Here is a 72,089-nt window from a genome sequence, read left to right on the forward strand (position 1 = left end):
TTCAACACTCTGTGAACTACCTGGTCTATTGAGTCAGTAAATGACAGTATCTTGGAATATATCCATTTACTTTCTAAGAGTTATTTGAGGGTAGAGGTTTTAATGAGCAAAGTAGGACTGGAAACAAGGAGATTAAAGGAGTCAAAACAGAAAAAAGAGAACTCATCTATGAGATGGAACATGCTATTTTCCTTATAGAGAAAGAGAAGTCAGACCCTAAGGAAAACCTGAATATGGATATATTCTTCCAGAGAGAATTGGTAAGTCCAACCTTGAAATCATTTCAGTGTCCCATAGTAAGTTTAGGATCAAATATAAATTCTTTTGTTGGAAAATTAAGGATCTTCATAATCTGGTCCTTTCCCATTTTCTTACACCTTGTCCTCTTCTACCTATGATTCTGGTCAGCTTATGGTTTCTAAAATATAAAACTCTATCTCCCTCTATCTCTGTCTTCGTAGTAAGTGTCCCCCAGACCTGTAACACTTCTTATAGTTTTTTATCTCTTTCAAGATTTAGCTCAAATCCCGTCTCCTCTAGGTCTTTCCTGTTTTCTTCCAGATCCTAAACCCTTCCCCCCTCCTATTTCCCCCTCTACCCTACTTTTATCTCCTTGGCTACCTTCCTGATGAGAATGTAAGCAACTTGAAGAACCATGGAAGGCTTGCTTCCCAGCTGTGACAGACCCACTGCTGAATGGACAGGCTCCTGACCTAGACCTGAAGAATATGCTGATGAAAGATATTAAGGGACAATTAGAGAATGGAGATTTACTCTTGTTCCAGCTGTTTCTCTTGCTGGAATAGGCATAATTCAGCCACCCCCCCTGGATTGTCTAAATAAGCAGAGTAATGGACCAAGGAAAGGGGAAAAAAGAAAACCTGCCACCACTTTAAGTCTTCAAGCCAATCTCTGGAAAGTGTCCTCATCTGTCACTGGTGTTCACTGACGCTGCTGCCCAGTTGCCACTTGCTCTCTTCCCTTCTTTCTTTCCATGACTCTCCAAAGAGATTTAGAAATGGTTGCAGTGATTGGAAAATCTACCTTCCAGGTGTCATGGCACAATAACTCCCAATCTTCCCAAGTTGGGAAGAAGTAACCTCCAGGGTCTTTAGAGAATCAGCCCTATTCCCAAGGCAGCCAATCCAATCATTGCCAGAGTGGTCATACTAGGAGAACTGCTATTATTTAGCATGAAAAATATAACTCTTTGTTGCGAAAGAGGCGGACAAAATAGTCATCTTCAAGTATTTCAAAGTCTGTCACTAGGGAAAGGCATTGGGCTGTTTGGCTGAAAAGAGCAGAACGAGAGACAATGGGAAGAAATTGCAAAAAGGCTCACTTAGAGTGGACATAAGGAAAAACCTTCCAAACCAGAAGAGCTATATAAATGTGGAATAGTCTGTGTAGGAAGGACTGTATTCCCTTCACCCGTGGCTTCAGGTAAAAGACTGGATGACAATTGGATAGAATCCCTGCACTTGAATGGCTTAGATCATGTGGTGTTGAAAGAGTTCAAATTCAGATTCTGTGAATGCACTTGATTTAAATAGTTGACAAGTATATGATGCTTTAAGATTTGCCAAGCAATTTCTATCCATATCTCAACTCTTACAATGAACCTGTAAGACAGGTATATTCTACACAATTTCCATTTTTTTTTAAAGAAAACTGAGGTTTAGAAGTTAAGTGACTTGTTCATTGTCACACAGTGAATGCATGAGACGGAATTCTAATCTAAGTATTCCAGGTTCCAAATCCATAACACTCTACCTCTCCTTGTATTTTCTTCGCTTGATATTTGTTTCCTTTACCTATATAAAAATGGAGGTTGGCTTAGAAGGGGAAATATAAGTTTGCCATGGGCAGTGTTTTCCAAAACTATAGGATCAAGAATAGTAAGACACAATTAGGTAAGAATTACTTATCCTCCATGAAAGTATAATTTATTGATTGAAACATCTTCTAAAAATCTTAGCGATTCGCTGCTTTGCTTTGTTTTCCTCCCCATGAAAGGGGTTATTACATCATGAACAGTAACTGAAATTCCAATTATTTAATTGTACTAGTCTATATCTATGACTGCATCTCAAGGAATTTTGTACACAAATATAACAAATACATTGGGCCCTTTTTGCTTTAGTCAAGTTCTACCCCTGATTTCCATGGGAGAAGCAATGGGGAAAGAGGGAAAGACCTAAGCCAAACATAATGAAATTATTTCAGTTGATTTTGAGTGGGTTGGACAAATGAAATACATCAGAGGTTACATTTAGAAAGATGGAATTTGAGAGACATTGGGAAAAACTGGCAAGAGAACAATTACAAGGTCAAGAGTTCAGTACAGATTCTACATCCAAGCTGAAAGAAGAATGGAACAAAGACAATTAAGGAAGATAAGGATTAAGAATTAAGGAAAGGGGGGGGGGGCAGCTGGGTAGCTCAGTGGATTGAAAGTCAGGCCTAGAGACGGGAGGTCCTAGGTTCAAATCCGGCCTCAGACACTTCCCAGCTATGTGACCCTGGGCAAGTCACTTGACCCCCATTGCCTAGCCCTTACCACTCTTCTGCCTTGGAGCCAATACACAGTATTGACTCCACGACGGAAGGTAAGGGTTTAAAAAAAAAAAGACATGTTTTTAAAGGGGTGGGGGGTAAAAGATGGTGCCAAGAGAAACTTGAAGGAAGAAGAAAAATACAAAAAATTATATCACATAACAAGGTTAATGGAAGGGAGAGGGGAAGAATACTATTATTAGAAGAGAGGAAGAGAGTGGTAATAGGTATTACTTAAACCATACTTTCAGTAGAATAAATTCTGAGGGGGAAGAGTGTAAAGATTAAAATTTAGGGGAAACTGAGGCAGGTAGAAATTAGTTTCTCTCTGCAAGGAGTATTATATTTTATGAGGTTTATTAAAGGTTGAGAATTTAAGAATATATAAGTAAGAAAAAACACGTGCCTAGGCCAGAGGCCTAGACAAGACCTCACCTACATTATGGAAAGAGCCACGTCTGCCCCCAAATGGAAGTCCAAAAAGAGCCTCAAAAGCCTTTGCAATCAGGTTAAATCCCTTCTTGATCTCGGCCCAGGTGAGATTACAAGGCATTCTGGGGAAGTGGAGTAAAGGCTTGTGGGGATTGTAGTCCTGTGTTTGAGTCTATTTTTTTACAAGAGCAACTAGATCCATTGGGGTAAAGAATTCTATCTTACCCTACAGGGAAGTTGAGAGAGGAAAACCAAGGGGGGAGAGGGGAGGGAGGAGAGGTTTAGGGTGTATCAAAAGAAAGGGAAATGGAGGGGGGAGGGAATTTAATAGACCTTAAAGAAAAATAAGAGGGGAATAAGAAGGGAGGGGTGGGAAGGGAATTAAAATAAGGGTGGGGAAAAGGGGACTGATTAAAAGCAAAACATTGGTATAGAAGGAAAAGGTGAAAGAAGAAAGGGAGGACTAAAAGAGGAAATCAAAATGATGGGTAATACATAGGTGGTAATCATAATTCTGAAAATGAATGGGATGAGCTCACCCATAAAACAGAAGCAAACAACAGCGTGGATTAGAAACCAAAATCCTACCATATATTGTCTACACAAAACACACAAGATAGGTATACACACAGGGTAAAGGTAAGAGGCTGGAACAAAATTTAATGGGCATCAACTGAGGAAAAAGATGGCAGGAATCACAATCATGGTATCTGACAAAGCCAAAGTAAAAATAGATCTTATTAAAATGAGGAAATAGCAGTACTCAACATGTGGAAACCAAATGGTATAGCATCCAGATTTTTAAAGGAGAAACTAATGGAGCTAAAGGAGGAAATATAGCAAAACTATATTAGTGGTAGACCTGAACCTTCCTCTATCAGATCTGGGATAAATTAAACCAAAAAATAAATAAGAAAGAAATAAGAGATGTGAATGAAATCATAGAAAAATTAGATAGAGAAAAAATAAATAGGGATAAAAGGAATGCACCTTTTCAGCAGTTCATGGAGATTGACTATGTACTAGGGCATAAAAACATTGCAAACAAATGCAAAAAAAAAGCAGAAATAATAAATGCAACCTATTCAGTTCATAATGCAATAAAAATTCTAATTAATAAGGGTACATGGAGAGACAAATAAAAAATTGGAAATGAAATAATATGATTCTCCAAAAATTGCTTGGTTAAAGAACAAATCATAGAAACAATTAATAATTTCATTGAAGAGAATGACAATGAATAGATATCATATCAAAATTTATAGGATGCTAACAAAGCAGTACTCGGGGGAAAATTCATGTACCTGAGTACATATATCAACAAATCAGAGAGGGAATGGGTCAATTAATTGGGCATGCAAATTTAAAAAAACAACAACTAGAAACAGAACAAATTTTAAATCCCCAGATAAAAATTAAATTGAAAATCCTAAATATTAAAGGAGAAATGAATAAAATTGAAAGTAAAAGAACTATTGAATTAATAAATAAGACTAGGTGCTGGTACTTTGAAAAAACAAATAAAATAGATAAAGTTCTGATTAATAAAATTAAAAAAAGAAAGAGGAAAATAAAATTAACAGTATCAAAGTTGAAAACAGTGGCCTCACCTCTAATGAAGAGGAAATTAAGGTAATTATTAGGAACTATTTTGTTCAGTTATAAGGCAACAAATATGACAATCTAATTGATGTGGATAAATATTTACAAAAATATAAATTGACTAGATTAACAGAAGAGGAAATAGAATACTTAAATAATCCCATATCAGAAAAAGAAATTGAACAAGCCATCAAAGAACTCCTTTAGAAAAAACCCCCATGGCCAGATGGATTCACAAGTGAATTCTATCAACCATTTAAAGAACAACTAATCCCCAATACTATACAAACTATTTGACAAAATAAGCAAAGAAGGAGTTTTAGCAACTCTATGACACAAATATGATACTTATTCCAAAGCCAGGCAAACCAAAAACAGAGAAAGAAAACTATAGACCAATCTCCTTAATGAACATAGATGCAAAAATCTTAAATAGAATACTAGCAAAAATACTCCAGCAAGTGATCACGAGGGTTATTCAATATGAGTAGGTAAGATTTATACCAGGAATCCAAGGATTGTTTAATATTAGAAAAACCATCCACATGATTGACAATATCAACAACCAAGCCAACAAAAATCATATAATTATCTCAATAGATACAGAAAAAGCCTTTGACAAAATACAATACTCATTTCTATTGAAAACACTGGAAAGTATAAGAATAGAAGGGCCTGTGACTGTGAAAATGTGGGTTTCAGGACTGTGAATTGCCAAAACTGTAAAGATAATTTTTAGTGTCTTGATTTAAATCAAAAATAAGTGGTCGCCATGGGAAAAATTCAAAATATGAAAATACCCAAGTCAGCTGGGTTTTATGGAGATTATAATTAATACAAATGAAGGAATTAATACAAATGAAGAGACTAGTCAGTCTTTTATCCACTCACCACAAGATTTTGTCCCAAGCAAAACTCCAACTAAGTTCAGAGAGCCAGTTCCTCCACACTAACTCCAAAACTCCAACTGCGAAATTTCCTGAACTGATTTCAGACAGCTCCTTTTAAAGAGAAATTTCTCTTATGTCACCTCCCCTAAATTTTCACATCTACCAATCACAGTAGACGTTTTCCACAGGACTGTCTATTCTTAATTCACATCTTCTTTTGTTATCACCTTCCCTGAGTAGACTAAAACTTCACACCTCTTGCTAAGCTTGCCCTTTGTAAGTTGCTTGACCTTTTAGTGATTAATTTAACCTTTATAGGTACTTAGTACCCATTTTTATTAGATCTAAAAATGGACCTAGCTTAAGGTTCTAGCTTTACTATAAGTATGAGTTGGGGACTTTTCATTGTTCAGTAAGGAGTTTACAACTTTATCTTACCCTAAGGCACTGTCTGAGCAGGATGGAGTAATTTTAAAGTTCCCAATACATTCCTGATCAAGTACCTCCATTTGTTACAATAAGGGAATAGCCTTAACCAAATGTTCTAAGGTAGAGTCTGAGCAGTTTTAAGATTCACAGGCCTTTCCTAAAAATAATAGAGTATATATTTAAAACCATCATCAAGCATCATCTACAATGGAGATAAATTAGATGCCTTCTCAATAAGATCAGGAGTGAAGCAAGGATGCCCATCATCACCTCTTTTATTGAATGTTGAACTAGAAACACTAACAGTAGCATCAGAAGAAAAAGAAATGGAAGGCATTAAAATTGGCCATGAGGAGAACAAACTATCGCCCTTTGCAGATGATATGATGTTCTACTGAAAGAATCCTAGAGGATCAACTGAAAAGCTAGTGGAAATAATCAACAACTTTAGCAAAGTTGCAGGATACAAAATAAACCCACATAAGTCATCAGCATGTCTATATATTTCCAACACAGCTCAGCAGCAAGAGTTAGAAAAAGTAATTCTATTTAAAATCACCCTAGACAATATAAAATATTTAGGAATCTATCTACTGTAGGGTTGGAAATTCTTGAACCCCTAAAAATTACATTACCCCCAATTCCTTTCTGTATTACCTAAATCCTTTTCCCTTTTCCCGCATCTTTGCATTTACATGATTGTATTTAAGTTGGCTGTGACTCCTCCTTTGCTCTCTCTTCTCGTGACCCCAGCTGAGTTAGGTGTAAGTTTTATTTAATTATTATTAATAAATCTTATAAATATAACACTTGCATTATTGTATGTGAATTTTAATATTTATTTATGGCTTGCCATGACAGGATAGAATTCTCAACTATTTTTAAGAGAGATTTTCAGTTAAGTTGGAATGTTTTTCGCTGGCTACCCAGCCCACCACTGCTGCTCCACTCTTCAGCCTGAGCTGTACCTGCCCAGGCTCCAGTCCTTCCACGGGCTGCAACCAGACCCACCTGCCATTCCAGTCCTTCCTCCCCTGGAAGGGCGGATTCCCCAACCCTTTCAACCGCCCTCCCCCCACCGAATGGGGATTTTTCCAGCCTGCCCTGGCCATTTTTCAGCACGGAGAAGCCAAACTGCAGGGGATGAAACCTTAGCCCTAGTTTTTAAGCAGATTGTTTGAAGCTGACCCTGGACTCCTCGTTTAGAAGGCTGTCCCTGAAGGATTGTCACAGGGAGGGCGCTTAGTCCAAATAAGTAGATTTAAAGTCACTTTGGGGAAATGTCTGCTTTTTCCTTCTTTCTCTTGTCCCAAAACACCAAGGAGTACTTTTTCTCTCCTGCAAATAGGCTGTGGCTTTCCCTTGAAGTTTTGCCTCCTAACTCGTTCGCTCTGTAAATAGACCCGTCCGTGTTTTCTAGAGGAATGATGCTATTAAAAGCATAGCTCCGCTTCTGCCCACTCACACAGCTTCCACTTCCGGAGCCTGATAGAGCTCGTGCAGCTTCCAGCTTCCGGGGTGTCTTGCTGATTGTTTTAAGGTTTAAGTTCCTATAGTCTTAATCTAATTAATACCATTTGGTGGCGTGGTTATTGTGTGCCTTTGCCGAAGAATAACCTATCAGGGTAAAAGCCCCGAACGCCTTCCCTGAAGATCACTCATTGCCTCAACCTTCTCTGCCTTTTTGCCCGTTAATGGTCACGCGTGCTGCTGGGTGGCCTTCAACAAACCTTTGGAGAATTTAATGCGCTACCAACGTCAAGTCTAATGTGGATAGCTAGGGGGTCTGCGTGGGTATTTTAGGTAGTGTGTAGTGCGTGGGTGGAAAGGAAGACCGACGCTCAGGGAGTGGGTCCTCCGGGGACGTGGCAAAACTGGCACGCGAAGACTCCGCTGTCGCGATCTACGCAACCCTGGAGGGAACTGGACGATGCCCAGAGAACTTCCGAAGGGCGATGCCTTGGATCCCGCACGCCGCGGCTGGCTTTGCACCCCAAAGAAGTGAAAAGGGGCTGGTACAGAAGTGTTCCGAGCGGCACTTTGTAGGGAAACCACTGGAAAACGAGAGGGCGTCCCTGATTGGGCAGTGGCTGAACACGTGGTAGGTGATGGCTACGGAGCGCTCGGGCGCCGTAGAGGCGGGAGAGCCTCCATGAACGGAAGCAGAGCCCAGAACGTGGCACCCAGAAGTGGAACACTGCGGCCACTCGCAGCAACGCACCGAGCAGGTAGGAGAAAGACCGCCGTCCCCACGGAGGGAGAGAACTGCGGGCGTAGAAGCGCAAAAGAAGCAGACGCCTCCTCCCTGTTTACGTGGGTTCGTGATTCTTAAAAATGGCTCTACTGCAAAAATGCGTGCCAGGGAAATAGGTATCAAGTGACAACATTCTTGTAAACAGCGGACCTGCTTATCTGCTCTGGGAGGGGGAGGGGAGGAGAGGGCAGTGGTCAGGCAAAGCGGAATCCCTGGAGGGTAAAGCAAACTGAGCTCATTGGGGGGTTTGGCAAATCAATGAAATAAAAAAGGAGTGGGTTCAAGAAAGACGGGAAGATGGGATTTGAACGCAGAACCGAGCCTGAGTGGGACTGCTGCTATTGAAAGTGAGTAGGTAATGCTCTGCCTTTTGGTCCAAACAAGTTCATGAGTATCTGAAGTCCTTTAGCTGGAAATTTAGGGTAAAAACCTTTGCTCCAATACAAGAGCATTTTAGGCAGCACAAAGCAGGCGAGACTTCCCGGGCGTCTGCTTTCGGTGGCTTAGTCGCAGAGGCTGGGGGGGCGCGGGGAGATGGCGCCATTTGCCTCGGTCACAGGAACCGAGACCAGCTACTCCTTGCGCTGTACACACACGCGCTTGCTCCGCTTTTATGTTTCTACACACGCGTCTACATACAATTATGTACAAATATAGGGCTGTCCAAAACACACGTGTGCGCCTACCTGGTATAAAACATGCATTGACACAGGCTTATGGGTGTATACAGAGAGAGCTTCATAATTGCAAAGGCAGCTCCGGCAGTGTGTTTTAGTCTCTCCAATTCTAATAACGGCAACTTAACCTTTTATTTGAAAATAATAAACACCAGGCAGCAATTCTGCCGTTAGCAAACATCCAGTATTTACTGTGAAATATAAAGAAGAAAGACATCTAGGAATGAAGCCTTTATTGGATTTAAAAAACAAAATAATTTATAAAAAGGAGTGGAAAGGAAGTAAACACAGTTCGCACTATTCTTTACACTCAAGAGCACCAAAGAGTGGACGTGTTTTCTTTTTCTTTCTTTCTTTTTTTGTTTGGGTATTCCATGAAGACTGAAATGCGCTTTTAATGTTCAGGAAAGCTATGTGAACTAAGGACTTCCCATCATCAAACCCTAAACCAAAGTGCAGCTCTCTGTATGTAGGTATAGGAGCCCAACCCCCCTTCCTGCCCACCAGTCCTTCAGGAGCATTTGTCCCGAACTACCCTCTTTTTTTCAGGGTTTATTTTATCATCCTACTAGTAAACAATTCCCAACTTTTCAGATGACTTAACCTTGGTCTCTTCTAGTTTATGGTGATAAATTCTGAGGGGAAAAGGGTTAAATACATTTTCTACCATAAAATTGTTTTAAAGAATGATACTAAATTAACACAAGGACTAGGAACTTATTTCTGTTCAATTTTCCCTATATATATATATACATTAGATACCGCAGCATTTCTAGCTTATAAAAATACAGCATAGTATATTAATACACTTTTTAGGCAGCAATTTTCTGACAAAAATTTATTTACAAAAATTTCAATGAGTTTTGCTTTAAAATTGCAATGTTTAATATTATCCTTTTAGTAGTAGTGCTTAATAGTAGACACAATGGCATCTGTAGATTAACTTCAGTCTAAGGATGAATACAGTTCATAAGATTGTGGACAATAAGAGTACATTTCATACAGAGAAAGGCACAATAGTTCTTTCAGGGATCAACCAATTGTTACATTATTAGTGTAAAATAAAATCAGTGCCTTTCAATGCTTTTTGTAAAAGTTTTAGAGCTCGAAGAGACCTTTTGCAAATTGTTTTGTAGAGACCCTCTCATTTTACAGCTGAAGAAACTGAGGTCCTGAAAGGGTCAGTGGCTTTTCCAAAGCCACACAAGGGTTAGAGCTGGGTATAGAACCCAGGTCTCCTTAATATTGGGTCCATTCACAAACTAATCAAGTAAAATCATCGATCCCAGATAGGACACCTGGAGAATTCTCAAACTGGATTTTAATTATAGTTTTAAATTGATAATTCAAGTTTCTCACTAATGATTTAAAGATCTGCACAATATTTTTGTACTGCAAGTATTTAAGGCAGGTGCCAAGAATGTTTTTAAAAGTTATTATCAAAAGAGGACTTCACTTTCACCCCATTTTCAATATCATTTTGATAGTTGGAATCCTTGTGGCTATGGTTCAAAATATAAGCAGCAAATGCAGGCCTCTTGTCAACTGAATTTTTTGAAATTCTTCATGTTGATGCTTAGTGCCTTTTCTCGACACGGGGCAAAAGGACTTAGAATGCAAATGTGATCTGGCACTAACCTTAACAGAATCTTAAACTAGAATACCATGCAATAAGAGTTTTAGAATAATCATTTCAAAGTATTTGGTAATTAAGATTCAAACTCTTTTCTTTTCATTCTTTGGCAAAAAGATTTAAAACAAGATGTGGATTGAAACTTCATTGACTGCCTTGTCTGAAAAATAAATACATTTTGTAAAAAAAATCTACACTGTGCCAGTTTTATGCTGATTGTAAGTCATTAATACACATCATAAATAAATTCCAACTAATCTACGCCCAACGCTTTAAGTTGCCGTTCAATCTCTTCATCAGAGATCGTCGATGCTTTTGATGTGGATGCAGATGGTAAGCCTCGGGCGGCTGATGGTGCTTTGGCCATCTATTTAAAAAAAAGAAAAAGGAGAAAAATGCTGATTATCAAGTTTGACTGACATCTAAAACAATATGAAGAGATAAGATGGTTCATGGCATTTCTGAAATGACTACATAATTACTTACAAATACAGAAAATTAAAAACGACACTATGTTTGATGAGAATATTCCCATACCTTTCCAGAGATTTCAATTCCAATTTCATCAAGCACCTGGTTCACAATATCCTGGCTTTCTTCTTCATCATCAGATCCATCAAAAATGTCATCCAGTGTATCATTGACTTAGAAAAGAGCGAAAAAGTGGTTATTCTCAACGGCTAGGTACCCACATCAATTATATTTAGAAGATAAATAATCCAGTCCTACACATTTTACTGTGTTACAGTAAAATAATCTAAGTGAACTGTTAAGCTCTGAACTAGTACCCAAAAGCCAATGGGGTTCCCAAGTAAGTGTATTTTCAAAGGACCAAACTTAGGATAGATGGTGTCCCTACCAGTCTTCCCTTTCTTTCCTCTGTTTTCAGTGCCCATCAATAGAGGGGAACTGTCTTGCTTAAGCTTATGGTTTAGAAATGACAATATTCTAAAAATAATTAGCTACTCAGAGGAAAATATAGTAAAAGTAAAAAAAAAAATTAAAATTTGGGGAACTTGAGAGATGATTCAATCCAACTTCCCCAAATATCCTTACTTTGTGATTTGTTCCGTTAATTATTAGAAATATTTTTCTAACTTCAGTAAAATTATCATGAAATTTAATGTTAAAATACACATTTAGTCCAAATCATGTAAAAATAATTTTCCATTTGAAATGCAGAACTACACTAACTGCTAGGCAGAGATGCAGGAAAAAGCTTTTAGGAATGCTTTCTTGTGAGCCAGGCCTTAAATTAGCTCTAAGAAACATCAACTCTTTCTAAGGATCTTGTTCTTCTAGGAGAGTTTGGGTGTTAAAACTAGCATTTGAAATGATAAATCGGAGCCAATACTAAAGATGGAAATACAAATATTGACTCACTATGTTGGGAAATTTTGATCAATGTCATATTTTTCAAAGAGATTTATAAATTAAAAAAAAGTCTTTTGGGGGAATAAGAAAGGAAAGATACTTCCACAAAAATGAAATAAACAAAAATGTTATGAATTTTAAATACATCAACAGTTTTATAGGATTCCTTTCATTATAGCTTAATGGAAAAGTTAATTCCTCTGATAAGGCCTGCGAACACCTGTGCCATCACTGAAAATTACCCCAACATATTAGATATCCTGATCATTAGATAAATCGACAATTCTGTAGCAATTAAAAATTCACTAACCAAATCAGATTACAATACTCAAAGGCATTAAAGAGAAGCTGACATAAAGAACTTTAGAGTTTTTGAAAATATTCATAACCTACTTTTAAAATCTTACAGAGAGAAATGACCCCCAGACACAGAACGTAAGAATGGGTGACTTAGTAGTATCGATAATAATTCAACACTTTTAGCAGTTTAGTTTAAGGGAATTAAAATAAGACTACACGTATACGTATAGGAACACAAAGTAACATTTTTCAATATTAAAAACATGTGGATTTGTGAGTTTCACACACTGCCAAGTATAACATTACAATAAAATGCAAATCTTGTTTAACCTTTTTTTTCCCATCAAAATTCAGTTATGAAAAGCAGTTTTGGTTATAGTTTTAAAAACTGAAATTGTTTAAAAGCTTGGAAAATTCACAGCTCAAATCTGTAAATAACGCCAACACTATAAATTATATTAAACTTACTCATTTCTTCAGTCATTTCCATTTTCATGTTTTCCTTCTGGAAATTTTGCATTGTCTGCAATGTCTTTTGTGGATCCATCTTCTTGTTAACTGCCTGCATTGTCTTTCAAAATGAGACGGGATAGGTGTTATTTGCATAGTCATGAAAATTCCACATGAAAATAAGGCCAAAGAGAGTAGAGTGGGCTGCCATTTTCTATGCGGATAAGCTCATGCAGCCTTCCAGAACCGCACACAGGGGTTTAAGAATGCTCGCAGAATGAAAGACTTCAATACGGGAAACATCTGTGTAGCGGCCGCTTTAAGCAGACCGAGCGCGGGCGCTCTCCCCGAATGATAGCCAAAGCACCCCGGCAAACAGGGAAATGGAACAATTCTGACCATCCTGGCCTATAAAAGCGGGTGAACACTGAATTTCTTCCTCAGAAACAGGCTCTAAGTTCTTAGGCCCACCGCTCAGAGAGAAAGTCTGCAAAAGGTTGTGCTGGGGAATGTCGGGGTGCTAAACATGACGATGAAAGCTACTCCGACGCCTCTCATTAAAGGACGACGACACATGTGAAGGGTCCGTCCGGTGGACACCCACATGGCCACCCTGCTTCAGTTTGGTGGCGTGGAAGCTTCTCCAAGAGGACCTAGAGATGAGCACCGCACGGTCCCTACGGCTCGGTCGGTGACCGGGCAGTCTGGATCTTCCATCTCTCTGAATATCCCAGTGTGGCGTCTCATTTCAGCTCTTCCCACTCCCCAAGCCCCCTCAAAGTCACACTTGAGTGCTTTCCCGCTCTTTTGCACTATCTTCTCTGCTCCAGGCTCAGACTGTCTATGACAGTTCCCTAGCCGCGGGGGCCAACAGGGCACCTCCCACTGACTGCCTGTAGCAATCCCTGGTACATCTGGGAGTCTAATTATTCACAGAAGCCTCCACACTGATCTCCAAGCTCTACTTCCTACAGAGCCTATCACAAGGGTTCTTAAAGGGCAGTAATTTGGCACGTGTCAGGTGACTAGAAGACAGGGCTTTAAGAAGAAGCACCGAACGGTTCAATGAGTAACACACGACCGAATACGGGCACCACCGGCTCCTGGAAACCGAGAGGCGTCTCACTACAGGAAGTGACGGATGGCCACAATTCAATGACATGACACTAGCCATTTTCTGTCGAATGCAACAAAAGAACTTGGATACGGTCAGCGTTCTCTGACCTCAGAACTGTGGACAGCGTTCTACCAGAGGCTAACCACAGCCCAGCCAGCGCTTGGCTGGCGGTCTGACAGCTTCTGCGTCCAACAGTCTCCCCACTCAGGCTGACCGTTAGACAAGAGATGGGTGGCTCCCTCATTAGGCGGATACTCAAAGCGTGCCTGATTTGTCAGCACCTGCCTACAATTTTCATTCTGAAGGCAAAGCCTTCCAAACTCCACGGCCGCTTTTGCACACCACAGTCAGGAGTTCCATTAGGATTCTCCTAGTTTTGAGAAAATGGAAATCTGAACGAAAATGTGCAATAATGGATGCTAAATACTCACTTTCACATCTGTATAGCAAAAATAATCTTTGAAGGTTTAATCTATTATTAATGATTTGACAAACACTCCTATTTAATGAATATTCTTATGTTGGTATAAGATATAATACCATAAGTGATAAGGACACTCATGTGAAAAGTCAAGTGGCTGGAGTTCAACAGAGGCTAGACTGAGGCAGTTCTCTGAGGCCTGGCAACAAAGGAGTCTCATGACTAGCCTCCTTTTTCCCCAAAGGACCCACCGGAGAGATGACAGGATTGCCAACGCCTAGATGCGTCTTCCTTCTGGTGAGCCTTATCCGGACATCCCAGGGCCCTCCCCTGGCTATCCCAGGTGGAGACTTTGTAATGGAGCTGCCCCAAAGAGGCGAGCTGGGAGTCGTCCTCCCTGTCTTTGGGGGGAGGGAAGCCAGTGGGTTGGCCCCAGATGGGCTCTCTCCTACAGAATCCAAGTTTCTAGCAATCTTAAGCAGAAACCTATAAACTCCCTCCGGAAGGTTTTCATGGTTCCCTCCAAGCCTCAAAGAAAGAAGCCAACAAAGACACCCCTAAATCGTGGTCCAGTCTACAGAATAAACACCAGGCAGGGTCCCATTTGAACGGCTCTGGGCTTCGCAGGGATCGTTACTCCGCTGGGCCCCTCAGGCACTGCCCGGCCTTTAGGAGCGGGTCTTGACAACAACAAACGAGGGCGAGGACGCACTTACTTTGGCCGTAGTTGACATGGCTCCAGCCATCTTCATCTGAGAGTTCATGACTTTAGTCTGGGTAGACATAGAAGTGACTTTTGAACTTACAGCAAAAGTTCTAGTTTTCTGTTTCCTCAGTTGCACAAGCTGTTTAGCCAAAACTCTGCAGGCTTCTTTGTTACCAATCTTGGCCATTTTCTTAATTTCTAATTCCTATATTTTAGGGAAGAGAAAAAACAGATTGTTTTCAACACAAGGCACACAGCATACAGCTCGCCCATCTCTCAACAGAGCAGGACGGAGCGAGCTGTCAAAGTGACGGGAGAAGGTCATCAGTCTCACTATTACTTTATTTGGAAAACAAAAATGCTAGTTTTACAGAGACTCCCAGCAGCCCCTGTACACGTCCAGCCCTGGACACTGCCCAGAAGGAATTCTGGGAAAGGGCAGAACAGGTGCCAAGATTAGGGTTACAAAATGGCAGAGAAGAAAGGCAGGTAATTTGTAGTATTATTGCTACAAGAATAAGAACCAGGTGTCTCTACAAGACGGTCACCTCTTCCCTCGTGACCTAGCACTGGCCCAGGAGCAAAGCCTTTGCTGGGCGCCCCCCACCCTGGGGAGAGACTTGGGAGGAGGCTGAGTTGGCAGAAGAGTAGACTCCTCAATGACAAGCCAGGGCCCAGGACTCCGTTGACTTTGATGTGAATTAAAGGGCAAAGCTTGGGCCAAGTCCTTCTTTGCTGGCCATCCTGACATGCTCTCATATCCCTCCATGGCAGCCACCCTGCTCCCCTTTCTCTTGTTCTACGCTCCCTGCCCTGGTGCCTTCTGAAGCCCCCACTCTATCGTTAACAGACTGTCCCTCAGAATGAGAAAGCTTTCTTTCCTGGATGAAGTACTTGTGTGGAGGAGGAGGCCTGAAGCCGGAAGGCCAAAAGCCTTTGGGGACCCTAAACTGTCTCTGCTGAGCTGGACACATCAACTTTGTCTATATGTTGTCCTTAATTTTGGGGGCACGTGCCAAACTCCTAAGAAAAAAGACTCTGTTATGTTGTGTCTTTGTTCCCTTCAAGTCTCACACAGCAGGTACTTGACGACTTGTCCAAAGAATGCAATGAATTATATATTAACCAAAGTAAAGACATTTTAACCACCCTTTTTATTCTGAAATACTTATAATGTCCCATTTTATAAATACTTTTCTATCATTCAAACAGTTATTAATATGCACAAAGAATCAAACTGCTTAGCAAGTTTTCTTTTGATCCTATGCAAATCAAGGAATTATCAGCCAAAGGTTTTAGGAACAAAAATCTATGTGCTGTGAGATTTAAAATGGTTGAGGTCTTAAACTGTAGTGAGTTAAAATGGTGGAAGATATAAATTGTGATAGATATAAGAGAGGGTGAGTAAATTTGACCGCAGAAAATGTTTCACTACAGTCTTGGTTTTTAAATCAAATATAAGGTGGTCGCCAGGGAAATATTCCCAATTATTCAAATACCCAAGTCAACTGGGTTTTATAGAGATTTTAAATTAACAATACAATGAGTAATCAAAGAAAGAGAGAGAGAAAGTAAGAAAGGAATAAGTATGAAGGGCCTCAAGCCAATATGGCCTAGACCTGAGTTTTAAGAGAGAGAATCAGTCAGTCAGTCTTTTAACACTCACCACAAGGTCTGCCTAAACAAGGATTCTAGTGACACCAGGCCAGCTCCATCTCAGCTGACTTCACCAGAGAGCCTTCCAGCCAGAGACTGTTCCAAAGGGCCTCCCTCCAGAGCCCCCAGAGGGACAGAGTCCCCTTAGAGGAGCTCCAGCGAGACCTCCTTTGAGATTGTCCTCCAAGAGCTTCCCTTCTCCAGAGCCTCTCTCAAGAGATTCTTCCCAAGCGATCCCCATCAGAGATCCTCCAAAAGGATTTCTCCAAAAGGATATCCTCAAGAGATTCTGCTTTTTCTTATATAGGGGGTTTTCTCCCATGTCACCTCCCCTAAGTCCCTACATCTACCAATCACTGTAGACGCTTTCCAAAGGACTGCCCATCTAAATTCCTGCTAAGTTGACCAATCTCCTCACTAAGTCTGGAGAGAAAACACAGCTGAGTCAACTAATCTCATCAAAAGAAAACTTGCCCGACCCTTTTAGGTACCTAGCATCCCATTGTATCAATTCTAAAAACAGGCCTGGCTCAAAGAACTCCTTGCCCCACCATAAGCATGGATCCAAGTACTTTCTTTGTTTAGCAAGGAGTTTTCTGCCCTAAAGCATTCTTAAGTACGGGTGGAGTAGAGGTCCTTCCATTTCTGATCCTGGCGAGTTCTCACATCAAAATGGGGAATGTTTCTCAGTAGGGAATTTGTTTCAATTAAGAATTCCCTGATGGGGAAATTTTTAACATTCACAAGTCTGAGAGATTTCAAGATTTACAGTGCTGAGCAAATTTGTCTGCTGAAGAGATGAACAATCTCTTTTAATTTAATTTTAAATGTTTTTTCATTAATTTGCCTTAACTTTAACTAAACATTAAACTAAATTTATCTAGAAACTCACCTTTCTTTCCACTCTCATAGATGCCAGTTCCCTCCAAGCAGAAAAACCAAGACAAACTAGCCTCAGTCCCTCACACCAAATACTCTTTCACTCCCCACTCCAGGCCTTTTCACTAGCAGGATCTAAGGCAGAGAATCTCTCCAAAGTCTAGTTCCAAAGGCAGTGCCTTATCTAAACTGCATTTACCCACCTCACATGCTTTTGTGCTTATTCTGTTTATATTTACATGCCTTTTCATCCCCAATTAGACAGGACTTATAAATTGGAACTGTTTGCTCTTTTTCGTTTGTATCCCCGGGGTTCAGTACGGTGTCTGGCACATAGAAGACTGATTAACTCACAGTCTGACTGCAAGGTACTCTCCTAGGTGTAAAGAGAAAACAAACACTCCTTATTTCCCATTTACAGTCTTTGGTGGAGGATACGAGATGTAAACAGTTAAGTTTATGCAAAAACAAACACCCAAAACTTGGGAAGAGAAAGATGATTAATAGCTAAGGGAATCTGGAAAAGATGTCCCATAGTAGCAGGCTCCTGAGCCAACCTGGAAGGAAACGAGGAATTCTAGGAGGTTTGTGCAAGCCAGAAGTACCTTCCAATCATAGGCCACAGTGTGAGCAAAGGCACAGAAATGAAAAATGGAAAATCACATTTAGGGAACAACAAGAAAGGTAATTTGGCTGGAACAGGCTATATAAATGCAATGAAAAGCCGAGAGGCCAGAGTGCTGGAAGGGGCATCACCATGTACCTGGGAGCCACCAATACAAAGGCAGGGGCTGGAGAGACAGGAAGACTCTGAGCCACATAGGGACTGAATTTCTTAAAAAGAAAGAAAATGATCTTCTGCTACACGTTTTGGGATAGGTTGGTTTACCTGGATGAAAGCTCAGAAAAGGGGGGGGGGGGAGTTAAACAGAAGAGTCTGGAAGTGGCAGTCAGAAGTAGAGTATGCATGGTCTTTGTCCAGTGTGCCAGGGTCTAGGGGTCATCCAGGACAGTGAACACTATCGAGAAATGCAGTGTCTTCATTCTTTCTTTCTTTTTTTTTTGGGGGGGGGGTATAAGGAGGGTAGAATTAGTGGGGCAGGGAAGGCAGGAAAGAAGAATTTCTTTGAGTTCAAGACAGCTAGGTGACACAGTGGATAGAGTATTGGGTCTGGAGTCCAGAAGACTCTTCTTCCCAAGTTCAAATTTGCCCTCAGACACTTACTAGCTCTGTGATCTTAGGCAAGTCACTTAACCTTGTTTGTCTCAGTTTTCTCATCTGTAAAATGAGCTGGAAAAGGATAGGGCAAACTACTCCAGTATCTTTGCCAAGGAAATGCCAAATGAGGTCACAAAGTGCCAGACAAGAAAAAAGATGGAAAGAAGGAATACAAGAGGAAAAGGTCTATGGTAAATGGAAATTTTTCAAGAAAAGGAGTTCCAGAAGTTAATTATATTCTAAATTAAAGTCTTAAAAAAATAGAAATGTGTTTAATATTCTGCATATAACACAGAATTTTTATAAGAGGTAAAGGGTGGAAGGGAGAGAAAATAAGCAGGAAGAAAATCAGGAAGACCTTGATATGACTAAGAAATGATGTCAATCACTTGCCACCTGCCACTGAGTCTCACTAGTTAGCAAATTATCCCGGAGATAATTTCTAAACTTGTCTGAAAAGTTAAACTGAAATTTAATGTTCTACTTACCAGCTGTTTTTCCTGTTTTTCTAATGCTGCTCGATCTCTCATTATAGCCCTCTGTGTACCTCGTAACTCTCGATTCTGCTCCTTTATTACATCTAAGAGAACAACAAAAAAAATTCCCAAATTTATGAATTGTAAAGTCTTTTTCAATATTATTTAAAATACGGAGTCCAAGAAACTAATAAAAAACTGTACTTTTTATTAGACCATAGATTTTCCTTCACCTACTGTCATTTTAATAATAAAACTAGTCAGGCTCAAAAACTTGAACTCTAAATAAAAACAAGAAAGATATGAGACTGACGGCACATACTTGCACATGTAAACCTTAAAATTTCTTAGACTTATAAATGTTGGAAATTTCACCATTGGGAAATTTCATACTTGAAAAATTTCTTACTGATAGTCTATTGGAATGTGAACCCCATTGGCATGGGAGGGTCATTCTCCTCCCTTCTTAAGATTACTTTAGGACAGAAACCTTTTGCTGAACAATGGAAAAGGCTGCAGCATAGATCAAAATTTAATTATTCCAATCTCCACCCTACTCAGGGTAACAGGATTTAGGAAGGGCTGTAGCAAAGGATCAAGATTTAATTATTTGAGAATATGACCTTCAACAGACATGTGCAAAGCCACAGACCTCTGGGCAGTCCTGGGTTAAGCTAGAGCCACCATTGGCACAGGGAAGACATGGACAGTGATTGGTAGATGTGAGAACTGAGGGGAGGGAACTTGGATGGTTTCCTTAAAGATAGTGGGGTCTGAGGACTAGAGGTGGTTGGTTGGAGAGTTTTTGCTCTGAGAGGTGGTGCCCTGAGAAGCTTGCTCTGAAGGAAGCTGGAGGTGGAGGCCCCTGAGACTGTTTCTCCATTTTGGTCACATGAGTGATAGGGACTGATCTCTTTCCTTTGCCTCAGCTATCTAAGGGCTTGGGCCTTTTGGCCCAGCCTAAACAGAGGGGGTATTTAAGCCCTATTCCCTTCTCTCCCCTTTCTCTCTCCCTCTCTCTCTCTCTCTCTCTAATACCTTTCTTCCTCCTGTTTGTAATTAAACTCCATAAAAGGTTGACTGCTGACTTGAGTTTTCATTTAGGAATTACATAGCTGAATTCCTTGGCGACCTTAAATTAATAGATATCAGTCTTTTAAAGTGATTTCCTTGTCATACACATTTTTATTTTGTAACAGTGCTTAAACATAAATTTGTAGAGTTCAATGTAAAATTATACTTGGTTTCCTTGGAAACCACACAAAAGTGTATAACTATACAAATTTTTTGTTCAAACTTCAAAATAAATGCAAATAATAAGTCTGAATTTATGCTATTTTTTAATAAGCAAGTCAAACACTTAAAATGAAATTTAAAAAAGGAATGTATATTTATTTGTATATATTCAATTATTGTTATACCTTCTAATTATAAATCTCTACATTTTAAGATTTTAATATTCATTTTCATTCAATAAAGATGTTATTCATTATTAATTATTATTTTGTTTCCTTCATTTTCATTCATCTCTTACAAAAGGTACATTGCAGGTTTTATACAAGTCAGATTAAGAAAAAAATGTATGGCCTATATTAATCCATCAGTTGAGCCCTTTGGAAGATTATGGCAACAGTCTCCAAACTATTTTGAAACCATATCTTTGTAAGTAAAGAATTAATTGAGTGTGCACAAGTGTTTTAAATTGACTTACAGATCATATACCTGTACTCATAATTACTGACATGATAACGGCCTCTCCTAATAGGACTGGAGTCGCTCTGTCTCTGTCTCCCCACCTCCCTCTGCCCCATGACATAGACTGATTTCTCTGATGACACCCCTTCCTTTTCCTACAGAGTTTCTTGTTTACAATGTCCTTGCAGCTTCCCCAAACCTTGGTTCTTTGGAGGTTGATGTCTGACTCCATCATACATCCCCGCACATAATGGTGTTGTTTAAAATGGAGTTTTTGTACCAAGAAAAAGCATCAGGAAATTTAGACCACTTTTCAACACTTCAGAACCTACTTCATATGGTCCATTTTTATTGTACAAAGAATATACAAATGAATGAGCTCTGTGGATTGGTCCATCCCACTGCACAGAACAATCTGGACGTTGCCCACTTTTTTCCTACATGTGGCTAATTGGGTTGAACTCTAAACTGACTATGGATCTCACCTGGGAAGCTCCGCCACTCGGGGGCAGAATTGGAGTCAATTTCGTATGAATCAGTATTAACATAGGATTGGGTCATCTGCCCAATATTTTAACAGAAAGCCTAAACTATTATAGAATTGCTGGGATAAGTCTATGCTCCAGCCCTATTTCTTCTCTTACTATTGGATTCTGACCTACCTTCTTAACTGGTAGCCAAAGACTAAAATATATGAAATCTGCAATACTGCCACACTCCAATCTACAACACTTACTGCAAAGATCATGGACTGATACAGCCTGTACTGTTCAAAACTAGGAAGAGCTAGTATTAATCCAGACAGAAATGTTACATAAGACAGACATAATATGCAAGAATTTAAATATTAAAAGATCTCCTTTGGTATCTCCACTTCCCAACACACACCACAGTGCATGCCATTAGAGGATTGTGACCCCACTCAAGTCACCCTCCTCCAGATTCAGCCTAATCCCAACTCCACTAACCCCACAAAAGGAAGCAGACACTATTCTGCCTAACGGGGGTGGGTGGGGGCAGCAATACAGAAGATAAGTAAGAAAGAAGAATCCAGTTGTGGTCTCAATAAACACCAAATAGTATCACAATCTAAAATTTAAAAAAAAAAAAGGTGAAAACTTGCAGCTACCTTTTTTACAACTACAGTAAGGGGAGGATTCTGAACCAAAAAAGGGACAGGAAGACTACAAATGATGAAATAATTCCATTTACATGAAATCGAAACAGTTTTGCATAAACAAAATCAATGCAACTAGGATAAGGAAAAACATCCTGTGTGGGGAAATTCTTTACATCCTATTTCTAAAGGTCTGAAATCTAGGATCAACAGATAATTACTGCCATATGGGATTAAGATAGAATAGTATGCAAAGCATGTCAACTACTAGTTTGAGAAAAAACAATTGTAAACAACATGAGAAATTGTCCCAAATAGTAAGAGAAACAAGTACTAGGTTTTATTTATTTAAACCCTTACCTTCCGTCTTGGAATCAATACTGTATTGATTCCAAGGCATAAGAGTGGTAAGGGCTAGGCAATGGGGGTTAACTAACTTGCCCAGGGCCACACAGCTAGGAAATGTCTGAGGCTAGATTTGAACCTAGGACCTCCTGTCTCTAGGCCTGGCTCTCCATCCACTGAGCTACCCAGCTGCCCCCGAAGTACAAGCTTTTACATCACATCAGCATACAGGCAAAGAGTATAAAGGATGGAAGTAAAACTGGATATTGGAAAGATCTGTGTATTATTACACTGTTGATGGAAATGTGAATTATGTGAATGGGTCCAACCATTCTGGAAAGCAATTTGGAATTATGATAGTGAAGAAAATGCCATTATCCTTTTAATTCAGACATCTGCTGCTGAGGTATGGCCAAGGTATACTTCTGGGTCAAAGACTTTAGGACCTGAATATCAAAATATTCATAGCAACATTTTCTTCTTTTTAATAGCAGCAAAAAGTTGGAATTAAAGTTAGTATTCAGTAACAGGGGAATGGCTAAATGAACTGTGGTACATTCATGAAATGGAGTATTATTGTACCTTAAGAAATGATAAGATTTTAAGAATTCAGAGAAAGATAGGAAGGCTTAGATGAACAGACATAAAATTATATAAACAGAGTCAACACCAAAAAAAAAAAAAAATATATATATATATATATATATATATATATATATAGTACAACAATGTAAATGGAAAGAATAAGAACAAAAATGAAACTAAACAACATAATGACCAAGCTTTGTCTGGAGCACTTTTGAGAAGATGTTTTTCTATCCAAAGATAGAAAATGTAGAATATTACATTTGCTGTCAGAAAGCTTAACATAAAAGTCAGTTTTGCTAAATTACTTTTGTTCTCTTTAAGTTTTATTACAAAGGAGAGCTTACTGGAGAGCAAATGGGAGGCAAGGGAAGGATATAATTGGAAATTAATGGGAAAAAAGACATGAAAATATGATAAAATTGAATAGACTAGGGATATAAATCTACATGTGTTTTGACCTCAAGTTTTTTTTTCTTTTCCCATTCAGTCATTTGCAAGGAAGAACATGACAGCAGCATGGCATAACTGGATTAAAGGATGATATTCTCTGGAGGCTATATTTCTTAAATTTTAAAACTTATTAAAAGAAATTTTAAGAAAATCTAACTAGACAGTGATCATCCTCCACAATCTGAACAGATGTTAAAGAACTTAAATGGGGCAAAAATCAGGGCCCAAGAGAAAGGTGAGCAGGGCAAGAACGCCACTTCTTGTGTCCTGTGGTGCAAGCCAACATATACCCCTTATGACATCATCATTCCTCCCCAAGAAATCTCTGATAAAGTAGTCTTTTCCAAATTGCTGTTATCCAAGCAGCCTCCTCCATTTTGTATTTGTTTAGAAGATAGTTTGAACCCAAACACAAGACTTAGAATTCAATATAAATAACCGTAATCTTATTAGATTTAGGCAGTAGCACCCTAGCCAGACAAATTCTCCCCCTCCCGTGGCATCCACAATATCCTTTCTGCATTTCAGTTCATTTCTACCACCTGCCTACAATTTGAGATTAATGATGTGCAGTGCTAGACAGGCATGCTGTGCCATCTCTTCCCAAAGCATGACTGGGAGAGAAAGTGTTTGCAATAATGGCTCTATTTATTTTCTACTTTGGCAGACATGCTGGGGGCTAAGAGGGTTTGCCCTTTTCACTCCAGGAATAGTTTATTCGGAGATTCATTCAAGTTCCTCTTTTAAATGCCAATTTTGTGATCAAACTAGTCACATTTAAATAAAACTTTATTTCAAGATTTCAAAGATCCTTAATTTCACCTGTTTGAAATCTGCTTAATTGATAAATATCAACATTACTCTAGACATTAGATTTTATGAGCTGCTCTGGCAGCTAGGGAGTACAATGGATAAAGTATTTGGTCTGGAGTCAGGAAGACTCATCTGCCTGAATTCAAATCTGGCCTCAGACAATTACTAGTTAGTCAAATCACTTAACCCTGTTTGCCTCAGTTTCCTCATCTGTAAAATGATCTGGAGAAGGAAATGGCAAACCATGCCAGTGTCTCTGCCAAGAAAATCCTAAATGAGGTCATGAACAGCCAGAGGCCTAAATGACTGAAACTAAAAGACTGTAAACTTCAGAACTTGGGCTACATGCTAAAATGCCTTTCTAAGAGGTAGGTAGGACACGCAAGCTATTGGCATTGTCTTCAAGAACCCATTTGCCTATGTGCAGGGAAATGTACACAAAGTTCCCGATTTCTGAATGCTCTACTTTCAAACAACAAAACATCAGTTCCAAAGTCTTATACTACCATAGAAACAGCTGTTTTTCTCTTTAGCTCAGAACACCTGTTTGGGAACAGCATGAGAAGATCGGGGCACCCCAGAGCACAAAGCTTCTGAGTAGTTGGGAACTGAATGACTTGAGGAGATGTAGATGTATTAAGGTAAAAAGTTTCAAGTATGATCACAAGTATCTGATTCTTTCAAAGAGGCTGGCTTCCCTCTTCCACAATACTGAAGGAGCTGACACCGAGGAGATGAAAGGTATGATGAGTCCCCCCAAGTGGAAATTCAAATTACATATTTTCATAGAATCAGTTTTATAAATTATATCTGAAATAATATTCATAATAAAAGTAGAATTTACATAGAGGTTTAAGGTTTGCTAAGTGCAATACAGATATAGCTCTTGTCATCCTTACAATAATCCTGTAAGGTAGGTGTTGTTATTATTTCTGTTTTAAAGATGAGGAATCTAGAGCACCCAAGGTCAAAGGCTAGTAACTAGCACCTGAAGCCATATTTGAACTCAAGTCTTCCTCTTATCCACTGCCCCAACAGCATTACACTTCAGGTCCACTATGAATCAGAGGCTTCAGTAGGTTGACTTTTGCACCTAACAATTATCAAAACATTCTTAAAAGGGGAAAATTAATTTCAAACAATCTAACTATACATGAACTTTTTGGAAGATGATATATTTTAGGAATAAATTATGCAAAATATTAAATTAGGAAATGCCTATAATTAAGAAACATGATTGCGTCAATGAAAAGTTACTGAAAATGCAATGAAAATTTGCCAGTGACAACACAACTATTCTACTTCTATGGTTGTATCCTGAACATCAATGAAACAAAGAACTGGGCACAAAGAAGTTAATTAACCTGTAAAAAAAAAAATCACTGAAAACCTAAAAGGTTATGAAAAAACATTTCATCAATGTTACCTTTCACTGAGAAATAGAGTATGTGTGAAAAATGCAGTTTAATATAGTATGATTTCTGATTTTATAGAAAGTGGGGCATGACTACTGACTCCAATTCCATATTTGTTCAAAGGTCTATGAATATTTAAACAGTTCTATATTATCAAGTAAGAGTATACTATTAAAAGTCATTATAATTTAAAGTATTATTCTGTATTTGTTGTGGTTCAGTTACTTAAGTCCTATCTGCCTCTCCATTTGGGGTTTTCTTGGCAAAGATACTGGGGTGGTTTGCCATTTCCTTTCTAGTTCATTTTACAGATGAGGAAAATGAAGTTGTGTCTTCCCACTTTGAACTCTGTGCTCTATCTACTGTGCCACATAACTGCCCTATTGTTATGCATATTATCTGTAAACAGACTGGCAAAGCATTCCTTCCCAAGAGACCAAAGTAATAATATATAAAATAATTCTATCTACTTTTTTCTTTTATATTTTATAAACCAAATATACACATGACCTAGCATTCCCTTTTTTAACCTTTTAAAAAATATTTATTTTTGCTCTCTCTCCCACCCACCCCCACACATGGCAAGCAATCTGATTCAGATTTTACTTGTGCAATCAGGTAAAACATTTTCCCTTATTAATACTCTTGTGGAAGGAAACTTGAACGAAAAGAAAATTAAGAAATTGAAAAAAAATTGCTTTGGTCTGGATTCAACTTCCAATCAGTTCTTTCTCTGGAAGCAGATGACATTTTTTATTTTGGGTCCTTTGGGACTGTTTTAGATTATTGTATTGCTGAGAATAGCCAAATAATTCACAATTGTTTATCTTACAATATTATTATCACTGTGTACAATGTTCTTCTGGTTCTGCTTACTTCACTTTAAGTCTTTCCTTTCTAAGTTCCTCTAAGCTTCTCCAGGTTTTCCTGAAATTATCCTGCTCATCATTTCTTATAGCACAATACATTCCATAATAATCACATACTATAACTTACTTAGCCATTACCCATGGGCATCCCCTTAGTTCCCAATTCTTTGCCACCACAAAAAGAGCTGCTTTAAATATTTTTGTGCATATAAATCCTTCTCCTTTTTATCTTTTTTTTTCTCTTTGGGATACAAATCTAGTAATGATATTGCTAGATCAAAGAATATGTACTGTTTTATAGGAACTTTGGGCAGAAATCCAAATTGCCCTCCAGAATGGTTGAATCACTTCACAATTTCCCAAAAAGTATATTAGTGACACATCTCTTCTAACTTTTCTTATTTTCCTTTTGTCATAATAGCCTATTTGATACGTATGGGGTGGTACCTAAGAGTTGTTTTATTTGCATTTCACCAATGAACTGTAAGATCATTTTTTCACATGATTATAGTCTTAATCATTTATCAGTTGAGGAATGACTTTTATTCTTATACATTTGACTCATTTCTCTATGTACCTGAGAAACGAGGCTTTTTTTAGAGTTGTAAAATAATGTTTTTGTCTTTCTGACCAGTGTATTCATCCTACTACGGCCAAATCATATGTCTTGTAGACTTTGGATATAGCAGTATTGATTTTCTTGTCTTCTTTTGAGATTGTGTTTTGGTCTTCCTTGTCATCAAAATAACTTTCTATATATCGAATTTCTTTTTTGTTTGTTTGTTTGCTCATTTCCCCAAATATTTTCTTCTCTTTTAACTTAAAAAACTGTTACAGGTGGGCTCTGTCCCTGTGGTGAAAGGAGTTCTGTTCTAAGCTTCAGATTCTTCATGCAGCTACCTTCAGAGATAGATCCGGGAATCTATACATTTTCAGTTCTTTCGAGATAGCATGGTCTAAGGAGGGATGTATTTAATATTCTCCTGGCTTGTGCTCTAGTCTGTGAGCAACCACAAGCATTCTTTTCTTCCTTAGAACTAAAACCTAGGTCCCCTGCTCCCCTGTGCCCTCAAGTACTGTTATATGCTATTGTTCCTCCTCACTCTAGGTCTGTGACCCAGGACCATGACCTGGATCTGCATATGGGTAATGCAACAGTCTCATACCCGGAGCCAGCAAAGAGACCTCAATAAACTCCTTCTTGTTGTCCAATGCCCCCGTTATCACCTTTGCTGCAGATTCAGTCACCTCTAAAACCTGGGCTGTCTTTATGAGGTATAGGCTGACTTGGCTTCCCTTGGTTTGTTTCACCACTTTCTACCCTGATGTGACAGATCTTTCAGGCTGGCCTTCTAAGTTGTTTTAAGCTGAAAAATTAATTTAAATCCATTCTTTTGTGGGTTGTGCTGCTTCAGAATTTGTTTTGAGGCATTATATCAATGTTGTTTAGAAAGTGATACCTTTTCCATCTTGGCTTGAAAGGAGTTACAAGACACCTATCCTTTCCTTTTAATATAGCCTTTATTTTTATTTATTCTTTAAGATAAATTCCATAATGGTTTTTCTCTCTATTTTTAACTGATTCTTCACATTTTATTTAGCATAAGATAAAAAAAAAATGAATGATTTAACACAATTTTTCTATCCTTTGCATCTAAAATAGTGTCCTAGCTGGATACTCATATATCACTTCCTTCCAAGTCTTCTATAGTCCAGTCAGACTGGACTACTTGATGCTTCATCTCCTATCACAATACTTTTGCACTAGCTGTCTACCATGCCTGGAATTCTCTCCTTCCTCACTTCTCTTAGTTTCTGGCTTCCTTCAAGACTCAGTTCAAATGCTACTTTCCACAAGACTTTCCTGGTCACTCCTGGTCATGTTTTCCCCTCTGAGGTTAATTTCCATCTACTCTATATGTATCACACACACACACACACACACACACACACAAACATATACATGTACATATATTATATATATATATATATATATATATATATATATATATATATATATATATCCATTTCTGTACATGTTGCTCTCTCATTAGAATGTAAGCCTTGAGAGCTAAAGCGTTTTTTTGGTATCGTACAGTGCCTAGAACATAGTAAATACTGAATACTCATTTGATTGATAGGAAATAATTGAGGAAAGACACTACCATAAACGGGGAGCAGAAAAGAGTTCTTATGGAAGATGGCATTTAGTTGGGACTTGAAGACATGGAAGTCTTGAGGCAGAAATGAAGAGGGAGATGTAATATAGGACCAGAATGAGATCACCAACACTCCCACTGAGGAACTAGTGAGAGAAGAGTGTGAAAGAACTAAAGAAATGGAGAGAGGGGAGAGTTGATCCTCCTCGTTCTTCCCCTTGGGGAAGGTAGCATAAATTGTCTTCCAGAGAGACAGAATAGGTCTCCTCAGAGACTGGGTTGAATATGGAGGTTAAGGACTGGAGGAGAAAGTCTTAAGAGAACTGACCCACTGCATCCTTTCTTGATCTTGGTAACTCTCCTGCCTCTGGATTTTCCCAATTGCCACCTTTCTCCCTTGAGACCTAAGATACTCCCCAGCCCTTTTCTGGGGCTAATTCTCCTTGGAGAGAAAGGTAAGATTCTCCCCAAATCTTCAGTCCCCTTCACTGATGTTAGAAAACAGGCAGACCAGATCTAAAAAGGATAATATTTTTTTTCTTGGGGACACACAAGGCAGAGAGAATAGAGTTGTTGGGTGAGGAAAGTGGGAGATGGGAATCCCTATGACTGACAACTGACCCCCCTCCACAAGTCCTGAGGAGTTTGGGCTATTACCTGACCCTCCCTTAGGTCAGTTGTTGGGTATGTCCTGCCTCCTAAGTTGATCTAGTTATGAGATGAAGTCCAAGGACAATTTTGGAGATGAGAGAAATCTTTAGTAGATGGCTTCCTACAGTCTACTTTTTGTCTTCAGCTGGAAACAGAGAGATTTAGGGGTCCACTGGAAGGTAGTCAATGTCCAGAGGGATCCTCTGTCTCAGAGGTCCTCTCTCAGATCATCCTCTCCAGGAGAGCTGACAAGAAGGGATCTGGCAGTTTCAACTTTGCCCCAGGTCCTCTCTTCCTCCTGGAATCTTCAGTCTTCCTTGCCCTTCCCTCACTTGGGCTGTTCCTTTGCATTGCTGGATATGATTTTCTCGATTACAGAGAGTATTCTAGGCACAGGCCATGAAAATGCCTAGAACTGTGATGGTAAACCTATGGCACAGGTGCTTAAGACGGCATGTAGAGTGATCTCTGTGGACATGTGGCTACTCCCCCACCCCTCCCCAAGAGTCCATTACTAGAAAGGCAGAGGGGCTTGGACAGAGCTGCTTTCGTGCCCCTCTCCACTGTGCTTCATATTTTTTCACACCATCCGCCCCTCTGCTAGCAGCGTGGGGAGCACACACACGTAAGGTGGGCGGCTCCTAGGCAGCAGAGCTGCAAGGGAGGAAAGTTTTTGACCACTTCCCTTCCCCTCCCTATACTCCCATTCCTCACTTCACCTGCCCTTCCCCCCTGCAGCATAATGGAAGCATTTTCTCCCTCCCCTGTGTGGGGTAGAGGTGGAAAGGGTGGGCCCTGTACTAAGTGGGAGGAGGGGCCCAGCATGCTGCTTGGGGGGTGGGGGTGGGGGAGGCAAGCACAGCACTTGGTGGGGTGGGGGTGGGGGGTAGGGGCAGGGCCTGGCATTCCATCTCTAAAAAGTTCGCTGTCACTGGCCTAGAATATACTATAAATTGGAGTATCCTGAACAAAGAGATTTTGGAGAAGTAGAAACTATCTCACTGGCAAACCATAATAGGGATCTCAAATTAAATATTAGGTATTATATCTGCCTTCTTGGACTATCAACTTACTCCAACTCATCCTACACATTGCTGTCCAACTAATGGTCCCGAAGCACGGATCCAATCCAAGGACTTTCCTATTCAACCACTGCTTGCTGGATAAAATATGAACTATTCAGCGTAGCTTTGAAGGCTTTAACATAACCTAGCCCCGATCTGTCTCACCAGCCTTACTGGACCTTACTTACTCCCTCCCGTCGCTCACACTCTGCAATCCTGCCAAACTAGTCTTCTATCTGCGACTCACACATTGCTCATTTCTACTCGGGGTGTTTACACTGACACACTTCATCCCTGAAATGCGCTTCCCCTCTCTTTCTTTAAAAAGCAGCTCCAGCACATTTTATACATACCTTTCCCAATCCCTCCATCTTTGAGGATACTCCTTACAAATTATGCTGCATTCAGTCTTAAACGTCCTTTAGAAGGGATTTTAAGTTTAAAAGTTTTGCCACTGCTAATCTGGCTGGCTGTCAAGTTGTCTTTGGGTAGCAAAAATGGGTTATTTGGGTCTGCCCAGGCTAAGCAATTATATTGCTATAACTAGTACACTTATTGGGACCCTTTTTGGATTATTTCCCATCTCCTTTCTTTCCTCCAGTTATGTGACTGCTGTGAGGCCTTTACAAATGCTTTTTGTTCTATATAACAGTGAAAGTTTCTTACTAGTATAATAAACATGTTTACATATACACACCTCTTTGTATATATTTGTATTTATCAGGTTCATGTTTATGCTGTACTTATTTTAATATGTACTTGCTGTCTTTCTCATTAAAATATAAAGGTGTAAGTAGGAGAATGCTTCATTCTCTACACTTGTATTTCAAGTGTCCGTGAACCATGCCTAGTTAATAAATAATTTTTTATTAAGTTTGAGAAGCAGCATGGTAGTGTGGAAAGAGATTTGATCATAGAGCCAGCAAGACCTGGATTCAAAACCCAGCCCCACATATAAATGGTACTGTGATTTCGGCCAAATCCCTTAACCACTTAGTACTCTACATAATTCTCTAAGACTATAAATTGCAGTATATGTTGACTTGCACTAGTGGAGGGATTTTCCCATACAATGAAATCAAAGGTCCAATTCCAATTCTTGGCACAAATAAACATTTACCTGGCAGAGATGACAATGATGTACCAAAGATAACCAGAACTTCTGGATCTTGTGACATATAGGAATTGTACAAAAGTATTTCTATAATTTGTCACGTCAGTATGACAAATGCTAATGGCATCCTGAATTATAAGTTCATACTCAGCTATAAAACAGGTTATCATCAGTTCACTGAAGGAAAAGAAAGACATGTCTATAACTCCCTTCACTCCCCACTAATAGTCCTTACATTTATTTCACAATTTCAAAACAAAACAAAAACAACTTTTGCTTTGGTATTGGTCTATTCTCATTATCAGAGGGATGGTTTATTCATTTTAATGCCAATAATGAATTAAACACAAATTATAAGAGCAGAAGAAAAAACTCTAGTTTGTGTTTAATTTGCAAGAACAGTATTCTTTAATGATTACATATATCTCCATCAAGTGAAAGAAAAAGATACAAATTCTTCCTAGACATGTAAGATATATAACATTCTGCCTACAAAGTATATATATCAAGATTTCATTACAGCTGAAATAGATGAAGAGAGTATGCAACAAAAGGCTCTTATGATCAATAATCATTGAGTCAAAGGATTTATCTAGGAGAAGTACATAAAGCAGCATTAAAAAGCATAATATATAGCCTCATTATTGCTTAGCCAGAACACTTCTGTCATCTCTCAGGGAAAGGGGGGAGGGGAAGAAACAACTTCCTTTAAATAAAACCAGAAAGAAAAATATTGAAAAAGCATCATATGAAATCATGAAAGAAAAAAAGACAGTGTTAAGAGTTTGATATAACTTAAAGTGGTTATTCAAGAAAACATACTGTCAAATTACTATCCTGAGTTATTTTAAATAAGTAAATGTGTTAAGGTAGATGATTTTAAACTTAAAATCTATTATATGCACAGATTTTAAATTTATTAATACAGAAAAACAAAACAGTATCACACAAATGATTCTCAGAGCTTTTCATCAGAAGTTGGAATAAACAGCATTAGCAAAAGAATAATGAATTCGATGACAATGGAATATGTTTCCTTACAATCTCATTGTCCACTGCTTCCATCTTTTTACTTGGCATCCTCATTGGCTATTTCTTCCCTCTTTTCTATTTGATAAGGGGCCTTCAGTTTCTAAAAGAACTGTGCAGTTCAGCAATGTAGATAATATACAACTGACTGATTGTAAGTACCTTTAAAATAATTAACATACAAAAACTATGTAAAAGATCCTAATCTATATTTTAAAAAACCCCTTAAGTTATAACTATACAGGTAAGAAATATGATGGATACTATTTGCTGAAAATATTAAAATTTTGACTCATTCCTTATTTTTATCCTTTTACCTTTATACACAGTAAACTCTTAAGAATCCATAATCCAAACAAACCAGAAATAAATATAATTTTTCTTACAGTATTACTTGATGATGACTGAGTCCAAATTAGAGGCATTTTGCCATAAGACTCTGAAGAGCCTTATCAGAGGAAAATTACAATAGGATCAGTACAGCTTTAACATTAAGCATAACTAATGTATTCTAATTTTTAAAAGTTGACAATCTATATAGAATATATAACTTTCAGGTAACCAAAAATAGTAGAGAAAAATGTTGCAATCATTTTTAAGAAATAAATGAATGGTTGAATTATATCTTAGTTGTGAAAAATCATGACTGCTGGCATGTGAACAAACAAAACAAAAAGATACATGGCCATAAGAGAATAAAAGAATTATTTCCAGGTCTGGCCAGAACATTCTGTTTGTACCAACCACTGTCTATCTACCATTGCTTCTTTTGTAGTGGAGCTGGCTAGACATCTTACAAAGAAGTGATTCTTGGTTGTACAATAGCATTTAAAAGAATAAGATTATTCCATATTCTGAAATGTTCTTATAGTTCTGATGTAATGCCAGGAGGGCAGTTATCTATAAAAACTTTTTAACCAAGACAATTTCTCAAAGCAAGAAATTCTTAAGGAAACAGTTGTCTTTTGAACATCAAAAGTATATTTCAGAACATAACAACACCTTAAAAACAATACCTTTTACAATTCCTCATTTCATGTGTACATCCCCCTATGTCAAGGAGGTCTTTGCAAGTAACAGTTGCTAGATAAAATATTTGTTACATTTCATTTTCCCTCCGGAATTCAAAGATAAAAAAATTGTCATCAGTTAAAAAACTGGTTTGAGGTTAATTAAAATTCAAGCAATGTTTAATGAATATTATATGAAATATAAATATAGGCAAAAAAAAGAAATTATGATAGACAAAATATACATCTATACACTTTTCCCAATGTAAACCACTTGAAACATTATTAATATATGTTAAAGAGAAAAACTTTTATAACTTTCAAAGAAGGATGAGTGGATATAACATCCTCTTCGTTTTCTGTCATTAACAAAATTAATAATGAAATTGACTTTTACGCTGAATCGATACCTTGAGTATGGTATATAATAATAATAATATATCACATAATAGCAACCAATCAATAAACATTTATTGCCTACTGCCAGGCACTGTGCATATAAACACAGACGTGATATGTTATAATATACAAATAATTTTGGATATGGTCAATATGGGAATTTCTATTTCTTAACTTAGCTTCTCTGTTACTAGGGTCTTTCACTCCTCGCCCCCTACTTTTTTGCACCAGTGGGAGAGGATGTGGAGGGAAGGAAGTTAACCGCTTAAATGAATTTTTAAAAACTAAATGAAGTAATAAAATCTAAGGGGACAGAAGTTTCAGCAAACAATGGGTCTCTCTCAATAGACACCCAGAAACCAAGGTGTGGCTATCACCAGGGGATGACCCTGGGCAGAGGTGCAGAGTCACCTGTAGAAACACAAGTCCCGCCTCCCCGCTCCGCCCAAGTCCAGTGGTGGGAGTAGGAAGTGCTACTTCCTCACCCCACCCCCAACCCCCTCCAGCCCACTTCCCCGGGGGCAGCTGGGACACAGACGGACCCGGGGCTGCCCCGATACTCTTTCCTGGGCTCCGGGCCACAAACTTACCATCTACCGTCTTCTTCTTGAAAAGGGAGGCCATGATCACAGACCCCCGCCCCGGAGCGTTGGGCTGGGGAAGAGGAGAGAGAGACCCCGGGGACCTCGGAAGGGAATGGGTTGGCGGGGCGGGAAGAAGAGTCACGGGTTCCCAAGACAGCTCCGGGTGGTGGTGCGGGGTGTGCGCCGCCGCGACCGCCGCGTCGCCTATCCGGGAGCTCAGGTGACGGGGAAGGGAGCGAACTGACTTTTTTTTTTTTTTAAGAAGTCTGTCTCCCCGCCCCAGCGCTTGCGCATACAAGCACTGGAAGCTGCGCAGGGAAGAGGCTGACGCAGAGGCCGCCCCGTCGTTGCCCTTCCTTTTGCCAGTCCCGCCCCTTCTCTCCCCAGCCCCCAGCGACCTCGGAACCACGCCGAGCCTTCGGGCTCGCGACTGGCTGGCGCAGCGCGGCGCTGCGGGGAGCCTCAGCTGGGAGCCTCAGCTGGGAGGGGAGAACGGGTGCTGCGGCTGTGGACTGGCGCTGCTGGTGTCTTAGTTTGCTGGCCCCGCTTGTGCTCGAGCCAGTTTTCTTCCTCCGCTCGATGCTCTGTGGGCAGTTCGGAAATGTTGCGAGTGGAGCTGGAGGGTGAAAGGTGGTGGGGGTGTTCTTTGGCTTCACCTCTTTAAGGTGAAGCCACACGCACACCTACGACGGCAATAAAAACACGGGTGAAAATGGTCCTTCCGGGCCTACTTGGTCGGGTTCCCGATCCTCACACCAGCACCCCTAGAGCTAGTGGCCCAGAACTTTCCCCTCCATAACTTCAGGAGACTAGACAAAGCCGGGAGATCGCTTATGCCGGTATCCCTGCGAGCCTCCATTTTGATGTCTCTGTGGGTAGGGGTTTGCCTCTGACCCAGATTGCTCTTTTTTCCTGCCGTCTATTAAAGCCACAAGCCTTCATTTGAACCCCCGCTTCAGGAGGGGCGCAGTGCGGGCTTGGAGGGGAGCGAGTCCAAATGCCGGCTCCACCACGTGATCCCTGCGACCTGGGAGAGTCCTGAAATACTCCGGGCCTCGGTTGGGAGACGCGCGCGAGGGAGTAGAGGTTTGATTCAACATTGAGCTCCTCTCTTTGTAAAATGGAAAACACTGCGACCTTTAAAGCGCTTTGGAAGTGTCCGCTTAAAAAAAAGAAAAACATCATTTTCGGTTATGTTTTAAAATGCTTACGATGTGCCGGGAATATCGAAACGCATCATAATAATACATAAATAATACACATTTTTATATGTGGCTTAAAATGTTCGCTCTTCTCATCCTAAAAGCAACCCTATGCATAGTATCATCCCCTTCTGACTGCTGAAGAAACAGGCACAGAGTACTATAAATCTGCAGGACTCTGTAGGTCCCTAGTGGCAGACGGAAGCGTTACAGGAGAGGAAAGACTTGCTTTTGACTGCTTTTGTGCTCCACTGTGTTTTCCATCCTCTCATAGCTGGGAAAAAAAAAAAAAGACCCACCCGTGAATAAGTGACTTGCCCCAGAGTCACACAGATCATACATTTCTAAGGCAAGACTGGAACCCAGATCTTCCTGGCACTGCCTCTAGCACTTGGAATTTCTGAAATAGCTGTTAATTTAGGAAAAAAGAAAATGTTTCATTAACTTTGAGCAGGCCTTCATTGACTAACATGTAGCCAAGCCCTGCCTATTCATCCATGGCCTTGGTAGCCCATTGAAAAAGAGAGAAAAGAAAGCTTAATATAGAAAAGGAGAAAAAGGAATCATTTGAAGAATGTATCTTAAAGGAAGGGGGGCCATTGGCTCAAATATTGACATTGTAACTATATTCTTAAGGTTGCTTTTCTACTTATAATCATTCTTGTTTGAAAAAAACTGGAGAATGCTTGTGCTCCTGTCTCGGGTATCCTCTCCCAGTTTGTGTGACTGCTGATGGGAAGGGCATTCCAGCCATGGCGTCACTACGTGGGGTTCCTCTGCATTCAGAAATCCCGCCTCACTTCTTTTTGAGCACTTGAGGGGAAGAAGAGTTCCCTTCCCTCCTCCTCTCTTTTGCCCTATAAGAGAGCAAAGGCTAGCCAGCATGGCCCGCAGGGCCTCCCAGCACACCCACTGAGAAGGATCCATCCATCCCTGTTCTTGGACGTTACTCATGATGACACGGAGCAGAATACTCCGCCTAATGACTTCCTTCCTTCTGATACTGTTTCTGTGTGCGTGTGTGCTTTGCATGTGTATGTGCGTGAGAGTATCGGGCTCTGGAAGGGAACAATGACTGGCCCAGGGCTGGCTTCTTGTGCATGTACAGAGCCAGCACAACTGTCTACAGAGGTGCGAGTCAAGAAGCTATTGCCTGCGTTCGTCCCAGCTGCAGGCACTCTTGCTTTATGGCCCCTATAGACACCCCCTACTGACTCCAATGTATTGGTTGGGACGTTGCCAACAGGCTCAGTGGCAGCCAGATGTAAGACCCCCACAACGGGCACAGAGCAGGAGCAAAGGCATTCCCAAGAAACTGTTAAATTAGAAGTAGGGATTCTATTCACATCCAAAGCATCCGTAAGGAGGACCTTCCTACGGTTGGGGTTTCTATGAGCTCAAGTACGGGTGGGTTTGGGGAAGCCAAAATGTCATAAACTAGACCTGTGAGGAGTTTTGTCACCTGCAAACAGGGCGCTTCTACCGACCTTTAGACGTGAAAGAAAATGGAGGGAGGACGGGGCCATTGTTTCCCTAGTGCAACGTGGTTCTTCATTTTAAAAAAGACACTCGTGTGAGAGAGGCAGCACGGAAACACATATAGAGAGGATACATGGAAGGGAGGTCAACAAGTCACCGACCAGAAAAATCTGCTTGTCCCTGGGAAAGTGGAATTCTGAGCTGAGCTCTCCCGTGAAGGTCCGTCAGCTCGGAATAGTGAGAGTGCTGGCCGGCAGCTGGAGAAGACACAAGGAAGGCCGTGTACCCCGCGCCACTCACCGCGCGGCTTCTAGACGATAAAGCTGCTCGCTCTCAGAACGCACGTTGTTTGCTTTGTATCTTGCACCCTACAGAAACCGCCTTGTGACTCCAGTCCGGGCAGCTTTCTCTAGGAAACCTGGCCCGTTAGGTCCGTAGTATTAATAAACAAAATCGGTTCCCTGAATTGAAGGCAGTAACCCAAAGAGGGAAGGCACTAGAATTGTGGGATGAGAAAGGGTTCGAGATAGGACTTAAATGGAGGCTTGAAGGAACATAAGGAAGCCTGGAGGGGCAGACGAGGAGGGAAGCGTATTCCAGGCATGGAGGACAGCCCATGCCTGGAGCCAAGAGATGGTTTTAGAGCACTAAGGAAGCCACAGGAGAGTGGAAAGGCTTGAGTGCGGCCCTGAAGGACTCATTTGTGAAGGGCTTTGAATGACAAATAAAAGAAGAGGCAGTCCTTAGCCACTGGAGTGTGGGGCTGGGGGAGCTCTGCCTGTTAGGAAGATCATTTTGGAGGCTAAATGGAAGAGAGAGATTTCAGACAGGGGTGTGAGGAGCGACTTGAGGCAGCAGCAGAGGAGAGAAGGGGCTGCGCGTGTATTGGAAAGAGGCTGCAAAAGTGATACTAACAAGGATTGGCCACAGATTGGATGTTGGAAATGGAGGGAAAGAGAATGAGGAATCCAGGACTGTCACCTAGAAGATGGCTGCGCCCTCAACAGTAACGGAGGAGTTTGGAGAAGGAGAAGGAGGAGGACTAGGGGGAAATTAATGAGGTCAGTTTAAGATGTCCACTGGACAGTCAGACTGAACTATCTGAAAGGCAGTCCAAGGTTAGGACAACCTAGGTAGATTTCAACATTATCCGCACAGAGTTGATCATTGAACCCATAGGAGCTGATGGGATGACCTAAGAAATCATACAGAGGGAGAAGAGAAGAGGGCCCAGGACAGTACTCTGTGGGACCACTATGGTTAGAGGATCCAACAGAAGAGGCTGAGAAGACATGATCTGATAGGCAGGAGAACCAGCAGAGGGTGGTGTCCTGAAAATCTAGAGAGAATGGAAAAGAAAAAGAAATCAATAGTGTCAAAGTCTGCAGAAAGGTCACGAAAATGAGGATGAAGAAAAGGCATTCGAAGGGACTGCTAAGAGATCATTGGTAACTTTGGAGAGAATAGTTTTGGTGGAATAATGAGGTTGGAAGATTGATTGTAAGGGTAAAAAAGAGAAGGAGAAAAGAGAAAGTAGAGGCTCCTATTGTAGACAGCCCTATCACCTAGAAGCCAGATCCCCATGGGACCCCCTTCTCTACATCTCTCCCACTAACAGGAATCAACACTAGTCCCTAGGTTTAGATTCCCTTTTCCCTTCCCCTAAAACCTGGTCTTGCTAGACCCAGATAAGAACCCTATAAAACTCTACCAAACATTACCCAAAGTGCCCAACTCCATCCAGACCCCAGCACATTGCAGTGTCCAACTTTCCTGATCGCCCTCTCATTCATGAGTATTTTCTCTCAAGAATTAGCTTGCTTTCTTGTCATGTGAGCTTCAGGTTTCCTTTGTAGTTGTTCAGTCATTTTTTACTTTTTGTGACTCCATGAACCATACTTGCCAGGCCCTTCTATCCTCCACTATCTCCCTAAGTCTATCCAAACTCATGTTTCTTGCTTCCAAGACACCCACTATCTATCCATTTCATCCTCTGCCATCCACTTCTCCTTTTGCCCATGTTTCTTTGCACTGGGTTTTTGGTACTTCCATCCTTCCTAAATCTACAGTGAATCAGCACTGAACATCTGGAAAAGGAAGTATTGATTACCAGGAATCAGCACAATTATTATCAAGAACACATCAATTTACACTAAACATTTTTTACATTAAAGAAATGTCATTTGCATTGTTGGGGAGAATATGTACTTTGTCAGGATCACACATAGATCTATTTGAAAGTACTAAACTGATGGATCAGGGGATTTCTTTAGACATCATTTGCCTATATTTTAGCAAAGTGCTTGACAAAATCGTTCCCACAATAATCTTATGGGAAAGATGATGAAGGAGAAATGTGGGCTATTGGATTTGAAACTGAATGATTAGACCTAAACAGTTGGTTTCCCGTCAACTTGGATAGCAGCCTCTAATGAAATGCCACAAGCATCTACTCATGTGCCTTTACTACTTATCATTTTTCTTATTGATTTGCATAAGGGCATGGGTGCATGCTTTAAAAAAATTCAAAAATGACAGAAAGCTGGAAGATAAAGCTAATGTACAAGGTCAGAATTCCCAAAGATTTTGACAGTCTAGAATAATACTAGGAAGAATATAATAAGATCTAGGGATTATAATGCACTCCAAACTCAGTAAGAGTTAACAATATGGCAATGTTAATAAAATAAAACATAAAACTCAAAATCTATCTTCAGCTGCACTGTGATAGGTAAAATATACATGTAGATGAGGGGCTCATTGAACTCTCCTAGAGTAAGACCATATGTGGAATATTGTGCTCAGTTACAGGATTAATCTTCCAAAGGACATTGATAAGCTAGCATCCAGAGTAGGGTAACCAGGATAATAGAACAACTTGGTTGAAGAACTTGGGGATATTTAGACAGGAGAAGAAAAGACTTAGATGGGTTATAATAGCTCTTCAACTATCTGAAGAGTAACCATATGAAAAGGGATTAGACATCCTATCTGACTTCAGAGTATGAAACTAGGGACAATGAGAAGCCACTGGCAGTTTTTGAATTAAATGATCACAATTGTGTTGTAAGAATATTTCTTTGAGGGGGCAGCTGGGTGGCTCAGTGGATTGAGAGCCAGGCCTAGAGATGGGAGGTCCTAGGTTCAAATCTGGCCTCAGACACTTCCCAGCTGTGTGACCCTGGGCAAGTCACTTGACCCCCACTGCCTAGCCCTTACCACTCTTCTGCCTTGGAGCCAATACACAGTATTGACTCCAAGACAGAAGGTAAGGGTTTAAAAAAAAAAAAAGAATATTTCTTTGACAGTTGTTGAGAGGATGGGATAGGAGGCTCAGAGGCAAGTAGACCAGTTAGAAGGATATTATAATTGTCCAGACAAGCTGTGATCAGGGCTTGACCTATTTTGTGATATCTGCATGAGTAAAGAGAGAGAAAAATATTTAAGAGATATAGAAAAAGAGGGAAAAAATTGATAAGCCTATGAAACTGAGGAACTGGGAGGAGAGTGGTACTTTCAACAGAAATGAGAAAGTTTGGGTTAAAATCACTTAGGTTGGGAAATGAATTTAGTTTTGGATATATTTTGAAGTAAAAGTAGGATATAAAAGTGAAGAAGTTCCAAAAGAGAGAAAGAGGAAGGTAATAGTGGATCAAGCAGAAGAGATTGAGGGCCCAGGCAGAAGGCTTCAGCTATGAAAGAAGGATGCTCACTTCACTGTATCAGAGCAAAGGAATTGAAGAAATGTAAAAATGAATGTTAGGGTTGTAAAAGAAAAAAATGATGAAGTTCATAAATAGATAACCTGATTCTCAGAAAAGTTGGAGCTAAGTTCATGTGTTAGGAGAAAGGTGGTCAGGGTTTGTGATGTAATGCAGAGAATGGAGAAGCTTTGAAATAGCTGATAATAAAGAATGAAGAATTGATATGCCCATTTGCTAGTGAATAACATTCACTTATAATGGATCTAGTCATCAGGATTGTTGTCTGACTTCTTCCAGAAGAATTCAAGAACTTAGAAATCAGAGTGAAGAAGGCAAATAGTGAAGGTGGACTAGGATAGAAGACTGTCAGGATGTTAGCAGTGGAAGAGCAAGCCAGCAGTAATAAAAGGATTGAAGACGATGCATAATTCTAAGATTAAAAATACGAAGGGAGGAAAGTAAGAAAAGGATAGGATGATGGATTAGATAGTATAATTTAAAAATGCATTTAGCAATAGTGAGGCAGAGGAAAATAAACAGGCTATTGGGATCAGAGAGGATATTTTCAGAGTTCAGTCATTTAAGTAACACAGTTTAGGGTGACGAGGCATATGGTATAATCATAACGTTGGGTACCTGAAGTAAAGTAGACAAATAAAGGCTATTAAGTTTGAGTTGAATTAGTCACTAAGGCTAATGGCAGATAGAGGAATTCTGTAAGACAGGTGCTAAATTCCTTGAGAAAGAAGGGGAAATGACTTGGAGATGTGGACGAGGTGATAAAATAAATCAGTTGCCAATTATTTATTGAGTATTTACAATGCTCCAGTCATGCTAAAAGCTGGACATACGTGTTTTAACAGATGTGAACCTCAAAGGAGTAGATGCTGAGTGATGGCATCTGAGTAAGTCTTTGGAAGTGGCAGGTGGTTAGGAAAGGGAAAATCTGGACACTCCAGAAGTAGAGTGAGAAGAAGAAGCAAGCCACCAACTGCTTACAAGTAATAATATGTATTTTAGAGAAAGCTCGAATCCTCTGAGTGCTAGACGATTGAAAAATGAGATCTAGGATGATGGCATATTTAATAAAGCTAAAATCCGGGTTACAAATAAAGATCGTATGTGAATATATTTAGCCAGGATGGAAAATACATTATTCTAAATCAATACGTAGTAAGGAAGAATTGAATCACCATTAATTTTATGAAATAGCAAAAGGCTGGTTACTATTTAAATAAACCTTAAAATACACTGGCCTTTCCCTGGTTTAGCCTGCCACATAGTAGGCACTTAATAAATGTTTGCTTATAGGGTTTCATTTCTCTGCTCTATGTTGTGAGAGCATTTTGTAGGCAAAACAATCTCATAACTGTGAACTGCAAGTGAATAGAATGTCATTTCAGTGCTGAGGTAGTTTGAGCTTCCAGTTTTGTTCTGATTCAGTAGTTTAGAAAATAGGTTCAGTACTGGTTCAAACTGGTTCATTAAATGTCCTTTTAGGGGAAAAACTGGTTCAATTTGCCGTTTAGAAAAAAAGATACTCATAATAACACATATGCATGTATTGTCTTAGGTTAAATTCATGATTGAGCACAATAGATGTGTCTGTTCCATTTTTTCATTCTTGGCTTGGTTAGGTTCAAATCTCTGTAAATTACTCTTGCTTACTCTTTCCTGCTACTTTATTCACTAAAGCCCTTATATAGATTCTATCCTAAACTGAATGTTGAGGCAGGGCTAGTCTTAGATAACATTTGAACAAATAATTCCTTATATTTTAAAACGTGCATGCTATTGTGTGAAGGAAGCAAAGGTCATTTTTAGCCTCACTATTTCATTTTATGAGCATTTTCTCCCTTCTTTGATTCTTTTCCCTATCTGTTTGATCCAGTTCCTCTTAAGATAGTGTCTGTTATCAGCCATGTATGCTTTAACTTTCACTGAAGTCAGTATAGCCTTATTAAACCTTTTCTCATTGAAAAATGAAAAACTTTATTAAAGGAATCTCAAGCATCAGTAGGTGGTTTGGTGGAGAGATTATTTTGAGAAGCCTTTGCTACAATATCTCAAAAGATATTTAAGTATCTATAGATTATGCCATAGATGAAGTTAGCCTTGCAATGAGTTTTTGATGTGTCTATGTAAGCATGTTATTTTTATTTTTGGAATTACAAAATGACTTCAGTGACATAGAGATGTTTTATAGCATCCAACAAAAATGATGGGATTCAAGTATAATTTTTAAAATCCTGGATTTTTAGATGGATTCAAAGCCTGTCCCATATAGTCTTTGATTTTTTTTCTTTTAGTTTTTGCTACTTAAAAATATTTCTAAAACAAAAACTGCTTTCTGTAAACATGAATGGGCAACCATGCAAGTAGTAACCAAATTAAGAAAACATATCAAATATATTGAATAAGAGTGTTTAGACATCACTGATTTTATAGTCTGAAACAATTCAAGTACTATTTGAAATGTATAGCAATATAATCATTTAAAAAAAACTAAATTGTTCCCTGATTGAGTTGTAGATGAGTAAATCAAGCCAGTTTATGCCCTCTGGCACAGCACAATATTTATATGTTTTCTGTTTAATATAGTGTATAACTACTTCCATACATAATACAAATGTCCTAAATATGAAGTAATGACTTTTGTTCTCTATAACAAAAATATATTTGAAGAGCTATCTCACATCCTATTAGAAATAAATGGAAAATGTGCAAGGTGGGAGTATTCTAGAAAAGGTGATAACTGAAATAATACATAACGATTGATAATTTGGTTAAAAACACACTACTTTCAGCCTCTTTAAAATAGCCAATTTAACATGGCCCTTACGCTTGAAACCATATCTAAATTACATTACAACTCTATAACTCTCTGATCATTAAATAAAAAAAAATCTCAAGATTATATTTGATATTAAAGATATAAGGGAAAAAATGGCTAAAATTTGGAAAGTGACTCTTACTAGAAGAATATTCAAAAAGGTCGGTGTCATCATTGATTCAGGTGTTCTTTCCAATGATATCGATTTCTTTCTTGCTGGCTCATCTTGTCTGGCCCTTGTCCCTTTCCTTCTGAAAGCTTATCACCAATCTATTGAAGACCTTTCTTTTTTTTTTCTCTTGATAGTGTAACCTCTTATTATTTGCTGTGATACCAGCCCATCTTCTCTTCCTACATAGAACTGCATATTCAGTTTCTTCTTTGGAGTTTCTTATTGTTTTTTTGTTGCATCCTTTCCTCAACCACTATTGCTTCTCCATTGTCTTCTGTGTGTAACTAATTTTTAGTTCTCAATGTTAGTGATGTTAGTGATGTCTTATTATCATGTAGTAATTAGTGATGTATTGGTATTGAAAAGATGGACCTTACAAGAAGCTTTAGATCCATGAAAGGACTGAGAGCAATGTACCCCATAGTCCTATTCCTATACAACCAGGAGTTAGATGTTTGCTCACTAAGGAGTTTTCTGGGCTCTTCTGATTATTGTGGCAATTAACTTTTTATTTTAATTTCTAGATGAAATTATTATAGTCCATGTTGACATCACTTCTTTCATTCAGACAATTTGATAAAAACCAATAAATCAAATCAACATAAACTTTGATACTTGATGCCTTCAGTATAAAAGGTATGAAAAAGTGTGGATCAGAGGAAATATATCAAAAAGGATGGTCCAGGAATAAGAAATGAGGAAACACCAAAGAATTATAGTTTACATAGAAACGTCACAATTCTATAACATGAATTTACATTTAAATTATTAATAGTAGACAAGATAAGCATCATATAATAGCATAAAGAATGTAGTAAATGTCATTTTAACAGACAGGAAAAGATTTATTATTGCTATGGTAATTATTGCTGAGTTAGATCTCTATGTTCAGTCAGCCCATCAATTTGTTAGAGATAAGATCAGAATTTTTTTTTTAATTAGAAAAATATATGTTTGGTTGAAATGTTTTAAAATTAAATTATTGAAAAAAATAGTTAAAAAAGCAAAATTGGGAAGTAGGCAACAGAAAAATGACATAGATACTGACTATAGTAATTTTATCTAGAAGTTTAACCAATATAAATTAGTTGCCACAACCAGAAAACCAAGACTAACACCTTAGTCAACAAACGATTGACTTCCTTTACTTGCCAAATGAAGAGGGATATGTGTGAGAGGTTGGAATGTAAACTCGTTTGTAAAATATGTAGAAGTATGATGGATAATTATGAGCAGTGTCTTCTACTAAAGCAGATTGAAACAGTAGAGGCTAAAATCAATTTAAAGAAAGGTTAGCAAAGTATTACTTGTCAATTCCCAAATAAGTGAAAGATCTTTGAGTTCTCATTATGGCAAGTAACATTTAAACATTCTTAGCCTCTTGAAAACTATTATATTGCCATACTTTCATACTGTCATAATTTTTCACTGTCATATTCTAGTGTTCCATCATATGTGGAGGTGATGCTGGAGCTTTCAAAGGCTAGGCAGTGGACTACAAGCTCTTAGCAGACTCAATGTAAAAATTAACATTAGATCTCAATAATAAAATATTATATTTTAAGAAATTTATTGGGGGCAGCTGGGTAGCTCAGTGGATTGAGAGCCAGGCCTAGAGATGGGAGGTCTTAAGCTCAAATCTGGCCTCAGACACTTCCCAGCTGTGTGACCCTGGGCAAGGCACTTGACCCCCATTGCCTAGCCCTTACCACTCTTCTGCCTTGGAGCCAATACTGTAAAAATGGAGATTTGAACTCCGGACTTCAATTCCCAGGAGTCCTTGTTAGCTCCCAGAGTTCCCCATAGTCTCAGGTGAGGTCATCACCTGGGCCACGAGGAGAGAGGGGTTTTTAAACGGAATCCTCTTTCTCTCGCTCTCTTCCTGCTTGCGCTTCCAAGCAGACGCATCTCTCATGATGTAGTGTAGGTGAATGGGCCATTTGGCCCTCGTAGGCACGTGATTTCTTATTTTGTATTTTCTCTATTTCTTAATCTTTAAATAAACCTCATAAAAATATAATACTTTTAGCAGAGAAACTAATTTTAACTGCTACAATAAACAGTACTAATTCCAAGATGGCAGGGTTTAAAAGATAAAAAGAAATTTGTTAATGATCATTAGAAATAAAGGAATAAAAAGGGATACAAAATAAAACCACATGCATAGGGTTAATCAGCCTATTTAAAACCCCTGAGCTTGGGGGCAGCTGGGTGGCTCAGTGGATTGAGAGTCAGGCCTAGAGATGGGAGGTCCTAGGTTCAAATCTGGCCTCAGACACTTCCCAGCTGTGTGACCCTGGGCAAGTCACTTGACCCCTTAACACTCTTCTGCCTTGGAGCCAATACACAGTATTGACTCCAAGACAGAAGGTAAGGGTTTTAAAAAAACAAACAAACAAACAAAAAGAAAAAAAAACAACAACCCTGAGCTTACCACCACCATGCTTGCTGTCATCAAGCCAAAGAGAGAGAGCAGGATTGCCCACTGAATATTTATTCCCTGTCTACAGGAAATACATAATGACAGGAAGTCAGTGGGTTCCTGGGAAATGTAGTTCTTTTTTAGGGTAGCAGATTTTCAACTATACATTTCCCCCTGATGATCAATTTGGGGGGCTAGTCTCCCCAATTTGATCATTTAACATAATTAACTTTTAAATTACAGTAGTTTGGGGATAAAAGGAAAAAGAACAAATCCATGATTGCCAGGCACATTGATAAAAAACCAGTTAGGGGGCAGTCCCCTTCAGCATAAAAGTATACATACAAAACAAATGCATTAAGTCTCACACAGTTCAGATCACCACATCCCAAAGTTCACTCTGGATCTTCTGGTGCAGTGTGTGGTCTATGTGTGGCATCTTCAGGGTGCCTTCTCCAAATAGTTCACTCTCTGGATTCAGAGAGGTATCATGTTTCTTAACCTAAAATTACTCTCAAAAGAATTTAAACTTTGCATTTTAGAATAATAATACATCCCCCCCCCCCCCGAAGATGGTGTTGAAGAACACAAGGATCACGTAGGGATGCATGATTAAGTTATGAGGTATATGAATCAATTGGTAAGCAAAATCAAAAACATCAAAAAAATCCAAATAAAAGAGAAATGATAAATTCCAGATGAAATATAGACTATCAAAGTCTTATGTGAACAAATTCTAAGTAAAGGAAAATAAACCTATAACATGTCCTTGAATCAGGGCTCAATTAAAGTAATTTCTATCCCACAAGTTTGTAGGACAAATGCAGTAATATTTCACTCACCCATTTGCAGCCAAGATGGAAGTTGGCAGACTATAAGAGAGAAAAAAGGGCTAGATTTTTGTGTAATAGAGAAGTGTCATTCCTTGATCTGATTTTACCTTCACTCTCAGGGATAGGGGGATCCAGGATGATAGTCAAACTTTTGAACTTGTCTGTGAGTATTTATTTCACAAAGAGTGTGGATACAAGGTGTCCTGTGTCTTAACATATGTCAAGCGCCTGCAACCTTGAGTCTCACACTAGGTACAAGTCCTTTCGTATTGGCCTAGAAGTTCATCAATCCTACCTTGATTGGTTTAGTCCTTTTTGAACTTATGCTTCTTGACACTATATAATGGCTCTTTTCTTTCCTTCTCCTGGAATCAGATACAATCATTAATCACAGTCCCATATTTGTCAATAAATGGCAGATTTCCATAGTCTAAAGCTATTGGGTATGTATTAATATTATAGCAAATATATATTTTAATCTATGTTACTGCAAAATCAAAAAAGTTAAAGAAAATCTTCTCAATACTGGTGACATGCTTCAAATACAAAAAGGAAAGAAAAAATAAAACTGAAATAGTATATTGCACATGCAAGCAAAAACAATAATAGAAAAGTTTTAAAAATCAAAAATATATAGCTTACAATCATTGACAGACTGTGTCAGCTAGGTAAAGGTAGAATACAAAGGTTTCTCGTCCAAAAATGAGATCCATGTCCTCCTTTAAACTTGGCCATGATCCACTGTGAGTGAAAGTGATTTTCACAAAGTAAGAGGTTTTTTTTTTAAATAAAGAACAATAGTACAACAGGTAATGCACATTCAAGAATTATCAAAACCCCCAAAGTTATAATAGCCCATTTAATGACAATAGCAAACAAACCCACTATCATTAGGATTCATATGAGTCTTCTGTGTGACATTTAAAACTAATGGATACTTGTTACAAGTGTTTCAGGTGTAGTAATGTTTCAACCTTGACTGAGATTTTTTTTTAATCTATTACTGTCATCATTACAAAAATGTGGCAGAGGAGTTTAGAAAAGACCAAATCTATGTACTGTTGATGTTGGGTCTAAAAATGTCACCAAGAATCTAGATCATTCTGGTGGAAGGGTAGAGTAATCTGAAGAGTTGAAAATGAGAGATGCTTCCTCTTGGGAGCCATCCAGGGGTACCACATCCTAGGAAAAACTTCCCAGTTCCTTTGGTATGAGACTGTTATGTCCCATCCTTTCACATTTTTACAAATGCAGAGGTGGGGATTATAATAGTGCTTCACTTCAACTACTAAAATAGACTCTTTACCTCTTGTTATAAATATCTCTGAGGCAGGCAAAATAATCAGCCAGAGTTGTTGAAAAAAAGTTTTCTTAAAATAATGTCTAAAGACCCCTAAAAATCAATTTGAGATATTTAGCTCATTAAATTTTCTGAGGGTTGTTAACCAGGTTGACGGAGTCTATCCATCATCTATATGACAATGAACAAAGCCAAAATAGGAAAGAAAAAAATGTTTTTATGGGTTTATACAATGATATTTTGTTCAGTATAGTTATAGGAGGAAAGTAACAGAATATAACAGCAGTTAAAATACAGTAGATTAAAATGATTCAGTGTAACAGAATAGTATTGATCATATTAATATATGAACTAAAACAACAAAATTAAATAGTAAACAGCAAAATATAATAAAATACAGAGACTTTCATAAAACAATGGAGTCTGAAAAGGTTTAAAATTTTCATCTTCAGTTTCTTTAAAAGTTCCTTTCTCTATCTGTTCAGATTCCTTTTGTCAGTGCTCTGGGATCTCCCATATTGAGGGAGAGAACATGGATTTGAGGGAGAACATGGATAGAGGAATCCCAAAATGGATGAATCTTAGAGACTGGGCAGGCCCAAATGGCAAAGGGTTATAGGGATATGAATTTCTCCCCTGAATCTCAGGCAAGATAATTAAATAATCAGTGCATCCATGAATGGTAGAAAACATCCTAAAACTGGAAGCTGTTTGAAATAGGCAAGGTACTTCTCTGTCATAGAGTGTGTCATGCTTGCAATTTTACTTCCTGTTTGGAAGTGTAAACTTCTTCCCCTTCACCCTGAGGTAAAACACTATAGAGCAGTTTGTTTCCTTTGTGTGGAGAGGGAGTTAGGAGGCTAATCATTGCCTAAGGAAAGCACACCCTGGTTTTTACCAGCTGCCTGGAGTGCGGCTCCAAGTTTGTGAGTTCCGAAGATACAGTGGCAGCTACCAGAAGTCAGGGCCGAGGCTGGGGTTTGGGCCAGAACAGGAGGAGGATTCAGGAGCAGGAGCAGGAGCTCAGCAGCAACAATGCCAGAGGAAGTAGCGAGGAACTGAAGAACATGAGTTCAAGCCAAGAGTCCCTTGCTAAGTCCCTCAAACTAAAACCAGCCTGACCAGTAGGAAGAGTGATTGGGAAAAAAGTAGGGAAAGAAGAAGTATGGCAGCAGATCCAAAGAGATTTCAGAGTTCTCTCAGAGTTTGAGAGGGTGGGTGGATAAAAAACCTTGGCAGGAGAAATGTGCCTTTAAAAAAAAATTATCTAGGCTATCTTAAAAAAATCCAACTTCTGGTTGTCATAAATATAAAAATTAAAATTAGTTAGCAGTAATAAAAATATTATATTATAAAAGAAGTATTAATGATCTTTAGAAATAAAGGAATAAAAGGTATACAAAATAAAACCACATGCCCATGGCTAATCAGCCTATTTAAAACCCCCAAGCTTAACACCACCATGCTTGCTGTCATCAAGCCAAAGAGAGAGCACAGTACTGCCCACTGACTATTTATTCCCTGTCTACAGGAAGTACATAATGACAGGAAGTCAGTGGGTTCCTGGGAAATGTAGTTCTTTTTTAGGGTAACAGATTTTCAATTATACACTTAATTAAGTTTGCATGGTTTCAAGCAAGGCATCCAGCAGACCAGTCTTGCTCATTTTAAAGGAGATCATTATCAGGTTGACTTGTAAGGTGGTAACATTTTCAGCCATAGTAGCTCTCAAAGACTAAGAATTGTATCAATAGAGGAATTCCTGGCTAAGAAAGAACTTGAAATCTTGAAGCATTTTTACTTCTTACCAATGTAAGTAAGGTACTGGGGAGAAACAAAGATAAATAAAAGAGTGATAGGTAAGATAGGGTTTCTTGCTCTTGATCCTACAAAAATAATGTAATCCAAATTCTAATTGAAGTTCAAGTGATCATTAAGACTTCAATAGAGATGTTTTCCAAAAATATCACTAACCTAACCCTCCCTCCTGTATTATGGAATTACTCTGAGAGGGAGATGACTAATTAAAGATCAGATCTGCCAACTTCCTCCCTTCCTTCCCTCCTCCCACTTCTACCTCCCTCCTCTTTTTCCTACCTTCCTCTGTCGAATTAGTTCTACAGTTAGTATCACTGGAAATCTGCTTGAGTGAGTATCTTAATATGACAGATAGACAACTCTCTCTTTAATAACTTTAAACAAAAGGGGTTTATTTAGGAGAAGAGGAAAAATAGGGGAGTTGAGGGGAGAGAGGATTTGAGGTTTCCCTAATCCTAAAATAATTCCTAAGTTGGAGGATGGTGGAATAGAGTCTAGGTTTTGGGAAATTTGCTAACAGGTTTGAAGATTCAGTCACTGGAGTATTGTAGGGAGAAACCAGAGAGCAGGACTTTTCTGTCCTTCCTCCTTTCTGTCCCAAGGGCAAGAGACCAAGTTCCTCAGCTTGTCTGTTCTTTTTTTTAATGGTCCTTCGTGGTCACCATTCCAATTAGAATGTCCTCCTTGATTGACAATTCAGCAGTCCTAGCTTCAGCTCTGCTGCAGACTTTTCCCATTTTCTCCTCCACAACATTACACTCCCCAGGAAATATGCACGAAGTTTAGGTTACATACGGTTATGCATACATATGGTTATAAGCTTCTTGAGGATAGGTACTCTCATTAATTTTATATTTGTATCTCTAACACTTAGCTCAGTTCCTAATGTCTACTAGTGCTCAATATATTTTTTTTTTAATTAACTGATTTATTATTCAACTAAAACTGAACCAAACATTATACAAGGTAACCTCATTAGAGATTCCACTCAATGCTTCCCTAGGCTACATCAAGTGCTAAGTGTAACCAGCCTAAATAACATCACATGCCAATGCTTCAGAGTCTGCTATGGAGAAGGGAAAGGCCAGAGAGAAGTGCCTCTGACCCCATGGTAGGGACTCAATCTGAATCCCCCACATCATACAAAAGATAGAAGATACTGATTCTTCTCAGCTACGAGAAAGAAAAAAAGGAGCAACTGGGTTGAGAGAGGGCAGAAGAGAGTCAAATAGAGTTAAATGAGGAGGAACTCTTGGTTTCCATACCCAGGGGAAAAGGGTTTAGAAACCTACCTAAGGTCAGCCCTCTCCCTAAAGAAAATATGCTGGGCATGTAAATAACCAGACCATTAAATATCTCAATTCATTGAGCATATGGGTGACTAGCAAGTTGTTGGTGCAGAAGGAGAGCTTGAGTATAAGAAGCCTGAGCTCTAAGAACATAAACCAACAGAGAAACTCATAAAGATGCAAGGAATATGAGTAACATTTCAAGGGAAGAGGTACATTGAAAAGGTATTATACTAGGAAGAACAATTAATAAGAAGAAAACATATAGTCAGTGAAAAGAATTCTATGGACTCCCAGAGATAATGGAACAAGAAACATTTTTAGTTTAAAAGCAAAACAACACAACCCATTTAGCAAAAGATATTAAAATAAATTATCAAGAATCACTGGATTAGTGAAGATAAACATGAAGTTACAAAAATGACAACATACACCTTCAAAAGGGTAAAGCTTCTGAAAGAGATCATGGCAGATTTTGAAATATGAAGTGTGGAAGTAAAAAAAAATTGAAGAAGTTTAATTTGGCAGAGGAGAAGCAAATGGCAATGACCTTTAAAAAAAAATCAAAGGACTTCAAATCTGGCCTGAGATACTGCCTAGCTCTGTGCCTGGGCAAAGTCACTTACTTAACTGTAATTCCCAGTCCCTTTCCACCTTGGACCAGATATTTAGTATTGATTTTAAGAAATCATGTTAGAGTTTAAACAAAACAAAAAACAAAGGATAAGTGGTTAGAGAATATAATAAACAAAACGTGTCCAAGGAAGAATTATTTACAGTCTCTTAAAGGTAAGAATAGGCACAGGGTACCCCCAAATCTACAGTCAGGATTAGGGTAATGATATGGTAGTGCTCCAGATTGAGGTCATGTGGCAGCTCTAAAAATGATTTTCTATATCTCACTTTTTATAATGAAAAAAGTCATCTCTCTGTTAATGATAACTAGCATTTACATAAGGTTTTAAAAGGACTCTGAGATGGAAATGCTTTTATTATTCTAATTTATAAATAGTGAAATTTAAGCAGGTAGAAGTTAAATTACTTGCCTATGGTACACACTAAGTGTCTGAAGCAGTGTTTGAACTCCTGACTTCCTGACTCCAGGTCCAGTACTCCATCTGCTGTTCTACCTACCTGATCCTGATATGTGATAGAGATGCTCTCTCTTTTGGAGGGCTGTAGAACACTTTAACTATGAAGTTAGTATTGGACAAAGAAGAGGAGATATCTACTGTTTTAGGGATGAAAGTAAAAAGTGAGACAAGTAATAGTTATAGGATACATTTCAGTTATCTGGCAAGTACCAGAAGAAGGACCTTGGGTTTTTTCTCAAGTGAAGATCAAAGTTCTAATAGAGATATTAAGGGAAAGGAGACTCAACTGCCCATAAACAAAGATGGATCACTCTTTGCCTTATCTTGCTCAATATCCAAGCACTTTTCAGCTTTTTCCAATCCATGTTGCCACATCTACATCCCAAACTTCTGTTTTAGCTCCCCATCCTGTGTCCTATTTCCCCATTAGGGGAAAAAATTCTTTGGGGGCAGAACCTGGCTTACAGGTTATGTTCCTGGCACATAGTAAACATCTGATAAATGCTTTAACTTTCATTCATGAAGTCATCCTAACAAGGGGATGAAGACCTTTATAATAATATATTCTAGAATGGGATAGGGAAATGAAAATGTATATTGGAGCTATGATTTTAGTGGTAAAGGAAAATTTTATATAAAAAACTTTTACCAACTCAGAGCCTTGGTGATTCCTAATCTTTTTTGGTATGGGCCATGGATCCCTCTGGTCAATTCCAACAGGAAAAACCATATCTTAATAGATATAATAAGAAGGTATATAGAATTATATAATATTTATATATGATATATAATATTTCTATATAATCAAATAATATAGTGATCATGTAATTTAGTTTATATAGACCAAATATTAGGGAAATATTGCAGAAGTTAAAAGGGTTTGGGTTCTGTCACAAGGACTTAAAATTAACTAATAGCACACTTTAGGCTATCAAAATGCCAGATGACGTAGAATATTTTTGTCCTAAACAGAAGTGTTAGTAATCTTTAAGAAGTCATATGAATCAATCAACAAGTATTTCTTAAGCCCTTGCTATGTACCAGTAGTGCTGGGGTTACAAATAAAAGTGAAAAATTGGGATTAGCTTCAAGGAGCTTTCATTCTAATGGAGAAGATAACATGTACTTAAAGACAAAATTAATACAAGGTAATAGTGGGAAGGAGTTAGTGTCTGGGGGAAATTAAGTAATCCTATACAGAAGGTGACTTCAAAGTGGAATCTTGAATGAAACCAGCAGTTCCAAGAGGCCAAAGAGAAAAGAGTGTATATTCTAAGCATAGAGAACATCCAGTACAAAGGCATGGAGACAAGAGATTGGATAAGGCCAATATGGCAGAAATGCATTGAGGGGTAAGAGGCTAATTTGTTAAGAGCTTTAAGTGCCAAACAGAGGAGTTTCTATTTGATCCTAGATTTGATCCACAATTGAGGAAATTAAGACAAATTGAGATGAAGTGAATTGTCAGTGTAACACAACTGAAAGGTCGGAGGCTGGATTTGAACTTAGTTCTTCCTTATTGTAGTCCCAGATCTCTATCTACTGGACCATGTAGATATCTAGACAGTGACTATGAGAGTGAAGAGGAAAATGGTACCTGGGAGATACAAGTGACAAAATTTGGGCACTCATTGTATATGTAGGATGAGTGGAAAGATTGAATGGAGAATGTGAATCTGGATGACTGGAAGGATGGTGGTTCCATTGTTAGAGACAGGAAAGTCTGGAGGAAGGTTAGGTTTGGGGAAAAAGAAAATGAGTTCTGGTTTAGATATGTTGGATTTGGGATGTTTCCACAGCTCAAAATGTTTCTTAGGTAGTTCATGATGTGGGGCTGGAACTCAGGAGAAAGACCAGCCTGAAGATATACACACACTGTATATGTTATGGTTAATGTTAAAAACTGTGTTAATGGCTGCCATTATAAGGGAAGACATTTTGTACATTGTGGAATAAAGTATGCCTAAGTATTACCAGGGGAGACGGAGGATGCTTTCCTGGAAATTGTAAGTTTAGTTTCCCATCTGTCTGAAATTGTTTAGGTGAATTATGCCTGAAGCCAGGGGGATGGACCAGATGATCTCTAGAGGTCTCTTCTAGCCTTATGATTCTTTGAGGGAATTTTCTAATCAGCATGTTAATGAGAGGTTTAAATTTGTATTCCATTCTCCCTGAAGATAATTACCAGACAAACAAACTAGACCTAGATTCTATTCAAACTAAAAAGATAATAAATGTGACCCAGTAGAGAGGAGTGTAGGCAATTACCTGGGAAGGAAGAATGGTTCACTAACCTAGGTAATGTTTGAAATATTCCAAGACTTTATAGTTCTATTCCCTACTCTGATGCTCTCTTGCTGTGTGACCCAGGGCAAGTTACTTGACCTTAGTCTTGTTCATCTGAAAACAGAGAAGCCCAAGAGCTGTGCTTGATTACCTGAGTAATGTCAAGCTGTAGGAATTAAATGAAGAATGGAATTTCATTTTGGACCCCATCACTGCTGTAGAGATGACAGATGGGAATCCTATGAATTAGGTTAACCCCTGTGCTTCATTAACTGGTAGAAAACAAGTCCAAATAATATGGATAGTAAACTGAACTTTTAAAATATTTTTAAAGATAACTTCTGAGTATGCATATATCACATAGAATGATACATACATTCAATCTATATTTTGATCTCAAGTTCATGGAAAAACTAAAGAAATTGTTACAATATTCAATTTATTCAATTAATCTATATACCTTAATATCTAAATTTTGAAGGAAAAAAGAGAAGAATAAAAAAACCTTAGCTCTCTATCCTTTTATCTATGTTAATTTTTCTCAAATTCCTTTGTACTGAAATGGTTATAGCAACCTGATAAATAAAAACATGGCATTTATCAGTCTATTACCCCTCTCCTCATCTGCTCTTCCTTATGGAGGTTTATAGATAGTGAAGCAAATTAAATCAATATTTTCTGTGGGTTCTTCTCCCTCTCCTAGCAACACAAAATGTGAATTATCCTGGACATGACCAGACTAGGATATTTCCAAATCTTTAAATCTCTAGCTCTTAGAGTCATAATTTTCCACCTCCCATGACACTATAAACAGCATATTTTCCAGTAATAGTTTACAGCTTAGTTTACTAACCCTACAAAAAAAAAAAGAATTAAGTTGGTGAAGGAGTAAATTAGTTTTTATGTTACAGGAGAGGGCACATTAGGCATGTAACATATAGTTTAAATTGCAAAAAAATATTTCAGGTGCTTTCATCTGTCTGGAGATAGCAAGTTACCAATTAGGCATTTAATTGTTGAGTCGGACTGGGGGAAAAATGAGGGCTACTTCAAAAAATGAGTTTGAATCTGCGGTTCTGAATATAGTTTATCTCCCTGTTCAAGTGGCCTGCCTGGAACCACTCGGAGGATGTAATTGACATTTTGGATAGTGACTCAAATTACATTTCAGCTTTTCATGCATGAGCATCAAAGAGAGGGCAGGAACAGGCATCTTAGCAAATGCTATAGTGTATGTGTGATTTGGGGAATCATAAATTCTGGCTCCAGCTCTGCTATTTAGCTTCTGCATGACATTATACCTCAGCTCTACCATCTGTAGAGCAAGAATCATCACACTTATCAAACTCACAGGTGTGCTGTAAAGAACACGTAATAAAAAGTGACTATCCTGGCCATTCTCAGGGCTTCAATTATGAATAATTTCTGAAATGGAAACCGAAGAGAGAAAACTTCTCTGATGAGGCTCTCCGAATCACGGCGAACCTCGTGGAAAAGCCATTTTCTGAGAAGTCACATTCATCAAGATTTGCATGAAACGTGTTATCCCTTTTCCCAATCATGAAGAGTTAGGCTGGTCTTCAGGCATGAAGGCACGGGGACAATGACCTTCTGACAGCTTACGTGATTCCTCTGAGGTGTCACTGGCGACAGACTTCCTCGCTTCAAAATAGAAGAGGTCAAGCCCTTGTTCTGGGCAAAGCTTGGAAGCCTGCTGATTGTTCCCAATATTGTATAACTAGTTCCTACATATTCTCACCAAAGGGTCACTAGCCAAATGAGGAGACTGTATGCGATTCCTGGTGCTTTTTCCGTTTTAAGAATGTACTGCAGGGCTTATTTTGAAGTAAATCAGGACCTTCCGAATTAAAATGAAAATACATAAATCATCCTTTCACAATAAAACCCTGATGAACTGGAATGTTTAGAGAGTACAGCAAATTAAATTTCTGCTTAACTAAGCCCCTATTTCTAACAAAAAATTTGAGGATTAAAATATATAGAAGTTATATGGCTAGGCTTTCCTACCTTTATAAGTAGAGTATAAGCACAACTGAATTTTGTTGTTGACTGAGAATCTTATAAGGTCATAATTATAAAATTTATTTGTAATTTTGCAAAAACACAGATAATATCATAAACAGACACTTAAATGCTTATGTAACAGCATGTTGTGATGGAAAGTGTTAAACTTAAGAGTCGTGGGACCCGAATCCAAATCCTGACTCTTTTACTTACTTCTAATATGAACTTGAACAAGTCACTTAATCCTTCTGGTCCTTAATTTCCTTAATGAGGAGATTGGACTAGATACCTTTTAAAATATCTTTCCACTCTACATCTATGATCTTACCCTAATGGAAGCACTGCAAGATATGATGTATGAATATAATCACAGCATAGTTCCTGCATTTAGGGATAATTTTAGAAGGGTAATAGATGGACTAAATCTATATAACTCGATATCCCAAGAATTTATGTGTGTTTTAAAATTAAAGGTCAGCTTTTTAAACATTTCTAATTTTTTACTTGTCATTTCTCTCCACAATTCCCCAACCCTTCAAATTGTGCTAAAAAAAAACAATCCAAAGAATTGAGATAGAGAACAGAGTTCTTATAGTTTGTCATTATTTATCAGTGTCTATTCTTGGAAACAATTGTAAGAAAATATTCCTGAGTTGAAAGATGTCCTGATCTAGTTCGAGAGGAAAGAAACATCCACATAAAAAGAAAACTAAGGTTACATACAAGAGCCAAATGAATAATAGAGGCAAGGAATGCTGTAAGAATTTAGATATTGGAAAGAGCATGGATGGGATGGAACATAAATTGAGACTTGAAGTTTGTGAAGAACAATAGGCAGAGAATTCTTCTTGTGACCACTACCTGTCCCAATCCACTATCCTTTTCAAGAGTTTCTCCCCACCACCTCCTTCTCTTAATCTTTTTTCTAAACCCAACTTACTGTGCATTATTCCTCCTTTAAATCAATTCTGATGAGAATAAAGTTCCTGTTGGCCACCACTCTCTCTTCCACTGTAAAATTCCTTTGAGTATCTTTTATGTGAGTTAATTTACTCTATTCTATCTTCCTTTTCTTCTTTTCCCAACATATATTTTTTGACACATTAATTTTATTTTTTAGATATAATCAATCCCATTGTGGGCAACTCACACCCATGCCCTCTCTCTATGTCGTTTTATTGGTTATTGTCCTTCATACTTGCAATAGGACTAAAATGACATCACAGGAATGTTTTTTTAAAAATAGTTCTTGCCTGTTAATTGACAATGTTAAGAAGTTAATTTGACATTATTTATTAATATTTGCTTTCAGACAGTTATGTACTACATAGAAAAGAGTGAATTTTCATTCAGTTCCTAGTATATGCTCTCTTTTAGACATTTTAATGGACATGAGCAAACATAAGACATACACTGGAAAAGGAGATGTCAAAGGAAAACCTTGCTTTGGGAAGAACATGTTTGATTTGGACATTTTGAGTTTGATTTGCTATTAAAATATTTCATTGCTAAGAATAAGGAAAAGGGGTTTAAATTAGGAGCTTAAAGAAAATAGAGGTTTGGAATGATCATAATGGGAAATCTGCTAGGGAATTAATAAGATATTAAAAATTATAAAAAGAAGTTTAAATACTATGGTAATAAGGGACCAGCTTTAGTTATGATGAATTAGTAATATGCCCATTTTGCACTGTTTCCTAACTTTCTCCACCAAAACTCTATAGCTGAAAAATAGAACCTCTAATCCTTCTCTGCCTTTGTAATACAGACACAACACCCATCTCCACCCCAACAGTAACCATGTCAATTAAAACCACAAATATTAAATGTTAATTGAATATATGTATGAGTGTCTTATTTGTAGGCACCATCAGTAAACTACTGATATTGTAAACATTATAGTTTTTATTGCAAGGAATGGCTTAGGATTGTTTATAAATACTACATGGCTTCCCAAATATGATTCAGTTCCCTCACCCTGTTCAGTTTTAGGGCTATGCTTAAATGGGAAAATCAAACCTCTATCCATTTGTAATACACCTACCTAAACTTTACGTACTATATGGTATGAAATCAATGACCACTCAACCAACTATAATGTCATAATTTGGGCAATGTTCTTTTTTCATCTACTTTGATTTTCCAATGTGGATGGCTAATCCAGTTTGGTTTGAGTGGCTGTAGATCTCTTTAAAAAGGCATCATGGAGTTTGGGGACTCTGTGTAATCAGTACCATATAATGCACAAACAAAACTAAACCAGAAAGAAGGCATCTCTTCCATTTGAACTTTTTATAGACTGTCCTCCATTTAAATTATGCCATATTCTTCTCCCAAGACTTAAAAGTGACATCATTGAAAGGAGAATAAAAAGATGCAGTTGGATAATTGTCATCAGTGATATACTTGCCAGAGGGGAATATCACAAAAGACATCAGCAAAGACATGGGGGTAGAAAAAGAAGTAAGGTAGTCTTGTGGGCACAAATAGACAAATAGGTGACTCCACTGATATCTATAAAATTGTTAAAAGTCCTTTAAAAATCTACTAAAGTCTTGGGAAGATGCTTTAAAGATTTATATTAGGACATGAGTAAGGCTGAAACAGGGAAAACAGGCATGGTTACTGTATGATCTGCATTGATCGAGAGGATGCCCATGTCAGCATGGAATCCAGAAACCCCAAACTTGTAGCCTAGTAAGTTCTATTAGCCCCAAGTTTTAGAACTAGCTTTTGAGTTGGAGACCCCAAAACTTGTACTTGTTTGCTGTTCCTGTGAGAGTCCATCTTGAAGGGAATCTCAGGCTAGCAGTTTCAGACTGAATAATGGACCCTGAGGTAAAACGATGGAAAACTTTGGGGTCTTCAACTTACAAGCTAGTCCTAAAACTTGGGGTTCATCAGATCTTACTAGGCTACAAGCATGGGTTTTCTGGATTCCATGTTGACACCCACATAGATGAGAACAGTGATCCATGGAGATATTACTGAAGTATAAATACTTTGAGAGGCTGTTTAAGCAGGAGAAAAGAAGAAAGGGAGAGAAAGGATAGCTATCTTCAAAGTATTGTTAAAAATTGAATAGGAATGGAAAAATGTATTTATTAAGTTTCTACTATATATTAATTACTCTGTTATATGCTTTGCAAGTATCCCATCTGAATTTCTCAATACCACTGTGAAATAGATGCTATTGGCATGGACATTGTACCCCCAGAAGCTCAGGCAAACTATTATCAGGGAAATTCCTTTGCTCTCTTACATCCTCAAGACTCCTAACCCCAAACATGTAATAACCCCTATAAAACCCTCAGAGGATTACCTGTTTGATCCTCCTTTAGATTTAAGATGGACAGAGAGATGCACCTCCAGGCTACACCTCCATTCGATCAGGCTGTATCTTAGACATCCATCTGTTCCCTAAACTACAGAATCTTTTATGAGGGTCATCCCTTATATCTCCAGGCAGACCCTGTCAGAAGACCAAACCCCCCACCGAATGCCTGAGGATTTATTACTCTAGAGTCATGTCCTCACCGTGACACAGCATCTGTGGTAAAGAGTATAAAATCCCCAGAATTGATGTCGTCTGGGGGGACAGCTTTTCCATCCATGCTGTCCTCCCAAGGAGAAGATGAGAGAAGCGGTGATGGTTTCAGCTTGTAATTTCGGGATCGTGAGGACGATGTGTTTTAGGAAAACTGTCCTGTTACACAGAAGAATGCCTAGAGTTTTATGAACATGAATCCTGCTTGATAATATGCATCTTTACCCCAAGGGGGCATCCCCAAAGAAGGTGAAGATTCCATGCAGAGTACTATTTCTATACAATGAGCAGTGGGTTAGAACTGTCTGACTTTCTCCGATCTATTGTCTCTCAAACTACAATAGTCAACTTTGTAGGTTAACTGAGAAAAAACACACAACTATTAAATAGCCAGAACAATCACTCTTTAATTAAGAGAAGGGACACAGTGCAAAAATTAGGCGCCACATGTCCACGCAGAGTTCTGAGAATTGAAACTGGCCACTCTGGACACTGACCCCTGGGAGTGCCACTGCGCTAGATGGACTCCAGGGAACAAAAGAATTTGGGGATCCTCTATACCATTTGGGGAGATCCAGGGGCAGGGAAAAACGATTGACATCACCTTAGCTACAAAGAAATGGGCGTGTTCAAACTACACCGAGAATACAATCAAGCTTGGGAAAGGAACCATAGCTAGAGGAGAGGGTGTCAGGGAAGGGGTTGCTTCCAAAGGATGCTAAAAGGATGGCCCCTGCCCTGGTGTGGATCTTCTGGGGAAAGGGTCTCTGATACAATGGGGAAGGCTACCTAATCACCATTATTCAGTTCAAAACTGCTAGGCTGAGATTCCCTTCGGGGTGGATTCTCGCTGGAACAGGGAACAAGCACAAGCTTGGAGGTCTTCAACTTACAAGCTCATCAGATCTTACTAGGCTACAAGTTTGGGGTTTCTAGATTCCGTGTCGACATATGGCTTTATGGGTTTTATTACTACAATATTTTGTCAGATGTTCAGATAAACGTAGGTGTTTGTTACTAATAAAACATACAATTTTTTCTGGGTCATCTCAGAACTGATTCTCGCTTCCACTCTAGCCTGGGACATATGTTCTTGTTCTTTTACATTTTCTATTAAATGTTCCAAATAGTAGAATTCTGTTCAATCCTTTCGATTACTGCTGTCTTTCCATCATCTCTCACTCCAAAAACTTACTGTTTTTCTCCTGACAATTCATCGTCTAACCAGATAAGAGATGACTTTAAACCAAAGGAGCTAAAAGCTCTCCAGGGACTAGACTTTATAGATTTGGCAGAAGAAAAGGCTAGGACCAGCTGTACTTATTACTAAATGTTACCATTGTAGAATGGTTAGCAATACTTATTACTCACCAAGCAGTTGATATTGCATAGACGTTTCTAAGTAATCTTTCTAAATTAAATGTCCTCCCCACTGTTTGCTACCTCATGCCCAAAGCACCAGTTGTCTTCAGTCACTGGAAGGGGACTAATGCCGATGATATTCCTTTTCTTTTTTCTTTTTCCATTGAACCATCTTCTTAGAGTTCAATAAGACAAAATAGCAACTCATAGACTCTTAGAGATGTTTAGAGTAAATTGTGTCTTTTGCTGAGTTCTTTGAAATATATTGACCTTTGATTTTTTTTCCCACTTCACCAGTTAGTCTTTACATTCCTGATAACTCATCGATGATTGATAACCCAACTCACTCCCTCTTCATTTTTCAGGAAAGGTGTTTATCACTTTCTAGATCATTAAAGTTATTCTTAGATATTTGCATAGCATCACTTTGCATAAGGTCCTGCCTGCCTCAGCATCTTGGTGACATTTTACTGTTTCATCTCTTTACTTGCCCTTTTTCTTTGAGATGCTCCTTTGATATATTTAGCCATTTGCTGATGAGGGTCCCTCAAAGGTAGACTATACACAATTACCATTGGAATATTCATGCTTACTGCTGCTATTTTAGGGAAAGTGTCAGTTAATAGGAAAAGAAACTCCTCAGCAATGAATCTGAGCTGCAGCCTAATCTTGATTATCTATGGTAATGGAAAGCAGGGAGCACATGATAATTGAAATTCACATATAATCATTCACCCCTTGGTTACAAATTCCCTTGCTCTTGGGCAAACTTTCACTAGAGCCGCTAACCAGTAGTAGAATTAACCAATTTCAGCTTTATTTTCTTGATTTCCCCTAATCATTCAACAGGAATGAAGTGCAGTCTAATTTAAATGGAAGTGAATTAGAAAAAGCAGTGAATAGAGAAATATTGAATTGAAGAGCAGCAATTCTGTCGATATTTTTGTCCTATATAGTGCTTCTGTTTTGGTCCCCTCTTCCTAGCATCTCTATCCAGGGGATTTTACTCTTTCTTTTTGCATTGTGGACACCTTTGGTAATCTGGTATAGTAATCTGGTATAGCCTAAGAACATTATAGAACAATACTTTCAAATGCATAAAACAAAATACATAGGAATTCCAGGATAATATTGTCAAAATGTAATTATTTAAGTATTAAAAAACAAACCAATCAAATTCATAAACCTGAGGCTAAGAATCCCAGGGACTGGTTCTAGCTCCCCATGAATGACAAAAATAACAGCTTCCGCTTTCTGAGCTCTGTGTCAGATTTGAGGGTCATTAGTGATGCTGGTCATCTGTTAGAGACAGGTCAGCTTTAAACTGAAAAGATGCCACCCTATTAACAGAAAAACATCTTTCTGATCTGACTTATTGGTTTATTGCTCATGCCTTTTTTGGAAAGGCTTTAAAAATAAAATTTCAATTAATAAGCATTTATTCCTCTTCCTCATCTTCCTCCTTCTGCCAATTAAAAGAAAAAAAAGAAAGAGAAAAACTTGTAACAAATATACATAGTCAAATAAAACAAATTCCCTCACAATAGCCGTATCCCCAAACACATTTTTTTTTTCTATTTTATCTTCAATCCAACACTGCTAAGTCAGTATAACTCATCATAAGGCTTCTAGAATTATTGGCTGCCATTGCAAGTGGTGAGAGTTCTTAAATCTCTCAAAGTCGTTTTCAGAGATATTGCTTTTTGATAGCTGCAGCTTATTGTTTGATAGCCTCTTCCATCCTCACTACTGTTTTTTTAAACTTGATAAACTAAAAGATACATAGATCTTAAACAACATTTTTCCTAAGTTTCAACTTTGCTTCTTTATTGTTTCTTTTTCTTTTGTCCTTTTCTTTGTCAAGTCAGAAGCAATGAAATGCCTTTTCTGGAAGAAAGGACACCAGATTTGATTCAGTTTCAAGGAACTCTAGGAGAGCTGTGAGGCATTCAAATTCCTTGGTGATATATGTATTTTTTAAAAAGTAGTTGCATGTAAATATTGGCTCTTTACATGACTTTGCCCAAGGAAAAATGTCACCTAAGCAAAAAAAAAATACTATTAACATTTTATCATCATTTACATTAAGACATGCATATGAAGAGAAAGGAATAGGGAGAAAGAGAAATGAGGGAGAGATTGCATAGGAATGTATATATTATCAACTGCTAAGTCAATAGGGACTGTTGCTAAATGTTCTTACAAGTGTAATAGCCTATCTCATGATAATTCTAGCCTGAAGCTCTATGACATGACTTCATGTTCCGAGTTAATGGGAACAGAACTACTTTTTGTTAATAGTTGAATGGCAGATTTTTCTCCCCAACCATGTCAAAGAAATTAATCAGTCCTGCAAACAGCAGCAACAATAACAAAAAGCGTGTGTGTTGTAGAAATTCCCAGTAATAACATGCAAGAGTTATTACCCTTGATACTTAGTAGATTTTTTAATGGCTAACAATAATCATTTTGATTGAATATTGACTTATAATAGGCTTGTAAAGGCATTCAAGCATCCCTAAATGCATCCATCCTCAAACTTCCCATGCCTTAGGAAAATGTTTGGGACAATAGATCTTAGAGTCATTAACAACGAAATATTTCACAACAAGGGAAAATCAATATTAGTGCCCTAAAAAAAAAATTGGATGATTAAAATGTGTCAATTATGTAAATTTTAGTCATTAAATTTATTATTGATCATCATTCTTTGAAAAAGAGGAATTATTCCATTGCAGATGATAACTGAATCTCCTTGGATGATTATGGTTAACATTCGTGTTATATCAACTCGGAATTCTCTGGATATACTAATCAACTGATATTTCCTTTAACAGTTTGACTGATTTGAATATTTTAATCTGTCTAGATTAATTTAAAGAGGGTGTAGGGGAAAGGAAGGGAGGGAGAAATAGACCATTTCACCAGTATTTTTAATAGTCCTCTCAACAATCTGAAATATTGAAAATGAGGGGTTGTTTTTGTGTATGTGTATGTATGTATGTATGTATGTATGCGTGCATATATGTGTGATTTATGGTTTTTTTTGAACGGTGAAAATGCTTTGGGTTATACTGCCCTTTGGTGTTAAAAAAGGAGTCAAAGAAGGAAAGAAAGATCCTCCAGAGACTAATCTAGGGCAGAAAATATGTGAAGCTATTCTACTCTGATACCACGGATACCACTAAAATTCAGCTTTCACAACATGTGTGGACTGCAAAGTGAGCAGGTTGGAGGTTAAATTGGACTCTGAAGAATTATGAAAAATGATTTCTTGCTTTTCGCTTTATCACTTTGTGTCTACCAGGACAACAAAAAGCTATTTGTTGAAAAAAATCCCTCATTCAAGTCTTGAAGTGATGCTGTCTCTTATGACACTTCCTGCTTGACACAGTATCTTGGGATGATAAAAAATTAAACAAGTAGTGAACTTGTTAGGGACTCTTAGCTCTGATCCTATGACTGGTAAATGTAATGGTAATGGTAATGGTATAGCTGGTAAACATGAGTGCATTACTAGTACTTTTGGGGCCAAAAAGGTAGCACAGTGAATAGAGTACCAAGCCTGAAAAAGGAAGACCTGAGTTCAAATCTGTCCTCAGACACTTACTAGTGTGACCTAGGCAAATCACTTCACTCTGTTTGCCTCAGTTTCCTCATCTCTAAAATAAGCTGAAGAAGAAAATGGTAAACTACTTCAGTATCTTTGTCAAGAAAGCCCCAAATTGGGTCACAGAGTCAGACATGATCCAAAAACAAGTATTCCTTTGAAGTCTCAGTTTTCTTAACTATATATAACATGAAGAGGCAGTATAGTGCAGTAGATGGAAACTCAGGAAGTCAGGGTTGTGTCAGGAAGGCCTTGATTCAAAAGCTCGTGACATGTACTGACCGTGTGGTCCTAGACAAGTCAGTTAACTTCTCAGGGTTTCTAAGCAAGTATCTAAATGTAAATTGTAGAAGTTACTGATTTCTTTTGGTAGAAGGAGTTCTCTAGGAGTCCCATACTACAAAGAAATCACAAGGAGAGGGAGAGAGACAGAGAGAGAGAGAGAGAGAGAGAGAGAGAGAGAGAGAGAGAGAGAGAGAGAGAGACAGAGAGACAGAGAGAGAGAGTGAGAGAGAGAGAGACAGAGAGAGAGAGTGAGAGAGAGAGAGACAGAGAGAGAGAGAGAGAGAGAGAGAGAGAGAGAGAGACAGAGAGAGAGAGAGAGAGACAGAGAGAGAGAGAGAGAGAGAGAGAGACAGAGAGAGAGAGAGAGAGAGAGAGAGAGAGAGAGAGAGAGAGAGAGAGGGAGGGAGAGGGAGAGGGAGAGGGAGAGGGAGAGGGAGAGAGAGAGAGAGAAGGTGGAGGGAGAGGGAGAGAGCAAAATTTTTACTCAATAGGGTTGGTGCAAGGGTCAAATAATATATGTAAAAATACTTTGCAAACTATAAGACAGTTTATAAATTAATCATCAGGGGGAGAGGAAGGAGAAAAAGGAAGAGGAAGAAGAAATGGGGTGTCAGGAAAGGAAAAGGAACAGTGGTGTTGATGATAATCAACTGTATCTGTTTTCCTTTTCCTTCACTTAGAGTCATTGGTTGAAAAAGCAGCAGCTGTTTGATGGAATCCAGGGGAATGGGCAGGTTTTTAGGGTTCAGGATTAGTGCTCGGGGATTTTCTGATGTTATCAATACACATGGAGTATTATGCACCTTCAGAAAGCACAACTTTGGTGATGCCCTTACTTTTATTATCAAAGACTGAAAAAGGAGAGAATGGAGTTTAGGTAGAGCAGGAGAGGCGGCAGAAGAGGCTGATAACTGGGTAGTGCCAGTGACAAAACAGCTGGGACAATGACTGCTATGGAAATCTATGTATGGTATTTTGGTTAAGTGGATACAGTCTGTTCTCTGGAATAGAGATTGCCAAGCATTTCAGATCTATAGCATCTCTTTATTATGCTGGGTTGTATCCTTGAAATAAAGCAGTGCTTACAACGGGCATTGAGGTGTATAGAGCTGCTTGTCCCAGGGGAATGACCTGAAACAGCTGTGCTTTCAGTTTGTCCCCCCCCCCCCCCCCCTCCGACTCTCCTCTTGCTCTCGAGCTATCGTTTTTCATTCCTCATTTGGAAAGTGACACCTGTCCGCTCTTGCTGTCATGAGCTTTTCCCTGGACCTCACACAAGTCTTTGTTTCACATCGATCTAACAACATGGTTGGTTATGTCATGAATTAAGATGGTTTATTTTTGCTCCATGTGATGTGGGCAGACAGGTGGCAGTGAGGGGCAGTAAAAGGAACAAGGCTCTCATCCTCTGAAATTTTGCATCTCTCACTAGTTAGCACTGTTTAAACATCCACAGAAAAACTTGGAGTTTCAGCATTAGTCAAGCATGAATTACAGATTGTTCAGTTACCCAGTCTGTGTCCTGGATCTGTAATATTCTATACTGGACATCAGCTTTGTGCCTATCTGTTTTTTTTTTTTTAAACCCTTACCTTCCGCCTTGGAGTCAATACTGTGTATTGGCTCCAAGGCAGAAGAGTGGTAAGGGCTAGGCAATGGGGGTCAAGTGACTTGCCCAGGGTCACACAGCTATGGCTAAGGCCAGATTTGAACCTAGGACCTCCTGTCTTTAGGCCTGGTTCTCAATCCACTGAGCTACTCAGCTGCCCCCTGTGCCTATCTGTTTTATTAATGCCTCATATTGTTCTTTATTTACTGGAGTTAGAACTGTAAGATAGAATTACCTAGAGTGGTCCTCCAATGTACCATATCCCCTATCCCCCATATTTTCATTCCAGAAGGGTAGTGAGACCTCCCCCATTGACAAATGATGATAAGGTGGACAATGGGGAACAAGGGACCTTCGTGGTAGGAACTCTGGCATTCCAGAAGAATCCCCCATACCTGTGTATACTCCATATATGTCAAACCCCCAAACATATGTACACCTGAATTTGGCCATACCCATTTCCCAGGGTTTTCAGAAAAGGTGGAGATATCTCTGGAATGGGAGATGACTAGTCCCCAGTCCTTAATAAATTTGCCAACCCTGATCCAAAGGGCAAGGAAGCTACTACTCTACAGCTGGAGCTGCTACTGCACACATGGAGTTACTACTCTCCACTAGAGCTGGTACTCCACACCTGGAGAGCTGCAATTCCATCAGCTCCAGAGAGACTATTCTACTAGCCCCTGGGCTAATGCATCAGTCTAAGGCTAGGCTACCTGATTAGCCTCCAGGTTATTCAACCAACTATTCCACCACCATAAACCTCTTTTTTAAAAAAAAAATTATTTTCTTACTTCTGAATTGAATGGAGTTAGAGTCTTCCATTCTTGGGGCAAGACCCTGATACAAACTTGAGTGTGTTTCTCCCACAACACATGAAGAAAGTTTTATATAAACTTTGTTTATCTTTCCTAGTGCCTAGCTTAGTCCTACATAAAAAGAAAATACTTAAAAATTCGTTAAGTGACAGTATGTCTGATTTCAATTTCAAATTTTCCATTTGTGTTAGAAATTCAATATATTTTTTAAAATTAAAAAACAACAAATATTTAAATATTTCTTCATATTCTTTGACTTTCTGAAATATTAGAAAACCAAGTTTTTAGTTGCTAATATTCTAAAACTATTGATTAAAGCACAAACATCTTTTTGTGTGTCTTTCACACACAAAAATTGTATTGTTTTGTTTTGTTTCCCAGTAAGAATGATGTGTTAGACTGGTCATCTTTTTCTTAATGTAGCTATAAAGCTCTTTCTGGGTAGCCATGCAGCCTATGGCCATGGATTAGACTTCCTATCAAACCAGTCCAGATTGAAATAATACCCAATACCACTTCCAGGTTCCTCACATTCAATTCAATTCAATAAATATCTATTTCTGGTAATAGTAGTAGTAGTAATAGTAGCAAGGGTAGCAGAGGTACTAGTGATATTATTGTAGAATTAACTGTTTTTGTTCCACCTTTCCTGAGAGGCATTGTTGGGGGGGGGGGGTAGAAGCAGATATTTAATGGGAATCAGCTTATGTATACACTTGTGTGTATACTGTCAAGGGCACAAGCATCCATCCATGTAGTCCCTCTTGACTTTCCACTTTTACTTACATTTCTACCCAAGGATAAATATTGTTCCCACCTCAACATCTCTTGCATCTGTCCCCTTCTCATCACTCTCATATCTACTACCTTAATTCAGCCCTTCTCACATCTCATCTGAACTATCACATCGCTTTCTAATTTGGCTCCTTGAGTCTCTTCCCACTCCACTCTGTCTTCCACACAGCTGCCAAAGTAGCCTTTTCCTTTCTCTAGCCAATAAGTTTCAGTGGCTCCCTTTTACTTCCAGTATCAGATATAAACTCCTTTATTTAGCATTTAAATCCTTCCAAACCTGACTCCAACCTATCTTTTGAATCTTATTCCACATCATTTTCTTAACTCACTCTGTGATTCAGCCAAACTGACAATCCTATAAGGTCTTCCCTCTTTAAGCCCTCTTCCTTTGCAGTGGTTGTCTTCTGTTCCTGGAGTGTTCTTGCTTCTAATCTCTGCTTTTTAAAACCTCTGGTAAGGCAATTAAGTGCTGCAGTTGAGAGAGCACTGGGTCTTGAGTTAGGAAGATGTGAGTTTAAATTCAGCCTCAGACACTAGCTACCTGGGAAGTGACTACACTTTACTTCTGTCTGCCTCAGTATCCTCAACTAAAGATGAGGGTCCTCATAACAACTTCCCTCATAGGCTTAGAGTGAGGTTCAAAGGAGTCTGTAGTTGGAAATCTTGTGCCTTTGAACTACATTTCCCAGGAGCCCACTGACTTCCTGTCCTTACATGCTGACATAGACAAGAGGACACATTTGGTGGGGTTCCTGGTCTTGCTCTCTTTGTTTCTTGTAGGCTATTGTGGAGGAGCAGGGTTTTTGAACTGGTAGATTAGCCATGAGCACGTGGTTTTATTTTGTTACCTTTTTATTTTGCCTCTTATAGTGATTATTAATAAATCTTATAAAATATACCATTGGAATATTATTGGTTAATTTTAATTTTTACAGGAGATAATGATTTGTAAAGTACTTAGCACAGTGCCTTGCCCAAAGTAGATGCTTAATAAATACTTGTTCACTTTTCCTTTCCTCAAATCTCAGCTGAATTGCTACTTTCTCTCCATTGTTCACCTCTTCAGTTGCTAACCTCCCCTCCCTAAATAACTTTGTATTGTGTGTGTGTGTGTGTGTGTGTCTTTGTGGCAGTAATACATGGCCAAGTAGTCAAAAGGTATTTTTGGTGTCTTTCCCCTTTCCATTTTAACAACCTTCTCTTCTATTGCTTCCCTATCTCCTCTGTTCTATCTCTCCATGTAGTCTTAATGTAGGCCAGTACATATATATCAGTGCGTATCAGTACATGGCCACTTAACTTTTATGTAGATGCACAGACATATGTATACATATCTTTACCTAGACGGTTAGTCACATTTCGATACGGCATGTAGATGTTAAACCAACGTGGTTTGCATAGAGATCGATGACACTCGTCCCATGTTGGGAAAGGAGCCAAGCTAAATTGGGATGACCTGAGTCAAGCCTCGCCCCTGGCAAGCACTGGTTGTGTGCCTTGGGCATGCCAAGCCCCTCAAGGCCATTGTCAGCTTTTTAAGATGAAAAATGGCAGAGTAGTTGCCAAAATGCATTGGCAAAGCGACCTCGGTTTAGAGATGTGAAACCAATGTGTGTACATGTCTATGTGCGTGCATGTACATATGAAAACATAAGTGTGGGTAGAAATAAACACATACATACAAACCTGGGCATACTAGACCTAGATAAGAATCTCTCTACTATATTGTTGGGGAAGAATGAAAGTTAAATTGTCAGGCTACCCTACCACTGCTGTAAGGAATTCTGGTTAATTCCAAAGATTTATTATGCAAGACAATTGACCGACTTTACCTGGAGAGATAATAATGAAGGGACTTCCTAATTTCTTTTCAAGCGCCAATTTTCAGAAGAGTGTGAAAGGCTCTCACTTTTATTCTGTATATAATCTAATTAAAACAGTTACCATAAGGGTTATCTGCTCCTACATGACCATAGAGCAAATGACTGAAAATCTGGCAAAAGAAACCATAAGGCTGATCGAATCAAGAAGAACAACTTCTAGAGCAAAGAGAAAATGCTTTGTGATGATTAGGAGTTGTCATCCATTGGGAATCTTTTCCACTAAAGCTTTTTTTTTTTCCATATTTGTTCTTGCTTTGTCCAAGTTCTATGCTGCTATTAGCTGAACAGTTGTCATTTGTATTTCTGCTGACTTGTGCATTTTGCACAATGGATCTAATTATTAGAGGCTCTTTTTGGTCATTGGAAATTGCAGTGTTAGCTAATTTCTCAAACTGGTAGTGAATTCAGAATCAATTAAGGACTAGTTTGTATTCATTAATGTCCATGAAAGTTTATTTTGCTTTTATTTTAATTGAGCAAAAAAGACAATGATAAGACATCTGGCTTCCTTTTTTGGTATCATCGCAGCCATGCTTGAATAGTCTAGAGAGGGCCAGAGTAACCAAGTGATTTATCAATAGGACGTTGAGATCATTCTTGGGCACTTCTCTGTTTGCCTGCTTTACATCCCAAAGGGTGGAATGATAGCAGGATAATTTTAAACGAATTATTTGACAAACTGATGAAAAGATACAAATGTTAGAATTTCATGCATATGGACAAGCAGGCTAAACTTCAAATAATTTTATATAATCAAATCATTTATTAGGTTTGTGAGGATAGGAGCTTACAGCTAAACAACTTGTAGCTTAATTGCTTCTCATACTGCAGTGGAGTTAGAAATGTCTTTCTGGCCCCTATACCCAAAGCGGGGAAACCCAGCCTCAGGCAGTAAGAGTGCTATATGCGAAACAGTAGGTAGCATAATTCAGCCATGTCAAATTAATGTTGTTATCCTGGGAACATAGATAATATAATGAAGGAAGAATAAGGACATTTAGGAGAAAGAGTCCTTCACGAGGGCATCTCCTTCTGGTTTCTGCTCATGAGGAAAAAACAGAGATTTATTTTCAATTTTAAAATTCAATATTCAATAAGTTAATATATTTGAATAGACAAATGTACTTCATAGATTCCTTATTTAATCTTTAGGTCTGGAAAGAGCCAGTTTGGTTTCTGTGAAGGACATTTCAGAGAGAGGAGAGAGACAGAGACAGAGACAGAGAGAGACAGAGAGAGAGAGAAAGAGAGAGAGGGAGGGAGGTAGGGAGAGAGAGAAAGAGGAAGAGAGGCAGGGAGAGACAGAGAGAGACAGAGAGAGATATATGGAATTATATATTTTACATATAT

The 72,089-nt window shown here is 38.7% G+C and overlaps 1 protein-coding gene across 1 annotated transcript; it reads right to left on the bottom strand.

Moving 5' to 3' along the window:
• Positions 1 to 9,058: 9,058 nt before the first annotated feature.
• CHMP2B (charged multivesicular body protein 2B) lies at positions 9,059 to 40,657 on the bottom strand. Its single transcript, XM_001379805.4, has 6 exons — positions 34,380 to 40,657; positions 19,084 to 19,175; positions 14,852 to 15,046; positions 12,616 to 12,718; positions 11,011 to 11,117; positions 9,059 to 10,840 (listed from the first exon to the last, which is right to left on the bottom strand). The coding sequence occupies exons 1-6, from the start codon at positions 34,411 to 34,413 to the stop codon at positions 10,727 to 10,729; spliced, it is 645 nt and encodes a 214-aa protein (XP_001379842.2). The 5' UTR covers positions 34,414 to 40,657; the 3' UTR covers positions 9,059 to 10,726.
• Between the last annotated feature and the right edge of the window lie 31,432 nt (positions 40,658 to 72,089).

This window comes from Monodelphis domestica, chromosome 8 (assembly GCF_027887165.1).
Source record: "Monodelphis domestica isolate mMonDom1 chromosome 8, mMonDom1.pri, whole genome shotgun sequence".
Classification (NCBI taxonomy): Eukaryota; Metazoa; Chordata; class Mammalia; order Didelphimorphia; family Didelphidae; genus Monodelphis; species Monodelphis domestica.

What these genes read in the sequence shown, in the direction of transcription:
- CHMP2B (XM_001379805.4), bottom strand. Translation starts at nt 34,413, where the DNA reads ATGGCCTCCCTTTTCAAGAAGAAGACGGTAGATG. An exon ending in CAAGAAGAAGACGGTAGATG is followed by an intron (nt 19,176 to 34,379) that starts GTAAGTTTGTGG and finishes TTGTTCTCTTAG; the next exon opens with ATGTAATAAAGGAGCAGAAT. An exon ending in CCATGTCAACTACGGCCAAA is followed by an intron (nt 12,719 to 14,851) that starts GTAAGTGCGTCC and finishes TCATTTTGAAAG; the next exon opens with ACAATGCAGGCAGTTAACAA.